At 41.5% G+C, this 72,089-nt stretch overlaps 1 pseudogene; it reads right to left on the bottom strand.

The window, feature by feature from the left end:
* Positions 1–42,258: 42,258 nt before the first annotated feature.
* Positions 42,259–43,369, bottom strand: LOC123824970 (annotated as a pseudogene).
* Between the last annotated feature and the right edge of the window lie 28,720 nt (positions 43,370–72,089).

The following is a 72,089-nucleotide window of genomic DNA, read 5'->3' as shown; positions in this document are numbered from 1 at the left end:
TAAAGGCAGAATTTGGACTGTATGTTTTTATTTCCCAGTAATATCTTGAGTAGTGCTAGAAACATAGTAAATAACCAGTCATTGTTTTCAATCAAAACAGTAATAACACATCTCTTCTTAGAAAACCCAGTGAAGGAGCAAAACAAATAATTCATTTCTTTCCTTTTACAGATTGAAAGACTGAGATGGCAGAGTTTACCAGAATTTTCCGAGTTCTGTTAGCTAGTGGTTGCTGAGCTAGGACTAGGGAGGGGCCCCTCGGAGAGTGTCCTGACCCCTCTAAGGACTCATATGTCCAAATGACACATTGTTGGTGATGGTGGTGTTGCATAAAAGTTAAAATGAGTAAATAACATCAGGTAAGATTTAGTGAAATATTGTTCATCTTTCAATAGCGAAGTGAGAATAGTAATTATTTAAAGACAGCTAGCACACATTCTTCCAGACACCAATGAGGACTCTTGAGTAGACGATGGCATTTTGGGTTGCAGAAGAACAAATTGTGCTAATGAGACTCCCGAGCCTTGAAGGGTTATTGTCCTTTTCGGATTTCCTTACACACTTCCCAGCATGCTACAGAATTGCTCTGCCATTGGCAAATGCAATAGTAGTGAACAATTTTGCTCTTTTATCTCTAGGAGAATTTTGAAAAACTAAATCTCCTTGCACATTTTTAAATTGATATCCAAAATTTTTATTATAAGTGAAATAGTTGTGAATGATGAAGTAGCCATTGTACTGTAAACATTGACATATTAAAATAAAACTGTTATATTACTTTTTTAAATGTTTCCAATGGCATATAAATGCAGTAATCTATTTCAAATACATGAATAAGCTCTTCTTAAGTGTTAGACATTTATTCCTAGGGTAAATTTTACTCCCATTTTACTCCTAGATCTACAATTTCCATTCCATTTTCCTCTCAGAGGTCACAGTGTAATTAGTTTTATGCTTCATGTTCTTTATGGCCTATGTATTTTATACTTCTTAAAAAAGGTATATATTCATTAGTATAAAATTGTTTAAAATAAGTTTTCTGTGCCCATAAAGCTCCAAGTGTTTGAAAACATTCTTCTTGATTGCATTATTGCTATAGTTAGTGTATGATTAGTCAAAACAAAAATTTTGCATATATTGATCATTATTAGCATAAAAAGCAAAATTTTAGTAGAAATACCCTTATTAATGAGATAGATGAAATATGTTTTTCCAATTAATTCATATATCCATAGATAGTATTTATTTCTAGAATGAAAAGGGACTTAGCATAAGTTTTATTTCTACTTTAAAAAACATAAATGCTGATAAATCTTGTTCATGCAAATAAGTAAATGAGAGTGGAAAAAGTTTGTTGTAGCAGTGATATTAGCAATATTCAATTCAGTTCTTTGATTTTTTTCCCTGTACTAAATGTTAAAATCCACATGCCTTTTACCAAGATTAATTTTAATAATCTATCAGCTGACAATTTAATTTTGGTCCTCCAATTTTGCTAATTGCAAAGAGTTTAAAACCATCTGATCTACAAAAGATTGTTTAATATTATCATTAGAATAATTTATTTTCTTAGGATTGATGCAGACATTTGAAAACTTTTCTTCCTTTGGAGTTCTAGAAGTTCTGACATTCATGGGGCCTGAACCATGGTGAGGTGCTAGATCCGTGAAAGCTTTGCCTGTCTTTTCTCAAGAGGGAAAAGGAGGCTGAGAAAGAGCCCCAAGGGCACGTTCTTGGGCACATCAGCGTCTGGGGAAGAGAATGCATGGACACCGAGGACTTGGAAACAGAACTTTCTGTAAGGACGTTCTGAGCACACCTGGACGAATGGACCGACTCTGGGAGTTGAATGAAACACCCTGATTCACAGGATCAGGACAAGGATGACCACAAGCTGCCACTGCTCCCCTTTTCTTTCTTTTTTTTGTCAGAGTAGGTTTTCTTTTCTTTTCTTTTCTTTTTAAAGATTTTATTTATTTATTTTTAGAAAGGGGAAGGGAGGGAGAAAGAGAGTGAGAGAAACATCAATGTGTGGTTGCCTCTCACGTGGCCCCCACTGGGAACATGGCCTGCGACCCAGGCATGTGCCCTGACTGGGAATTGAACCTGCGATGCTTTGGTTTGCAGCCTGCACTCAATCCACTGAGCTACACCAGCCAGGGTTGCTCCCCTTAATCACTGTCGATCCGTCCAGTTGAGGGGAAAACCCCAGATGGGCAAACATGATGGCTTTTCATGGACGCCTCAGTAAATTGCAAATTCAGTAGGAAAAAATAAGATGTGATGTGTCTCCAACTTTGATCATTTGGAGATGTTTTGCTTATTATTTTGAAGGTAGAAATTTAAAGTTTTCTGAAGGCAAATGGGTTTGCATTTCTGATAAATAATACGAGGAGGTAAAATGATGACATAGGCCATGTTGATTTTTGGTGATTTTTCACTTCCGCCCTCAGCATATACTTTTTCCTTCGATTCTTCAACTCTTCAACTCGTAACCACTTACAGTGACCCCCTACCCCCAGTTCTCACCCCTGTCTCAGGCACCTGAATTTTAAGGGGAAATTTCTGAAGAGCCTAAAACCTTTGATTCACAAAGAATGCAAACTAGAACAGAGTCGTGGCAGGCAGCGAGGAGGGAGTGTTCCCTGGGAGTAAAAGTCAGCACCTGAAACATGCTTCACAGTGAATGCTGCTTCTCCCTTTCCCCTGAGTCGCAGCTCTTTGGGGCTGGGGAGGGAGGACAGGCCAAGGGCGACGCGGGTTCCTGTGTGCCGGCCCAGTGTGTACTCGGCAGGCTGAGTAGTATTTTGGTAAGCCAAACGACATTTTTAGGCTGATTTCCAAGACTGGGTTATTAGATCAAATTCACGTGATACAAATATTGCATATCATATGAAACCAAAGACAGTGGCCAGATACTGACCTCCCAGAACGTGGCGCCAAAAGATTAATGAATGGATGAAGCTTGAGTTTCCGAGGTCAGCTTGGCTTGACCAGCAGACGTGCGAGCAGTGGTAGTAACGAGCAGGCAGAGGACTGTTGTATCTAAGTCTAAATAAACAACGCGATAGGAGCAGGCTGACTATAAATAGCCGAAGGTTTTCTTTAGGGCCAAGATAAAGCACATAGCAAAGCAGAGTCTTTCTTTGTAATAGTTATTGCATTTGGCTTGCATTCATCGCCCTTGAGAAGAATAAGTAAATCCGGGTAATTTCCATGTATCTTCCATACTAAGTTTCATTTTTAATAGAATCCTATGTACCAGTTTCAAGAGGATGTTCTGGAGTTTTCATACTGCCCTATTTTTTATATGAGAAATGTGCTTAACAGGACACTACCCTACTACCCAGCATTCCTCTGAGAAGCCAAACCATTCTTACCAACTCTACTAGAAAATGATGAGCTGCCGCGTCCCATGTTCCAGGGACGGTCGTTCTAGCAGAGTACGCTGCGGCCACCAGGGTGTTTCTGTATTGCCCAGGAAGTCTTAGCATGTTTCATATTCTGCACAGTGTATGGGATAAAATTAAACTTTGCAATAGGTGTGCTCCTCTGGGGGCTTCTATCAGAGTAATCTTAAATATTATCATGAATTCATGATCATAGTACTTCTGCACTCAGGGGCTCTGAGGAGATCCCCAGTTCATTGTTTTCAAATGATCTAGATGTCTAGAGTTTTGTCAAAGACCATGTCATGAGTTGGTCCCAGTACTGGGACCAAGATGTCATCTCTGGACTCCCAATTTAAATGTTCTTCCTGCTGTTTCAGCCAGCCTCCTGAGACAGCTATTGGCCATGTGTGCCACATTCAAGGAGGCACATGGAAAAAGCAGGGAACAATTAAAGATCTTGCTTTTGTCCTTCCAAAGCCTGTCAGAGAATACTGGGCTTCAACTCTTGAGTCAAAGTCAGGTCTTTGGAGACATTGGAGTATTTATCCTTCACTCTGGTGATCAGCTTTAGACCTGTCTGAGATTTAGTGTGTTTGGTGAACTAGAACATCAAAGATACTTCTGCTTAAATTTTAAGAGCTATATGCCAAAGAAATGTTGGGATGTAGCAGAGAGCCGCTGGCCAGGATCTGAGTACACAGACATGCAAAGCAACTCTGGGTGAGCCGAATCTGTTTCTTGTAGATGTTAGCAAGTTTGAAAACCCTACTTATGCTGAGAGATGCTCTGTTCAAAGTCAGGAGAGCGTTCTGGAGCTCCATTTGTCTTCCCCTTTGCTCTGGGCAGCTGCCCCTTCAAGGATCCCTGGACTTTTGTAGATACACCACTTGGAAACCACTGGGCTAGTCAGTTGACTCAGAGAGGAATTCTCTACAGAAACATCACCTTATTCCTTCACTCTTTCTTTAACTCAGCAATTTTTATACAGATAGAGTGGTATTTTATGCAGATATATTTTTCAACCTAATGTTCAGGGAGCTGGTTCCTCAATACTAGTTATTTTTACATACCAGTTATTGGGTAGTAGAGCACATTTTACCAAGTGTTTTTATATACATGACTCTACTGATCTTCATAACAATCTGGTGAAACGGGTTTTTTAAATATTTATTTTGCAGGTGAGGCCACTGAGCCTCAGAAAAATTAAGTGACTTCTCCAAGGCCACATAGCTGGAATCCAGAAACCAGAATCTCAACCTAAGATTTTTGCCCACAGATCTAGGCTTGTTCAACTGTCTTCTGTTCGGGGGAATTAACCTCTGTTAGTTTGCCCATATTTTTGCAGTAATTTGTGAAACTGCTAGTGTAGTCTGTAGTCATGGAATTAATCAAATCCAGATTTGGTTTCTAAAGTACTGAAACGATGACTTCGGTCTCTTTGGAGCTCAATAACTAAGCTAATTGTCTGCAGAGAGTTAAAATCCCCATGGCGATTATCAGCGAAGCTTAAGCATGCTTAGTTGTAGATGGAATACTAGCTCATTTTCATGAGAATCTGCTTTGAGATTCAGTCCTTCGCAAAGAAGCGTAGTAGTGTCTATGGGTTTTCTAATCAGAGCTCTCTCTAGATATTAGGGGAGTTTTTCCTAAACTTTCTTGGTAATCCTGGCATATTGCTGGGAGAGAAGTGGCTCAGGGGGTGGGTGATGGGGAGACGGTTGTCATCCTGCCGGCAGATGCACCAAAAGACCTACAGTTATATGAACAGAACTAATCTACAATTTCACCGTTGTGTGGTAAAAGTGATGGAATTTATCTCGTTTCACTCTCAAGCGGCCCTTTTATTGCATCATTTAAAAATTAATCATTGGCCACGAATGTTCATCTTCATCAAACTTCACTACATCAAAATAACAGAGGTGTGGAAACAGAAAAGTGGTCCCCACTGCCTTTCTCCCCACGCCCTGTCCCTCGCAGGATGGCTGCTGCTGCTGAGAGCGTGCAGCTGCACGCTGTCCTTGCGCACCAGATGCAGAGAGAGGCCTACAGCAGGGAACCAGCCACCTGGAGGGGCCGAGAGTAATCCAGGGCCGGGGAGGCAGCGGTGACAACTGTGGCTGTTTCTTTTCAGGATTGTGCCTTGCCGGCCTAAAGCATGAAACTGGGGACATTTTGGCTGCAGTTTTCAAGTCTGGCCAGGCTTAGGGGAATCATTTTGATTCCCTGTTAGGCAGCCACATACCTGTCTTATTTGTCTGGGAATCCAGGCGTCATCTCCCCTGTTCAGCTCTTCCCCTCTGACTTTCTCACTGCATGGCCAGGAGTGTGAAAATATTTGATACAGTCAGACCTCCACGATCTCTCCAATGTGAATTAGTGATTTCCACCCACGTTCTCAGCCCTGGGGAGTTGGCATCAGCCAGGGCCCCCTGGGGCCACTGCAAACCACAGCGCCCAGAGAGCATTTCAGCCGCGTATTTAGACTTTTCTTTCTGAGTTCTCCCTGAACTTTGATGACACTTCGGTGTCGCCACAACAGCAGTTTCCTCGGGTGCACCTCCCCAGGTGTTGGAAACGTGTGTGTTCTGTGCTAGACTTGAACGTGATCCAAATACATATATTTTTCTCCCCAGGCAAGCCTAGAAGCATTTTAGCCATCTTTTCTGCACGTATTTTTTGAGGAGATCCTGATGAAAGAGTACAAATTGTGGTTTTTGTGTTGAATTTATTGCCTTTCGCATTAACCAGTAGCAAGAAGGAAGTCGCATAGTTTTCATCTGCGCAGGAGTTTCGGGTGCAGTTTTCGATGTTTTCTGGCTTCTAGCCCCAGGCTTTTCTGCAGTCAGCAGCCATTTGGTCTTTTCCCTACCATGCTCCCGGGTTTTAAGCACAGCAATTGGGCCCACAGGGTGGCAGGATAAAGCCGTGGGTGCAAACTGTGGGATTTCTGATGCCCTCAGACACTGGACTGTGAAGTCCTTGGTCGTGCGACGTAAGCTGCAGTGGTGGGAGAACTCAGGGGTGGGAAGTGCCCCTGGCCTCCATTCAGCCACTCACCATGCCCTTGCTCATCTTCCCTCTGGAGACCCAGTGCTGGGCAGGGCAAGGAAGTGGGCTATACTAATTCATTTCAAATATTTGATCTTGAGGAAAGGCAAAATGTTTCAAGGAAAATAAAACGAAAAGATGCTTGTGTTTATCCGTGGCTATTGGTTGTTTTGAAAAAAATGACTTCACGGATGCACGTGTGGACTGAGTAAATATATTTGGGGGCTCTTATTATGGGCCCGGCTACTAAATAGCAAATATTTAATGAGCAAGTGACTCTCATGACATCGTCTCTTCTTCTGAGAGGCTGGCTCGTATTTGCAAGTGTAAAAAGCAGTATGAATTGGCATGCCTCATTTCTACCAGAATCAGGTACAATTTGGAATCCAGCCCTTGAATCTTAAATTCATTGTTTGGTTCTCCATCTGCTGCCTCCTTAGGATGTGATATATGAAAATGGATTTTTTGTAAAAATGGGGTATATTTAGGAAATTCCTGATTCTTCATGGCAGTATCAGAGCTTAGTGGGTCAGGTAATTTTAAAAAATTCAAAATCATTTATTTGTTTTTGCAATCAATTATATACATTTGAACATAATTGGGTATATCTTCACTAATTTGCTTTCTTTAGAATAATTTTTAAATGTTTTCCCCAAAACACATTACATGATGATCATTAAGGCAAGTGACTGAGATTATAAGTATGCTGTGAAACACCATACACCAAACACCATTATGTTTTCTTATATAAGAAAACATAAATTCTATATCAATTTTTCTTCCCGCTTGGCAACTTAAATTGCTCTCTTCATTTCTACTACCACAAAAACAACAGTGGGGTCAGCATGTTGCTCAGAAGATGTCAAAGGTGTGCTTTCCCAGCTTCCATCCACCTGTCCAGGTCCGCCCCTTCCCCTCCTTATCTAGCTGCTCCCTGTTCCCACCCCTGGAGGATTGACAGTCGGACTAGTCAATAGACTCTGGTCTTCTGTCTTCTGGATGCTTTCAGCCAATGGGAGCTGTGGCAGTAGTTCAGGCTGTTCTCCCTAAAATTTTACTTTAGATAACAGCCACATCCCTCTCTCAAAGGTGACCATTGGCTATGATGCTCTGCACCCCTGAGTTCTGGTTCGCTTGGGCCTCTTCTTTTGCACATGGAGGTGGTAACAGATCCTCTAATATCAACAGCTCTGAGTTATCTAGTTACTGCTCTGCCCTTATGGTTCCCCCATGGCCTTCCGCACCTTCATACACAGTCTCTTTGTAAACAGTGATTCTCACATGATCCTGGTTTGAGCGCACCAGCTAGTTCATGTAGGGACCCTGACTGACTTTTTAAAGAGGAATAGAGCTCAGGTTACAGGATAGCTGTACATAACTTTCATCGTTAAACAATGATGGAACTGATTGAGAAGGAGGAAGAATAAGAAATTGCTACTTAATTTTCAGATTTCTTAGAAAACTACTTCAAACTCTGATGTAAACATTGATTATTTTCTTTCTGTCCCCAGATACAATTTACTGATATATTTTAAACTTGTGTTTGCTTGGTTTTGTCTGTAGCTCACAATTCCTGTGAAGGCAAATTTACTCAGAGGCAAATGTGGGTGAAGAAGGGCCACAGTTCAGATCCTCCTGTGGGTGAGCAGGAATTCTTTATTCCTAAGGTTTTATGCAGCTCTCTCCCAACTGGCCCTGGGATGATTCCTTATTTTCCATAGTAACCCTGCTGATGGAATTCCTGAGGCTAACTCATAATTCTGTCAATACCAATTACAGTTAGTTTTTCCTTTGGCAAGTGACTAAAGGCATTATTTTGTCTGTTATTCATGTGGTACCCTCTCCTTTACTCAGCAGCTGCGGGACTGTAGCATCCAGAATGCCTGAACTCTGAACCCCAGGATCCCAGCGGAGCCCGTGGAACGATGAATGACAAGAGGTGTAACCTCTGCTCATTCAGGACTTTCACATACAGGATACGGGGCAGGGTAGGTACAAAACATAATTTTGTGTTTTTTTAGCTATTCATTTTGAAATGATTTTAGATTCCCATAGAAGTTACAAAAATAGTGTCAGGAGTTCCATGCATTCTTTCCCCTGCTACTCTCAACAATAACAAATTAAATAACCATACTTTCAGATTTCATTTTAAAGATACTTGGCATGGCCTTGATGTATTTATTCTTGTCCTCCGGGTCTCAGTTTGTTCACAAGCTATTATTAAAGAAATTTCATCTTTCTATATTTATTCAGGAGAAAAACATTAAGACTCATTTTAAGAAGGAACAAACAGTGTAATAAACAACATCACTTTGCTAGAAAGTAGTGGCTGGGGAGAGAGGGAAAATGCTGCTTTGCTGACAGAATTTTTAGCAACGACAACTGAATCCTGATGTGTTTCTGTTCCAAAGCAGAACAATTGTGTGTGATTTGTTACATACTAGAGATGCTCTCTTAACTTTGCCCAGCTCTATTTGGGGGCAGGCTGTGTAGTTTATAGTCAGCCTTTGTTTAAAAAAAAAAGGTAGGAAGAACTACTTTTCCCAATAATTTGACGCATTACAACTAGCACATTTTTCTAGTTATAAAACCATTTCCAATGTCTGTCTACAAAAAAAAGTCCAATAGAGTATATTGGGATATTTTATTTTAGGGACATATATTGCTTATTTGAATATCTGACAACAGTTTCTATTTCACGGTAAATTTCTAGCCTTATACGCCTAGGACACCCAGGCCCATCGTCCCGAAAGTTCCCTTTAACATTTTTTTTTAAATGGGCAGTCAGATTTCTTTTTTTTTAAGATTTTATTTATTTATTTTTTAGAGAAGGAAGGGAGGAAGAAAGAGAGAGAGAGAGGGGGAAACATCAATGTGTGGTTGCTGGGGGCCGTGGCCTGCAACCCAGGCATGTGCCCTGACTGGGAATAGAACCTGTGACACTTTGGTTCGCAGCCCGAGCTCAAGCTACTGAGTTATGCCAGCCAGGGCTCTCTTTAACATTAAAAGACCCTTTAAATTTAGTCTTCTAAATTGCCAAGAATTGAAAACCCGTAGTAATTTTAATGCTAACTTTGGCTTTCTTACTATCCTATAATGGTTATTACCTTTTCTGATGTCTGTGAACTATCTTGAACTTCTACAAAAGAATCTATATTATTTTATGACTATGGAATGATATGCCTTTGTTCAAATAATCCTGCCAAACCTAAATTATGGCCCTAGCCAACCAAATGCTGTTTGCTTCAACACTCATCTTAGATTCCGCACCCACTGAGCACATGAAAGCACGTGGACACGAGCCACTCTCCCGAGCATCCCTTCAGCCGTAAATAGGTATGCCCTTGGTCACTTAACAAATTATTGGGTGTAAAGCAGCTTCTCCCTTCAGATAAAAACTCATCATTTTTTAAAAGATTTTATTTATTTATTTTTAGAGAGGGAAGGGAGGGAGAAAGAGAAAGAGAGAAACATCAATGTGCAGTTGCTGGGGGCTGTGGCCTGCAACTCAGGCATGTGCCCTTACTGGGAATCGAACCTGCAATGCTTTGGTTCGCAGCCTGCGCTCAATCCACAGAGCTATGCCAGCCAGGGCTTGATCATTTTAAAATTAGCCAGCTGCCAGTCTTCAAGCATTATCTGAAAAAAGTACTTTTAACTATCTAGAAAAATGGATTATTAATTGCAGCAAATTTCTAAGGATCTATTTATATAACATATCGCACATTTATACCATATTAAGTACCCATGTATTGTGCTGCTTCCAAGCACTGAGTGGCCGTAGCTTTGGGAAAACTACATGTTTTACTATCTTCAGTGGCAACTCCAAGTACAGGTAGGTGGCATGTCTATTCACCTCCAATTCAAAATTTTTTTACAAGTATCTTTCTGCTGGAGAGGAAATTTTAAAGATGAAACTGGTAAAGGGACAAGTTCAATTGGACAAGACTTGGTTTATTTAATGTGATCCTTAATTTTAGGCTCGACAGAGGGAGTAACCACTCAGTGGGATGACAGCTTCGTGGAGCTGTGCGAGGCAGGAGCACAGGCCCGACCTCCTTCTCGTCAGCTGCTTCATCCCTCCACTTCCGCTGTTTGGCTTGCTGAGACTGATACTGCTTGTGTTGCAAAGCAAGAGGTGTTTCTCATCAGTATGGCGAGTCTCTTTAGGTACTCACCTTTCTCGTGAGTTCATAATGACCCTTATGCTTCGGCATTCTCTCTGGCTACAGTGAGATCAGCACATATTGCTAATGACCTGAGGAGAGGCACCAGTCAGTCCTCTAAAGGATCGTTGTTCATCCTCTTACATGGTCACAAACTTTATTTCTAACCTGGCTGGTGTCCTACTGGTTATGAAGAAGACTGGTAACAAAACACGAACCCAACACCACTGCAAGGAAAATCTCACTACTAGGGTGCAAAAAATGCACCAGATACAGTTTCTATCCTCTCAGAGTTCATAATTCATCAGGTGATAAGAAAAAAGTAAATACAGAATTACATGTAGTGTGATAAGTGATACAATTTGGGTGTGCACTAGGCATGGAAACACATGAAAACACCTTTTATTCTGAGGGCGGGATTGGGGTCAGGGAAAGCTCCTGGGGGAAGTTAACCTGTGATGTGAGTTCTGAAAAGGCAAGAGAGTAAGTAGGCAAAGGGAAGGGTCGGAAGATGGAGTTGTGGAGTCAGAATGCTTGGGCAGTTACGCTGAGATGTGTTTCCGAACAACAGTATGTATGAGCTCCCACGCTCTCATTTCAACCCTTTCTGTAGGCAAGAAAAAATACTACCCCTATTTATACTTACAAATTGTTCAGCCCAGATTTGAATCCAGGTGTGGCGACTCCGTGTTCTATCCTTTTACTATGCCATTTTGACCAAGGCCATTCTAAAGTAAAGAGCGAATAGAACCATCCTAATTAATAAAGGTACAATTTTTCTTTCTAAGAATCCCACTTCTTTTTGAGATGTACCGTGTGTTATTTAACTTTGTACTCTCCACAGTTCATAGCATAATGCTAGACTTATAGCATGTGGCCAATCATTGTTTTGAATTGAATCGAAAGTATGTATAGGTATTCTAAACTCGTGTTGAATGAAAGCCTTAGCTGGACTTTCTGCTTTTTGCTCTCTTCATTTCAGTTCTTTTCCAGTCAGCATGCATTAGCCCTATACAAATCCTAGGCTGATGGTTATTTTTTCTTTCCTCTAAGAAAAGCAGCTCTCGATGCTTAAAAATCTGGTCTTAATCTAAATATAATTTCTGGTTAGGTAATTTTTATTCCTACTTATACCAGCTATTTATTTTATTTTATTTTTTTAAAGATTTTATTTATTTATTTTTAGAGAGGGAAGGGAGGGAGAAAGAGAGAGAGAGAAACATCAATGTGTGGTTGCTGGGGGTGTGGCCTGCAACCCAGGCATGTGCCCTGACTGGGAATCGAACCTGCGATGCTTTGGTTCGCAGCCCGTGCTCAATCCACTGAGCTACGCCAGCCAGGGTACCAGCTATTTTTTAATGTGTTGATTTGTGATTTTACTCCGATGGATCCAGTCATGGAATTCTTTTTATGGATCTGCATGGGAGTTGTTGTGTTTACTGAATCTGAAGATCTATATATTTTATTAATTTTAGGAAAATTGCAGCATTTCTTGTTTAATAAATTGCCTGTCACTCATTTTCTCTATTTTGTTTTGTAGCTGTCATGCATATTTTTCATCTTTTCATTTCTCTGTGATACATTTTAAGTAATATCTTCAGATCTTTCATCCAGTTCATTGGTTCTCTCTAAGCTATTTTAAAATCTGTATTTTAACCTATTATTTTTTTAATTTCAACAAATATTTTATTTTAAGAACTTCTATTTGACTCTTTTTCAAGCCCGATTATTCATTTATTTATTTATTGCACACTCTCACCACTTTTATTCAAAATAATACTGTTAAGTTCTTGCTAGAACAATTAAACAAGAAAATGAAAAGGCATCCAAATTGGAAAGGAAGAGGTAAAATTGTCTCCATTTGCAGATGACATGATGTTGTATACGGAAAATTCTAAAGACAAGCAAGAAAACCATTAGAACTATAAACAAATTCATTCTCGTTGCAGGACACACAATCAATATACAAAACTCAGTTGCATTTCTAAACATTACCAATGAACTGGAAGGGAAATTAAGAAAATAATCCCATTTACAATAGCACAAAAAAGGATAAAATACTCGGCATAAATTTAACCCAGGAGGTGAAAGAGCTGTGCACTGAAAACTCAAAGACATCAATGAAATAATTTGAAGGAGACACAGGTAAGTGGAAAGCTGTGCCACGGTTGTGTTTCATTCAAGGCCCACGGGAGTTTAGAAAGGTCACGGCAGCCGTTCCGTGTTCAGCTCATAGGCTGTTCTCTCTTTATGGCAATCATGATGTCCTGTGTTCACGGATAACTATTTCCATGCAAATAAGCTCCAACTATTAGTAAAATGGAGTCAATTTTAACTTGTAATTATACTTCTTATCTTCTTACTTACCGTATAAATACACTAATGTATAGGTTTTCATTAGTTATGCTCCCTACCCACTCCCTCTAAAAATGATCTAATCAGTGCCCAATATTTGATGGCTGCATTAATTTTCTTCTCAGTAGTTTCCATTAGATTTTCCTGTAAAAAGTAGTAGGATTTGTGTCAATATTCCAATGGCAGGTGGCAGTGACTGACTTAATTTGTCAGTTCTGTTCCTGGTTATTCTTTCTGAATCTCCCTGGTGAGATGGCTAGTGTTGAAAGCAAATCTCCTTGAGAGTGATTCAGGCATCGATTTCTGTTCGGGTTCAGGGAAGCGACTAGGGTTGGGTGCAATTCTCCAAGGGCTGGTGAGCTCCTGTTTGTTCTCTTCTATACAACAGGCTGGATGCAAGAAAAAGGCTACTTTGGAAGTGATGACAGGAAAGTCTCGGGAATGCTGATGCTGGTTCTTCATTTTTATTGATCTTTCTGACTTCAGTGTCTGCAAGCCAACAACCACTCTTGGTTACTATCTCCATAGGTTGCATAAGCAAGGACATGGGTCACCTGAGACCATACTTCCAGAACTAGGAAAGACCCGGATCAAAGCACCTGCAGCTTTGGTGTCTGGTGAGGGCCGGCTTCCTGGTTCACAGGTGGCTGCCTTCTCACTGTGAATTCACCTGGTGAAAAGGGGCCTGATTTTTTTTTTACATTCTATATTTTCTTGCCCATGTTTTAGATTCCCTCTTTTATTTCTTTAAACAAATGATATATTCTATATTCTGTATCTTATATTTTCTAAATCTAAAATATTTAAGGGTATAATTCTGTTGTTTGTTTTTTTTTTCCTTTTCTACTGACTTTCCCTCATTGTGGTTTATTTCCTTGTATTTTTAAATTTTGGATTGTGAGCTCAGTCTTTAGAAATGCTATGAAACCTGAATTGAAGGTGTGATTTTCTCCAGAGAGGAGTTACGTTTTCTGCTGCCAATGCGCCCCAGGTGTTCCCAATCAAGACCCACTTTAAGGTAATTTCTAGGCTTCGGATTTCCTGGATAATGAGAGGAATACACATTGGGCCCCAAACCTGTGTGACATCAGATCACACACCAGTTCTCAGGAAAGGCTTATGTCTCCAGGGGCCAGGTAGTTAGATAAGTTTCCTTGTCTTCCACTTGTGTTGAATAGTGTATATATTTTCTCATCAATTTTTTTTATTGTGGATATCACTCTTTAAAGGTCCTAGCTCCACGAAGGGGTCAACTTCCCATGTTGCACAGCACGGGATGCGGGGGCCAGGTGTCCACGCAGTCACTGAAGCCCAGGTTCTCTGGTCAGGAAAACAGGCCTGTTTTTCGAGGGCAGACACAGCTTCGGTGTTGGCTTCCCTCTGATTTGCGGCTTTCTCTTTGTTTTGGCTCCTGGAGACCGCCCATCCTTTTTCTGCAAGCTTAGCTGTCCACTTAAAGATGCTTGTGCCATTTTATCTGTTATTTTCAGTGCTGTTTTGTTTCTACATATTATTTTCAGATATTTCGCATCAAGGTAGTTTCTCATAATGGGTACAGCAGAAGATTTCCCACCCCACCCAGCATCCCTAGGAGCATGGGTCACCTTTTGTAGGCTGTTCCGGTGGGTGCCTCTCTCACCGGTGTTCGTGACTGGTTCTGTGTGTATCAGAGATTCAAATGCACAAGCATGCCAGAGTAGAGCATTTATCCTCTCCAAAGCGCTTTTCCTGCAAATGCCTAAGACTCTGCCTGACAGCTTTCTCTGGCGGAGGGCGTGTGTTTATCCCCCACACAGTCAAACCAGACACGCCGGGGGTTACCATCCCCTGGAACAACCACGACAGTTGCCAGCACCCTGGTTTCTTCCCCCTTCAGAGCTGGCCACTCTAAGTCGTGTTCCAGGGGGTCTCCCAGAGGTCCCAGGAGGACTGAGCCCAGCCGCCCACGTGGTTATCTGGACTGTCTTCCTCTTCTTCCCTGTCTCACTTCTTCATTATCTTGTGGTGCTTCCTAAGATCGTTTCTGAAATAAATTTACTTTTAATTCCTTGTGTCAGGGACCATTTTGGAGGAAATTCTAAATTAATATTCACACCAATTCCACTAACTTAAAGTAAGCATTGACTGTGTACATGGTGCTAAATGTTTTGGATTCAAAGATAAATTCAAAGACATAGTTTCATCTCTAAAGTAATTTACACACTAGGCTTCCTGCTTTCTGGCTGTGTTTTAGAAATACACATTGTAGTGTTGTTTGTAGGCAGAAAGAAGCATTTCAATAGATCTGGGTCAAAATTGGCACAAAATGTAACTCACAATTCCAGGTGTTTACATGATGATGGAAATCGCATGGACCGGACATACTTCAGTACTTGGCTGTTGGGCCAGTAAGACTATTCCAATGCGTGTGTGGTGACCTAACCATTTTATATTTGAAATTCTTCAGGATTCCTGTGGCGACCTCATTTTGCTACAGTCATGGTAAAAGTGAACTACAAGGTGGTTTCTTAGAGATGCTCTGACATAAAGAAGAGAAGAGCTTTGGGTGGGTGGGAGACGTGAACGAAGACTAAGCTCACCTGTACAGCAAGGGCCGAGGACTGCTAGCCTATTGGTTGCACTTAGCTTTCAGATGTGTTTTGTTGGCCTGCACTTATTTTCCTTGAGATACAGTGGACACATACATTAGAATAGCTTCAGGTGTACAACCTAATGATTTGCTATTTGTTTTTTGGCTACACATGTGGTCTATCATGGAGAATTTTCCATGCGCACTTAAAAAATGTGTATTCTGCTTTTAGATGGAATGTTCTGTATATATCTATTAAGAACACCTGACTAGTATGTTATTTAAGGATGTTTCTTTATTGACTTTCCTGTCAGGATGATGTATCCATTGATGTAAGTGGGGGATTAAAGTGCCCTACTAACATTGTATGCTGTCAGTTTTTCCCTTTAGCTCTATTATTTTCTCTATATATTTAGGTGCTCCTGTGTTGGGTGCATAAATATTTACAAATGTTATATCCTCTTGGTGGGTTGACCCCTTCATCATTATGTAATGCCCTACTTTGCCTTTTATTACAGTCTTTGTTGTAAAGTCTATTTTGTCTGATGTAAGGGTAGCTACCCCAGCTTTCTTTTGGTTTGCACTTCCATGGAACGTCTCTTTGCATCCCTTCACTTTCTGTCTCTGTGTGTCTGCACCTCTGAAGCAGTTATCCTGTAAACAGCATACAGACAGGTCTTGTTTTTAATCCATTCAGCCACTCTGTGTCTTCGACTTTTTGTTCCTCTCTGACCCTTTCTTCTTCTCTTGCTCTCTGGTCTTGTGGTTTCTTTAGTATTAAGATTACAGTCCTTTCTCCTTGTTTTCTATGTATCTACAATTCTATGGGTTTTTGCTTTGTGGTTATCATGAGGCTTACATATAACTGTATGTAAATAGTCTATTTTACATTGATAGCAACTTAAGTTTAGATGCATTCTAAAACTCTGCATTTTTACATCTTCCCCCATGTTTTATTTTTAATGTCACATTTTACATTTTTAGTTAGTATATTCCTTAATTAATTATTATAGATACAGTTATTTTTACTACTTTTGTCTTTTACCTTCATCCTAGCTTTACAAATGATTAACCCACTACCTTTACTGTATATTTGCCTTTACCAGTGAGATTTATACTTTATATCTACTTTTTGTTATTGATTAGTGCCCTTTCCTTTAAGTTTAACAAAGTCCCTTCAGTATTTCCTGTAAGGCCCATCCGTCCAGGGCAGATGCCCAAGTTCAGGGTGCTTCACCCTAGGGCACGAGCCCCTTGCTTCTCAGGAAGAGACTCTGGATTTGTGAGATTCCCCCTGGCCGTGGGTCCCCACGCTGGGATGGAGCTTTGGGGAAGGCCACATCTCTGCTTCTCCCACCCATCATGGCGTGGCACTTTCATTGTTTGTTGTCAAGGGGCTGTTCTGCCAGTTTTCTGGTCTTTTTCAGAGGGACTTGTTCCCTCTTGAGCTGTGGTTCGGTGTTTCCTTGGGAGGAGGTGGCTGCAGGCTCTCCCTGTGCCGCCATGCTGGTCTGCCCTCCGCCCGAACAAAATTTTGACCAAAAAAGAAAAAAAAAGTATGTCTTTGTCTTGACAAATAGTCTTTATTATCTGTTTTCATTTCTAGGGAGATGATGACATTTTTACTTTCTGTTGTCTTTACTTTTTACCTCTACTTGAAGTTGCTAAATAAATAAAATGATGTGATTGGTTTGGAAAGGGAGTTACAGATCGTTTGAGGCTGACCTGATGTTAACTGAGGACAGGGATGAACTTAAACATGAGAACTGGCTTATACTGATTACTCCCCACTTTCCACTCTTAGAATTGTGTTGACATTCACAGGAGCTGTGTGGGGCCAATTTTGTGTCAGAAAATCTTAATTTACAAAAAGAATACACCAAGATACATCCATGGAAATAATGACATGACTCTAATGGCTTGTTTTACCCATTGTGATGTGGGAGAACAAGCCGCATCAGTCATCACCGGAGGAGTCTGTGTACCCTGCCTCGGCTGGAGCAGCCCCTGCTGCGTGCTGGCCTGTCTCAAGTGCTTCTAGTGAGGAATTCACCATTTCTCTTGGGAGCCCTTCCAGCTCTCTGTCTATCACAGCCTTTTTCCAGATGGGGCGGCTTGTTTTTTGCAGCTGCGTTTGACCGGATTGTCCCATGGGATCACTCTTCCAGGCTCATCCCCTTAATGCCCGGTTACTGGCGGGCCATGACGCTCTGATTTGGACTGGGGGGAGGAAAATAAAGTATGTTGTCAGCTTAAGGACTTTACTCTTAGTTAAGCCTCCAAGATCCCTATACCTTGTTGGTTACAAATGGCAAGAATCAAATATAATAACATCTAGCTCTACTTTTAAATCAATACTTAGTTCCACAGTGACACACTGGTGCCTACAAGACCAAGTGCTAGGTCCTCACCATTGTGGGCACGTCATCCTGGGGGCCTAGTGTCCGAAGTGACAGGACGCATTCACTTGACCAGCACACCAAATGTTCCTGGCTTCATTTTCTCAGTGCTCTATCGGAAAATCATCCAATACGGGAAAATTTCCTGGCTGCCGTCTTCCCTAGGTCTCTGCTTTCCATAGTGTCTCATTCCTATTAAACAGCTGTGCTTCTGATTAGTTTTCTCTGGAGGTATCAACTTTTCAGCACTCTGTACAGGGAAACTTTTGAAGTAATGTGAACAATGGACCCATCCTTGCTTTGTTAAAGTCGGTTAATCTGCTATAGTTCAGAAAAATGTTGGAAAAAGACCTGAAATTAAACAAAAACAAGAATTCACTTAGATGTTTTTTTAAACAAATCTGAGCCTTGGCATACCGAAAATTGTGATTATTCTTTAAGAGTACAGAATAATCTCATGTTTACTTGTGTGTATTTCTTTTGTCTATATTTCCATATATTTTTACAGACAGATAGTTATCAATCACAAATGCCAGCTCCCTGAAGACTGGAGCAGAAAATGAATGACCCTAGCTGCTGAAAGTAACTGTATATAACCACTTTAACCTGCTTTCCTTGACCATCCAGTTTAGGTCAGATACACTCATCCTGAATGGTATTTCCTTCCTAACACTTACCAATTTTTTTAAAAAATAAAAGCTGCCTTATAATTTTTTTTCTTAGTAAGAGTATATCACGGCTGTTATTAAAATAAAAAATTTTGATTTTACAAATACTTCTTTCTCTCCAAGAAACTTGATGAGAGAATATACTTATATGCTAACATATGAGATGCAGGAATAAACCACTATTTAAAGGAATGCTGAACTGAAACTTTTTTTTATCATTTGCTAAAAAAAATTTCCCTTTCTGTGGACTTATACAGGGATTGGATGTTTAGCCCTACTTTTCCAATCAGCTAAACACCAAGTTCTTTGGTGAGGGAGGGATTACCCAACACTGATGGATGACACTAAATAAATGTAGATGAAAAGAAGGAGCAACACTTCTTAATTATCAGGAAATGTCTTGGGGAAGAGGTGGGACTTGAGAACCTGGTAGGATTTCATGTTCTGTAAAGAAAGCAGCTGAATACTAGCAGAAACTTAAAGGAGGGAAAGAGGAAGGTGGGCCTCGAGAAGAACAAGATTTCTAACTTTATCAAGGACTGGTACAAAGGTTCGGTGCAAAGCACACAGAGTCCCTAGCACGTAGAACCTCACTATCTATTTGTTAAATGACTCAATGATCTCCCAACCCCAAATCCCCTTCTTCCAAAATTAAATTTCATTTTCCACTCCCTGCTACAAACGTTCTTTTACAGAAAAAGTTCTCCACTTTGGCTATACATGGCTGCCATCTGTTCATTGTGGTATCTTGTCAGGTCAGCACATCTATAGTCGGGTTAGTTTGTGTTTTCCCATTACACACTAAGGTTAGGACATTGTCGTTCTCTGTAGTTCTAGCCCAGCAACAGTCAATTTGCCTTTATTTTTGAAGTCTGTTGTCTTGTAAGTTTAAGTTAGATTTCTTAGATCCTTCATTTTATTTGTTTATTTATTTTTTTAACCTTCCTCTTCTTGGAAATTTGCACTGCCATCTTGCCACCTTGCTGCCGAAAGAAAAGGAGACCCTTCATTTTCAAAACGCAAACATGAACTCTGACAACTGAGGTGACCTAAAACCACTGTACCACGTATCAGTTTGAACTAACCTAGATTTTTCAGACTATCGGCCGATGTTTCTTCCTGCATTTCCCATTGTTTTTCTTTTTTAATTAATTTTTTAATTCCAGTTGGTATACAATATTACGTTAGTTTCAATTATATAGTGTGATTCTTTAGAAGGAACTTGGCATACAGTAGCCGTTCAAGAAGTTTTAGCTGCTATTATCGAAATGCTTTCTACACATCTCAATTTTTCCAATAGGCATTGGAACTGACCATGTCTAAAATCGAACTCATCATCGTTTCTCCAGGTACAGTGAACAGGATGCCTTATCTCAGTGCAGAGGACCATCACTGCCCAATCCAGAACCCCTCAGTTACTTCCCTCCTATTTCCAGTGGGTCAGTGTGTCCTTTAGATTTTACCTGTTTAACATCCTCCTAGCTAATGCCTTTAGTTCCTTGTTCCCTGATACAATCTGTGTAGATCCGCAGCTTCCCTTCCCTCCGCACCCAGATTACTGCAGTCACCGCTTTCCTTTGCCTTCAGTCTTTCTACTTCTCCGATAAGTAAACCATCGTCCACAATGTGATCTTCCTTAAAAACGATACCTGGGGATGCCATCTCCCTTTTTGACTGTCTGGGCTCAGACTTATTAGTGTCCAAAATGAAGTTTAATGTTTGTTTGAGAGAGAGAGAGATCAATTTGTTTTCCCACTTATCTGTGCATTTATTGGTTGCTTCTTCTATGTGCCCTGACTGGATATCAAACTCAGCCTTGGCAATCAGGATGAGGCTCCCCCCAGTGGAGCTACCCAGCTGGGGCTGAAGTTCAATTTTATTTTTATACCCATGGCCCTCATGATCCCTCTCTTTGTTAACTCTGCAGCTTTTCTCTGACTACTTCCCCACCTGAATCCTCTCCACTAGTCTCACAAACAGACTTTACTTAATATGTTACAAGATTCCATGCCGTCATGGTCTCACATACACAGTTATCTTCTTTCATTCATATTCCCCTTCTATACGTCATTCTCTTTCAGCTTTTTTCTAGCTAATTCTTTCATAAGTGTCCTCTAAAAATGAGCTTTACCATCATCTCTTCCTGACTACCAATCTGATTTCATTGTGACTATGCTTAATATATGTAATAAGTACTTAGCATAGTGTAATAAATCATAAAATTTATCACTTATTTCTTTCTTGACAGAGGCCAAGCAGAATACATTACACCTTAGATAGTTATAAAACTTAGACTGAAGTGTCGCAGGTTCGATTCCCAGTCAGGGTACATGCCTGGGTTGTAGGCCATGACCCCCAGCAACCGCACATTGATGTTTCTCTCTCTCTCTCCCTCCCTTCCCTCTCTAAAAATAAATAAATAAAATCTTAAAAAAACTTAGACTGAGACACAGTTCTTTCTACAGGTATTCTAGAACTTTCTACATTTATACAAATAGTGGACTTTTGGAATGCTGATTACATTGAGAGGGCAGTGTTTGAGAGGGGGCAGGAGGGGGCTTGCTGGAGTGATAATAATGTTCTATATCTTGATCTGCCTGGTGTTTTCATGAAAACACACTCATGTAAAAATTCATCATGCTGTATCCTTAAGTTTGTGCATGGACTGTAAGTTGTGCTTCAGTTAAAAGTGAATGTAAGTAGCCCGCCTTTTATTTTAACTATAAAATTTATTTTAAGACCATTTTGTCTGTTTTCCTCTTCGCCTGTTGAATGAAATCATGGGCACCTTGCTGCCAGAAGACATTTCTAAATGCCATTTAAATGGCAAGACACATTTAGCTTCCTGGGAAAGTGAGCTTTTAAGATTTTAATTTTCCACTAGACAATGAAAAATAAAATGGAATAGTTTAGTACTTGCTTTACTTATATTTCTACTGTTTCCTGTATCTTCCCCAAATATTTATTTAATTGTGCCAGGTTTTAATCTCCAACCTACTATGATGTTCTTTTTGGCTTTTCAAGGTTACCAAAGCTTAAAGAATATATGAATTGTGTCATCAAGGTTTATTTAAAGAATACTAATAAACTAATAAGAAAAATAAATCCGTGTTTCTTGATTTTTTAAAAAAATATTTTATTTGTTTACTCTTAGAGAGAAGGGAAGGAGAAAAGGAGGGAGAGAAAAATCAATGTGTGGTTGCCTCTCATGCACCCCCTACTGGGGTCCTGGCCTGCAACCCAGGTATGTGCCCTGACTGGAAATCAAACTGGTGACCTTTTGATTCGTAGGGCCACACTCAATCCACTGAGCTACACCAGCCAGGGCTGTGTTTCTTGATTTTTAACTTGAGGTCTGAAATCCTTGTACTAATAATTGTGCCACATGGTCTTTAAACGTTAATTCCAATAGTCTATAATTCCACTTGGAGTGGTTTTCCTTGAAGAGAGATTATTGCATCCACTCTTAGCTATGTCTTCCAAGAGAAACTTATCTTTAAAAGTGGGTTTGTAAACTCCATCACAAACTGTTTAGTTTACTATTGTATATTCAGCACCTAAACGAGTCTGTGGTATACATAGTTGATGCTCAATTATAATAACAGTAATATTGATAAATGAATCAGTGAACTTATTGGAACACTGTAAAATACATTCCATATCTGCTCTTAGATCTGCTGTAATTTAAAATTTAATCTCAGCTGTTTAATTTTGGTCATTAGTTTTCTGAACTATTTACCATTTAAAAACTCAGTTTAAAACTTGTGAAAAGGGCCCTGCTAACAGCTTCTAACTTCGCTGTTTTAAATAAATAGGTGCCACTTTTACTTTGCTCAGCAATTAAATAAAAAAACAGTAATCTATTTCATGGAAACATTTTAATATGTTTCTATTGGAAGATTTTTCAAATGCTTACATTTTAATTTTTAAAAACATGGCTAAAGAAGAAGTGAGTGAGAGAGACAATTTACTATATCCCTCATTCTGAACTATTCCAGGTAGATGCATCAGTACAATCCATTCCAGTAGATTAAGTTCTGGAGCTCAGTTTAATGATTCTCTAGAGCTGAAGGTGTCATCTGATACCTAACAGATAATGGGAACTTCTGAAAGAATTTTCCTTTCATTGTTGTTTCTTTTCTACTAAATCTTTCTATTAAATCTTTACTTAATTTGTGTAATATATGGTACCATATTTGTCATTTTTGAAGTCTCCCCTTAAAATTAATATTAAGCTGTAGTTTGAAAATATTCTAAGAGATTCTCTAGTTGAATCAATTTAAAAAATAGTACCCAAGAAAATCAAGTTAACCAAAGAGAAGAGTATAATCTAAGTTTGGGATCAAAGAATTCAAATCTTAATTCTGAAAGAGTTTTACTGAGTATATTTAAGTGTTTTTTTTTCTGGGGGTTACATTGTGTTCCTGGTAGGCATGAACATCAAAAGAACTTGAGAAATAAATTTTAAAATTTTATTGAGAGAAGTATTTTTATGCTGAATATAATAATTTTTTACTTAAAATTGGCCCCTTATTAAACTGGGTAGTTGTGGAGGGGAGGGACTACAAATGTATATGAGGAAAGAGATTAAAGTTGCTTTAAGAGAAAAAATCCTGTTACATGCCATATAGCAAGGGTTAGGGGACTGGGTGAAAAAGTAAAAGAATTAATAAGTACAGATTAGTAGTTACAGAACAGTCATGAAGATGTAAAGCATAGCACAGGCAATATAATCAATAATATTGTAAAAACTCTGTACAGTGCTGGGTGGGTCCTAGACATATCAGAGGTGGGATTGCTTTGTAAATTATATAAATATCTAACCACTATGCTGTGCACATGAAACTAACAAAATAATATTGAATGTCAACTGTAATTGAAATATATAAAAAAACAAAAACCCTGCCAAAAACCCTGCTACATAAACTGCAATAAAATCCCTCTGAGGTAGTAAGGGTGAAAGTTCTCACAAGAACTCATTAATCCTTTTATTGTCAAGAGATATCTAGAGCCAGCTATTAACAGTTGTGACCTCTTTGCTGTGTGATATGCTTAGAAAGAACTTTAGGCTTAAACATACTTACAAGGGAATCAGGAATAAGGAACCCTTTGGCGCATCTTGTCACAGCTCCTCGTCATCCGGCCACTCTGGAGTCAGCCTGCTACGGTGTTGACACAGCACTGAGCATTCGAAGTCTGGGTGCGTTTGCAGGATGTGCCGAGTCGCTCTGCCGCAATGCATGCCCGTGCCTCTGACGTTGTTATAAAACAGGGAGGGAGAGTGTCACTAGGCACACATTCAACGTTAGCCTCTTCGTCTGATAGCTACATCAGGTGTAAGGGAAGCAATCCAATCCTGCGTCTGTACTGGGTTTGTATCAAGTGGAAAAGTCGTCGAGCACAGCACAGCTGCATTCCTGGGAGACGGACGCGTGAATGTTGTCGTTGCTGTGGCATTAGCACAAGTTCTGGCCTTGCCTGGGAAATCCAAAGTAAACCTAGGGCTGGAATCCAGATTTCTTCAAATTACCTTGACACCTGGGGATTTCACATAATCACTTTATGTTCTAATCAAGTAAATAGTAAAATAGGAATAGGGCAATCTTCCCTAGTTTATAGGGCAGCATTGGAAATAACAGTGAAGTAAAACCTGTAGTCTTGGAAAAAATTAAAACATTACCTAAATCTAAGATGCTGTTGCTATCAATTATTTTTGGCTAACGCCGATAATAACCAGAAGATTTATAGCTTAAGTCTCAGTCACGTTTGTTAGGGTTATAGAGGCAGATTTAATAATGTTGACAAATTGTAGCTATTTCTCAGAGCGGTGTTTCTCAAAGGCAACTGTTTGTGCCGAAGAAGTAGAGAGTGATTCATCCATAGTGTGGGAAATGCAGTTTTCATTAAATTTTTCCCTAAAAATAAGAATGAATTTGTTGGGGATATAACCAATATATCCAGATTAAAGTCAGTTCAATACTTTGTTTTTCTAGCGTTCTTTTTAGCTGCTGTTTCTTTAACACATTTATTGCCTGGTTACTGTTTCCCCAGGTCTGAGTTGCCTTTTCTGGGGACATACAGAAAAATTAAGAAATGTGCCACTTACACTGAAAGAGTTTACAGCCTTGTAGAATAAAATAAGCCAAATATTTGGCACTTTTATTAAACAGTTGTTTGGAGATTACATGATTAAGTAATTATAGTTATTTAACTATAATAATTTCTATACCCACCAAAGGAAAAGAAAAAGTCTTACAAGGCAAGGATCTAACTTACTAAAATTCCTTTGACTTGCTTTCCCCGTTAGGATATTTACCAACACAAATGATGCCCCTTAGTTTTCTGACTTTTTATTGGGCAGCAATTACTACTGATTGGTGCTTCTTTGCTTTGCATTTAGAATAGTTGTTTCTAATACTTACTCACTTTTGTAAAGTGATGAAATACTTTCTATGTTATCAGACTGTGATTAAGTTTTGCTGAATTTAATTTTAAGGCCAAAGAGTTTAAATTTCTTATCTTTGTGATTTAATCTTTTGGAGGGAAACAAAAATCTATGTGTATAGCCCAAGAGTCATCTTTTGTGCATAAAATGATGTCATTTCTCCCCATAAAGTTAAAGCGCTTATTAGAAATCATTATTTACTTATATGAATTTAATAATAGTTACATGAAATGCAATGACATTGTTCATTTACATCGTTTAATTATACAGGGACAAAATGAAAAGTAAATCTTAAGGTTACAATGTCTCTCTACAAAGTAAAGAATTTTAAATTATTACCTAACAAAATTAAATCTGATTTTCAAGTGTACTATAATATTATTAAATTTCCTTTCATCCTAGTATCTGAAACATTGTTTATTATAAAAGAGGTTGAAAGAACAAATAAGTATATAAGAATACGGACTTGCTTCTTTCTAGTATTTAAAATTTTTTTTTAATGTTGGCCAATAACTTTTACTAATTTAAATGTTTGTTTGCTATCTCACAGGCTCTGGTACTCCACAAGCACTCAGTAAATGTTTTCACTGTTTGAGCTGGAAATTTAAATTAATCAGGTAGCAGATGAAAAACAGACACACCACCACCACCACCTGGTACAAAGGCCGATGCAGATAAAACACAATAAAGGTGATTTTTTGTTCACCTCCCCCCCAACCACAAATGTTTCCCGTGCTTCATAATTTTATTGCAAGAATCCACTGTTAAGTTCCTTTATTGAAAGCCCCAGGTTTTCTGGGGAACATGAACGACAGCAGAGGTTCTGGCTCTTCGACTAAAACCACAAGCGATTCTAGCTGAGTGTCCATGATGGCCTTCCACATGAGGGCCAAAACGTGCCACGTCCTACAGTTAATCACTCTTCCCGTTATGCTTTTAAATCTGCCAAAACCTTTGTTTCGATGAACTTGCACGCAAGTGTTGCAAAAGGAAATGAGACATGGTTATGTTGATCGAGAGTCTGCCCCAGTATTATGTTTTCTTTCTCAAACTACACTCTTTTTTTTTTTAAGACTAGCCTAATCCTAGCATACATTTAGCCTTAATAATTGCATGTTGTGCAATTAACTGCGTAATTGCATGAGTGCGAACATTGCTTTGGCCAGCCTTTTCCTCCATGTAATTCTGCAGGGGACATCCTCTTCAGCTGCAATGTATTCTTCTGGGATCTAATTATGATGTCTCTTGGAACACAGCCCGAGTACAAGAATTTAGGCTGGTTTTCCAGGGTGGAGACCATACAGAAATCCCGACTGGATTTACTGGAATCCAGTCGTAAACATCGTGCTTGCTGTTCGACTGCATTGTAATGGAGCAACCCCTTACAATTTTAATGACACACTGAAACTGAGTGCGTCTTGTCCACCTTTGCCTTCTGCTGACCTCAGTGTTGACAGACTTAACGTGTTGACTGATGTGTCTGTCATGTTGATAGGCCCAACTGTGCTGTGAATGGGAAAGGTCGTTGTTCTTGGTGCAGAGGCACAGCAAACTGGACGTCAGACTCTAGCTTGGAAGAAGGGGCAACATGGTTCATTTAGACATTGAAATTGTGTCATCTCAAGGTGAAAGAAAGTTGTAGTGATGATCTAAACTTCTGAAGCCCTAGAAGAAAACTCGAAGATGTGTAGAACCATTGTTCTGTATTTTAACTGAGTGACAGTAAATAAAATCACTTGTTGCTCTCATATTTCCTCCATGTGTCTTATTAAGGCTTCGGAAGGGAACCGCTGATGTTGAAAACCACAGCATCCTTCTGCGGGAATGATGCGTTCACAGACTGGAGTTTTTAAGTTCAGTGAGTACTATCATTTAATAAGCCATTCACTCTCCAAACTCACCTTCCTCTTTAAGTGATGAAACGTTCCCCAGAGAGGAAGCGATGCGGAGGACTGATGTGTGGGGGGGAACAGTAAAGCCACATAGATTCCATTACGCAGCTGAGACTAGGCATCACTGAATCCATCTAGTTTGGTTGTAGTTCTGTACTTGACCCTCCAACTTAGGGAAGTGCCAGCTTCTTGCTTTTGCTGATCCCTGGGTTACCCTGTAGTCCCCTGTTTTGCTTCTCAGTCCTTCTTTCAACCTCTGTAACAAAACTTCCTCTATTACATCCCCGCATTCTTGTTTTCTTGGCTGGAACCTGACTGAGTGGGTTTTGTTTTATTGACAGGAAAGTGAGAATCAGTGGAAGAAGAGAAGCACAGAGATGTTGTTTGTGGGTCAGTAACGCATATGTTCAGGACTGGCCTGGGAGCTGTCTCTCTTCTCCTCCTGCTGTATCCCTAAGTCACTGCCCACTTGCAGTAATTTGGGTGACCTGAGGGGGACAACTGAGTCTGGCTAGTCTTTAGTGGTGATTCCCATTGGAGACTCTTATTCCTGATCAGCCATTGAACTCCCACTTGGTTCAGTTTTCCTCCAAGAGGACACAGAGTTTGTCCACTGAAGGGCTCCTATATTTTTCTGTTAATGCAATACGAGAAGAAGAAAGAATGAATTCTTAACAGTTCGATGTGGAAAATTAAATATTCACTCCAAAGGAATTTTCTTGTTCCCCCATAGAGTAGCGTTTATGAAATTCGGACTTCATTTAGCATGTGTTTTTGCTTCTCCAACCAAATCATAATATCAATAATTTTTCTGCGTACACTTTGGCTGAAATTTTCTCCATAAATAAAGCTGCTACTAAAATGACTTCCTTAATATGATGTTAGCTGTGATTAGTTCACTGCGAACCCACAGAAAAATAATATTTATATGATCAACATTGTAAAGGTAATACCCCAGATACTGTCCAGTCATATGAGTGCTCTATAGAGAGCAGTGCACGTGCTCTTCACGCCTCTGCCTTGAAGGAGAGCTAAGGAAATCATGCCCTCAGCTTCCTTATCATCCAGGTTGACCATCTGGTACATTTTGTGAAAGAATGATTTCCTGAGTTGGATCATAAAGAAATTATAAAATAAGTATGCTATCCAACAATTTGTCCTCTCTATGCTAATAAAAACCCTGCACAACTGTATCTTTTAAAAGTCCAGATTTTCTGTGGTTTTGAAGCACATGCATGTAAAAGCATTTGGTTGTTTGAGAGACAAATCCAGTGTCAAACATTTTGTAGAAGTTGCAGAACTGGAGGCCAACTTACAAACCAAGATGGGTATTATACCGATCTCAGGGAGCTGGCCCATTTCTCCGAGACAATCCTGAATTATTCGTTGCCTCCAATTGAAAGCATTCATGTTTCATATTAAAAATCTCAGGTTAAATGGAACTCAGGCGACCTAGGACTGACACTATGAACACCTTTACACAAATTAAAAGTCAGGACGTGCAAAGCCAAGCTGAGGCAACTGAGTGAATACCAGAGCTTTCTTTGGCTGGCAGGACTTGGGCGGCCAGATGCACGAATGCTGTGTGGGCACGCATGAATGAAAAGCCTTATGTAAGTGTCAGGTGCCAGGCCGGGGATGATGGTGTATTAAAAAATCATCCGATAGGTGGTAACACAAATCTAGGTTCCTTGTAAAACAAGGTTACATGTTTTTCTTGTAAGCACCGACAGTAGGCTGGACAGTTAATGAGCTCCAGAACTGTTTATTGGTTGATTACTCACGAAAAGACTGATGAAGTAGTTCAGTCACGCTGAGGTGCTGCTGGGATGTGGCCGGAAACTTTCCTGGCCTCGGGGCCCATTTTCTCCCACGGTATTGTGGGTATTTCCATTGAGCCAGATGTCTGCAGTTTTTTAGGGGATCCATTGCCTGGAAGTTGGTGGGGTTTGTTTATGCCTTTATTTCCTTATCACATTTCGTTGGCTGGGGGGGAGGGGATGGGCTGTATTGGGCCAGCTGGGTGGCATTGGGTCAGAGGCAGATGGGAAAAGATGGTCTTTGTTAAGGGGTCTCCGACAACATGCAAAGCGCTGTGCTGGGAGGACGCAAGATAAGCAAACTTCGCCAGAGCTGGGAGAGGAAGCAGCACTTCCTCTGGCCGATTCTCAGGACTGTGTCTAAGCTGTTTACTTCCTATTCGGATACCTAGAGCAACAAGAAACCAGGGCTCTGGACAGTCTTTGACCGGGCTTGTTTATCCACTCTTTCTGCCAGGAAGCAATTGTGATAAGGCCTCTGGCCCTGTGCTGGAAGACTTTTTCCATTTTGTGTGTGGCCTTTGATTGATCATGCTGTGAAGGCAGTGCTCTATTCTTGGACTGATTTATTAACAAGGTTCAAAGACCTTCTACCATGGAGAAGGATTTTTCCTTTTGCTTCAGGTGAAGGCATTTTGGGGGCCCCTCTAAATAAGAGAGTTTTCCAGCTTTCAGCTTAGAAACTGATGAGGATGGAGTGGCTCTGTGTTTAAGGATCAATACAACCGCTTCCAAATATATTGTATATATGTACGCTTGACATCTAATTAATGGTCCAGGAGTAGATTTGTTTTTTTCCTGCCAGGAAAGTGGGAGGTAAAAGGTTTCTAAGAGGAAATACTGGTTTGGACAACTCATTTTGAGGCTCTGGGGCCTATTCAAGGCTTTTTATTCTTTTATTATGCTTTAGGGGCATTCCTTCTCTTCTCGCTAAAGCTGTTTCCCCTCCTATGGCCCTCCCTTCGCAGTGGCCCCAAGCTGTATGTACCATGTGTATTTTGAGTTGTTGCTTTGGTATGGGTTCGGCCTGCATATGGACCCTGCCTGCTTTGGACCAGGGATTTGATTTGCTTGGCCCCAGTTCAAATATTGTCAGCACCCTGTGCATTTAGGGCTCTATAAAAATATGAAATAATAACCACATTTATGAGCTGAAAACAGCTTTTCTCACCACACTTACTTCTCAGTGGACAACAGCAATTTCCACACTTGAAAATCAAGCGGTATTTAACATCTTTCATTAGTTCTATACTACTTCCAGTAAAAGCGGCATGATGAGAAGCTGGAGGCATCTTATTTCTGTGTTTTGTGACGCTATCGGTCCTGTTAGTGCTTTTTCAGAGTCAAGATAAGAAAGAACGCACATTCTGCCCTGGAGTGAGGATGCTTACAGAGAAAAGTGCACGTTATCCCGCAGCTGGTGTCACTCGTCCTGTTTGCTTTTCCTTCTGTACCTTGACCAGTAACTGAGGAACAAGGAGAACAGAACACTGACGAAATTAGTTTACTAAAAAAAGAGAAAAAAAGTGTGACCTTCTGCAACTCAGAACAACTCAGATGGGAAGTACCATCTCAGACTCTTGAGGAGTCATCAGATACAGCAACTGTGGCGCACCTGATCAAACAAACAATTGGGTGGTGATGGCGGTTAGACATCAGGGACAGTTATACACGGGTGCTGGTAACGGCCACTGAGATTCTTTTATGAAGTTACTCACTCGGTGTGGCCAGATGTCACGTTGGGCCCACACACGTTAGTCCAAGCACTGCTGCTGTTTGGTTCTTAAATTCCTACTGTCTGTAGTAAAGCTGAGCATGATAGAGAACTCCTCAGAAGACTGATCTTTAAAAAAAATATTTGATTACTTTCTATTAATACAGGGGTTAAATATCTTGTCTTTTACAAAAGGTTGTGAGAGCTGGTCATCATGTTTTTATGTCTTTACTTGAAAAAAAAATAGAAAAATATGACATGCCAGGGTTAGTCACCAGAGTTGCTACTGAGATGTAAAAATCTACTCTTGTCTTAGACATGTTCTTCTTTCATTCGTGTGAGTTAACAGGCATTTCCTTGCCAGGAGGAGGCAGTCGTTCTTAGCGGGCAGCTGCAACGGCTCCAGGAGAGTCTAGAGAGAACATACTGATTTCTGTACTTGAACTAACGCACTGTGAGCAAGAATGGAGGGCCGGGATTGAAATGACACCAACTGAGTAAACCTGTACCAAGATTCAGTGGAGCACATCGTGGGTGGAGATGTCAGAGCATCTGCCGGGCCCTGGGAGAAGAGCACGGTTGTCCATGCTCGGGCACCAGCTCACAGGTAGCATTTCTGGAGGCGGTAGCTTTGGTGACACAACCTCCTTCTTACCTCAGGGGTCCGTGCTTACTGCAGACCACTGACAGCAACGGACACGGCAGCTGCCCTCACTCCAGCCGCAGCGCCAGCCAGGGTGGACAGGGGCACTTCTCTGGGACCATCCACAGTTCACTGGTTTCAAGAGCTAGGCCTGCAGACTGCACTCTCCTGATACGGCCATTTTGGGTAATGATACAGGGTTTCGAGATGGGATGTTATTTCTCATATTATTGCATGATGAGACACCGAACAGCAGAAGCAGGACGACTGGGGTCTCATTTCAGTTCTGTTTCTAATTTGCTGGTGTAACTTTCCGGGCCGCAGTTTACCCATTTGTGAAATGACAGAGTTAGACTAGGTCAGAGTTTTGAGTCAGCTTGCTCACCACCGGCGCAGGCCCCCCATCCTTGTGCAGATGCGCAGCTCCGCGGAACCAGAATTTCGTGGTGCGGCCTGCACTCTGCGTTTGAAATCCTCTCCGCCTCTAAGTGATTCTTCCACAAGCAAACTTTTGAGAAAGACACTCTTTGACCAAATCTCTCTCTAAAGTGTCTTCGTACTCTTGAATCTTCTAATCTTTAAGGTTAGTGCTTCAGAAATAAAAACTCTCCCTCCCTCCTGGGAGTGGTGGAGGTCTGCTCAGGGGTGTTTGGTCCAACTAAACTCTTCCGTACATAAAACACTTTGGAACCGAGTCATCTCAAGTACTTGAGGTTAGAAGGATTGTCTGTATCACAGAGATGCATTAAAACAATGCCCTTGGCCGTGGGAGGGGTGGGGTGGGGCGGGGCACACTTCACGGGGTTTGGAAAACACAAATGTCCTTGTACGACGTTCACCTTAAAAGAATCCCTTGAAGGTCCGAACGTCCCCTTGGCGCGGATCGGTCTGCGCGGAGACCCCACAGCCAGGTGGTTCGGCTCTCCAGGCTTGGCCCCGACGCCGCCGAGGACTCAGTTCTTCCTCGACTCCTTCAGACTAAACATCTGAGTTACAAGCTACACAAAACCGTTCGGTGGGGACTGTAGCTAGGGAACGTCGGTTCACAGTCTGACACCTCATAAAGCCTTATTTTAGCGTTTGTGGGGGCTTCGTGTACATAATTTATTTTTTGGGTCTGAAGCAAGCACCTGGATGTGGGTTTTTCTCTTTCTGGCTGACAAAACAAAACAGGGTCCAATTAATTTCTCCCCTTTAAACGCTTTTATGATCTTTGCCTCATTTTATTTGGACTTAATGGGGCTAGCCAGGATCGCTGCAGAGCAGCTGCAAGAGGTTGGGTGCCACCCGATGAATGTGAGCTGTGGATTTTCTTTCTCCAGAATATACAGTGGTGGTTTCCAAGCGAGGGCAGCCCACCTCCCTGCAGGACACACTTGGCAATGCACGGAGGTGTTTTTGCTTGTCACAGCTGTGGGGATGCTCCTGGCGTTTCCTGGGTGGAGGTCAGGGATGCTGCTGAACAGCTACATTGTACAGACCAGCGCCCCCCACCCCCCCACCCACCCACCCCCAGCAAATAAAGAATTATCTGGCTCAAAATATCACAGCCCTGAGGTTGAAAAAATGCTGCTATTCGGCAACTATACATTTTGGGATAGGGGCACATTCATACAGCCAGAACGAGTAGCAGATGGAGAAGTAAAGGAAGGGTGACTCTGGCATGGAATATTTGACACAACTTAACAGGAAAATAAAGTCTAACTAATTTCTAGGGTAGGTTCAGGCTCCATGAGGCGCTTATAGCAGATTTTGAAACGGAGCCAGGGGAGGACTGGAGACAGGGTTGAGTATAAAGAGGCAGATGCAGCACTTTCAGGCCAGGTAAGGACGCCAGGTTTGTTTGTTCACAGAGACGTACTAAACACCGTAGCACGGTTTGTCTTTCTGGTGAGAGCGATTTGAACCAAAAAAGTATATTCACTCCTTTTTTTTTAAATGTTACCTTTTGAAGAGTCTAGAATATCTTAGACCTAGACCGTCTCCCCATCCCTTCAGGTGTTCCCAGGCTGTTAGAAACGTCGCGTGGTTAATGACCAACTCCAAAGGGAGCTTGACCGAAGAAGGTGCTTGCTCCTGGTGACATCCCCGGCTGCTCCACCTGCACCGGTTCTTTTCTGCGCCCCACCCCCAATCCTTTCTCTTCTCTTCCCTGAGAACCGAGAAACACCCTTGCTCCCCGGACTCTGGGTGGATTTCACTGATGGGGAGACACCAGCATGAAGGTGGGAGGCAGGAGGGAAAAGAGGTCCGGCGTGTCTCCCTGGTCCCCCTTCCTCCCTGCTTCTCACCATCCCGGCGGGGGCTGTCCCTCGGAGACCCCAGTTTCTTTGGGACGACCATTCCCTGCCCGTTGCTGGCAGGCCCTGGACACCGGGTTCCCAGCCCTGGCCTCTTCAGACGCGGGAGCAGTGAAGCCTTTTCACTCTTACTCGTCCCTCGGCGTCACGCCCTCTCTTTTGGGTTCTTTTAACTCAAAACACCACTCCGCCCACAGTCCCTGCACTGAATTCTTTTGAGCAAAGTCCTCCTTAGAGTGCCATCTATTTTGCGCCAGGCCTCTCACAAGTGCAGCCCCTGTCAAGTTTTTAGTGGAAGGACATTGATTTTCTATGAAATATTCAGGTAATATTGAGCTGGAAGCTAGAAGACTTGGCTCCTTGTCTCAGTTCTATGAAGTACTTTTTTCCTTACGGAGACCCATCCAGCCTCATTTATTAAAGAAGGATAAAAATACGTCCTATTTATCTTACATAGGTGTTGGGAGAATGCAAATAATGTACAGGGTGGGGCAAAAGTACGTCCACAGTTGCAAGTATGCAAAACATGGTTTATTACTTATGGTATCGTTTTTCATACAAACAACTGCAAACCTACTTCTGCCCCGCCCTGTGTACAATTTGAAAACACTAAGCACTGGACATTGGAAACCATCTGGTATGTGGGAGAGGAGACCAGCAACATGTATTCTAATTCCGGCCCCCAGTTATATAGGATTCTTAACTTCGTATGAATATTGTGGTTCTCTGGGACTTATTTCCCCCATGAGAAACATGCTGATTAGATTAGCTGATCTTCTTGGTTTCTGCTAGCTTCAAAAAATTGCTTGAGCTTCATAAAGAACAACTTCTTGATTGTTCTAGACTATTTGGCAGCATGACCTGAGGGGTGAAGAATGTGGGATATAAAGATGGAGGGAAAAGGCAGATAGAGGCCCTCTAGAGAAAAGAAACTTTGAAATATCTGAAATACCGACAGTTAAAAAATGGCTTTCACGTCTATGTGGTTCTACAGGGAAGAATCAGGACTACTGGGTACATGTTATGGGGATAGATGCATGTACAAGGAATGGAAAAGCCTTTCTCACGTTTGCACTGGTTCAGTGACAGAGCACAGTGGGCTGGTTTTCAGGGCAGTAACTTGCCCATCACTGGGGTGGCTCAAGCAGAAACACATCTAGTCATTTCTGAGAAATACTGCAGAGAACATTCCTGTGATGATGTAAGATTGGACATGGTAGTCCCATGATTTAATAAAGTAATGGTTAGGTAAGTTACAAGTGAAGAAGGATTGTTCAGGGCTGTTAAAGAACAATGACTCTTTATTTTCCTGAAGACAGAGGCAGAGGGAAGGAGAAGACGTAAAGCATCATGTATTTGTGTAATATATTGTCACGTTGCCTTTTGTGTTTGCAGAGAAGCGAAAACCAAGAGGAGGGTTTAGATTCCAGCAATCATTTTTGTTCATTTGTTTAAGGGATTGGAAAACATCCCTACATTAGTGGACTTGTAACTCATTTCACAAGTGTTTAATAAGCTCCTGCTATATATCAACCATGTGCTGAAATCAAACAGTGACTCCATTTTAAAGAGGCATGCAGACTTTAGGTAGAAAACAGCGATAGCACTAAATACAACACGGCTTTGATGTTTAGCATGTTCTAGAGTGGGGAGCCCTTGTGAAAAGGGATAGTGTGACTTTGACAACACTTCTCTCTTATTTATTCTTTCAGTTAAAATTTTTTTCAATTATACTTTACATTCAGTATTATTTCCTATTAGTTTCAAGAGTACAGCATAGTGGTTACACAATCGTATGTTTTACAAAGCATCCCTCTGATATTCCCACTACCCCCCTGGCACCCTATATAATTTACTTCATTTTTGGTTACTTCCCTGCCTTCTTTCAATAACCCTTCCTTATTCATTCAACAAATCCTTATTAAATATCTACTAAGTGCAGGCACTGTTCCAGGCTATAAGGATGCATCAGCGAACAATAAAGTGATTAGTGCCTGGAATCTGCATTTTGTTTCCAATCATCTAAACTGTAACGTGAAGCCATCTCAGCAGAGATGCCACCCTTCTCTACCCCAGGCAACACACACCAATATGTTGGCAACTCAACGGCTTCTCGCAGTAACTGGAGTAAGTGGAAAGCATATCAGTCTGACCAAGGGTGGGGAGACTGAGCATCCGTCAGCACTTACTATGCTGGAACACTCACATCGCTGCACTTAATGGTCAGTAGGGAGGTGAGACACTTCATAAATACATGGAGTTAGGGACCGCATTGTGAGGCCCCCACACAAATGCATACATTTAAGTACTAAGTCTCAGCAGTCAAAAGTGATCATACTTGGAGACAGGATCCTTAAAGGGGTGATTAATGTAAAGTAAGGTCATATAGATGGGCCTGAATTCAATATGACCGGTATTCTTACAGAAGAAGGCATTAGGACGCAGACATATACAGAGGGAAAACCACGTGAGACCGAGGGAAGAATAGCTGTCTCCAAGCCAAGGAGAGAAGCCTCAGCAGAAATCAGCCCTGCAGACACCTTGATCTGGAGACACGTATGGTCCCCAGAACTTTGGGGAAATGCATGCCTGTTGTTTAAGCCACCCAGTCTGGGGTACTCCATTATGGCAGCACGAACAAACTAATAACACACGGTAAAGGATACTCACTGGCGCATGATTTAAAAATCTCTTGTCATATAGACATGAGGCTGCTAAAATTCCATCCACTGCCACCCGTCCTCTTCCCCTCATGAGTGATTTACACCACAGACATCGGGAATCACCGCCTGGGAAATTCACCCCCCTGGTCTCAGATGTTCCAGGGGCCGGCATTACTGTCAGTCTTCTGGTATGTCCTAACTCCGTGAGGGAGGGAGCAGCTGGGTGAGAAGGGATTAGTGATGATCATTGTTTAAAGACATCTTGCTGAGATCCGTGCAGAAGGGATCTAGCACATCACTATGACCATATTTCAGCCTTCAGCGTGCCACATGTGCTCCTGAATAGATTCAAGAGCACATCTGTTCTGATACAGCTGCTTTAGAAGCAGAACAAACAGCTCCAGGGAGACACATGTTCAGGAAGGTCATCCTGGGCCAGATGCCACTGGGCATGAAGAGGAAAAACTTGAAAAGACCAGGAGAGGCCAGGCTTGAATCCCAGCTTCTAGCACAGCAACACCATGAGTAGCCGGGTCATTCAGACCCAGTGTGCCCTGCTAAGAAATCCAGCCTGGCGGAAATAATAATGCTAAAAATTTACATAGTACTTACCTGCGGGGAGGCACAAAATGTTTGACTCAGTTAAATGTAACTCAGTTAATCCTCCCAAGGAATCCTGGACGCTTGTTGTCTTAGAATCCTAAAATCTCCCCCAAGATTCCTGCCCTCTTGTGTAGATATCCTGTGTGATCTCCGCCCCCCAAAACATACCCACTTGAGTATGAGTAGGACTTATACATATGAAGGTTATCCATCTGTGATCACTTTACTTGACCGGGTGAAACAATTTCACAGATGTTGTTACGGTCCCTAAGCCTTTGGCTTTGGGCTCATCGAAAGAGAGATTATCATTGAGTGTGGGCTGCGAACCAAAGTGTCGCAGGTTCGATTCCCAGCCAGGGTACATGCCTAGGTTGCAGGCCATGACCCCCAGCAACTGCACATTGATGTTTCTCTCTCTCTCTCTCTCTCTCTCTCTCTCTCTCTCTCTCTCTGTCTCCCTCCCTTCCCTCTCTAAAAATAAATAAGTGAAATCTTAAAAAAAAAAAAAAAGAAAGAGAGATTATCTTAGGCAGGCCTGACCTAATCAGGCGAGCCTCTAAAAGGACTGGGCCTGAAAGAGGAAATTCAAAGGGTCAAGGATTCTCTGCTGGCCTTGGTGCAGCGAACTGCTGTGTGGTTGGGAGTGCGGGGTGGCAGGGGATGGCAGGCAGCCTTGAGAGGCTGAGAGTGGCCCCTTGATTTATAGTCAGTCACAACATGGGAACCTCAGTCACACAGCCACATGGAAATGACCCCCAACACTGAGAAGTGGATCTTTCCCTTGTCAGGACCCCAGATGAGTCATGTACCAGCTGGACACCTTGATTTCAGCCTTGCGAGACCCTGGGCATAGTACCTGGAGGACTTCTGACTCACAGAAGCCATGAGGTAACACATTGGTGTTATTTTAAGCCACTAAATCTATAGCCATAGAAACTGTTAAGTTTGTCAGGGTATGACATCCAGCAATAGAAAACTACTATACCTGTGTATAATATTACCTGCATTTCACAATAGGGACTATGGTACAAAGAAGTAGACTAATTTGCCTAAAAGTACAAAGTCAGTAAGTATTTGAACTTGGATTTGAACCTCGGTTTCTCACTCTAACATGTGTGTATTTAACCATTGCGTTGTGCTGGGATCCTGCCCCCTGCCTACAGGTCACTGTGGCTGGAGGGCAGAGGACCCTCCGTCTGACGGAGTGGGTCCCGGAGCCATTCTGAAAGCAGTCACCCCAGGCCCCTGGCCACTCGGCAGTCCCCCACTCTGTCACAACCCCCCTTCTTTTCATAGATGGGAAATCCTAGGCTTCATGCCCAGAGTTATTATTTTTTCTTAATACTTTTTAAAAATCTGCAGTTTTTGAATTGCAGCCCTGTGGTTAAGGGAAAATGACATTTACTGGGGAAGCAACTTGTTATGGTCTTAGGTCCTCTGCCAACTGCAGCGAAAAGGGGACGTTTAAGTGTCATTTATACATTAAGGAAGATTTAAAGAGACACTGACGAATATGCCCGGCATTGCCAGAATCTGTAGGCCCTCGCATCCGTGAGTCTCCTCGGCTAAAATTTAAACTGTTCTCCTCTGAGTGAATGGAGTGCGTTCTGCCTCAAGTCTGAATCAACATGTTTAAACATCACACGTCCTTTAAAGGGATTTGTGAAGACACGCCAGATCTGCAAGAATACAAAGTGTGGGTCTGACACAAGCCTTCATTACCTACAGGGTCTTTTGGGGGAGGGAAATAGTGCGGGGGCGAAAAAAGAAAAGAAAAAAAGAAAGGAAAATTAGCCAATATTCTTTTAAGTAAGAGAGCTTAACTTAGATGTGTTTTTCTCAAATTTCTGAAAACCCAAACAGCACTTCCTCTAATTTAAATGAAAACTAACTGAGATCCAGGTAATACAATGGTCCAGATGTCAGATGATAAGTGGGTGAGTGATCCAGTGACTTGGCGGCGATGCCGAGTTACACAGAGAGGCTGTGCTGTCTGATCTGACCCCTGTAGAATGAAGGTGGAAGACTATAAAATCTTGAGGACAGTGCTGGCAGTCGTATCGCTAAACTGCATTTCAGCCTCCGCCAGTTTATTTCATCTATGGCCTTGAATACATTCGCATTACATCTCCCTGTAATTCCATTTTTGCCCTTCACTTTTTTTTGTTTTGTAAAATGCACTTGAGAATCTCTCTCCCATGAACCTTCAAATGTCCTAGCTCTGCTCATTGATAGCCTCTGCACCTGCTTTGTTAAAAGTGGCAAAATGCAGGTCCATCTCCCGCTTTCTGAGGTTGCAGGGGGCCACTGACACACCAAAGTGGAAAGGGTCTTTAGACATAAAAGTGTCATAAACATTTCAGCATCAGACGGCTGTGGGTGTGAATTTGCTTTCATTTCAGGTGATGAATTGGGGTCAAACTATCTAATGATGCTTCTTAGTCTTCTTTATGACCGAGAGGATGCAGCATTTTCAAGATTTTCCCCAGGAGTGAGTGAGCTCTGGAATGGACTTGCTTGTTCTCTACCGATACCACAGGCTTTCAGAAAAAGAGTTTTTTTTTTAAAAAAATGGTACAAAGGAGACACTGAGACTGTTTGGTTAAGAAACTTGCAAAGATAGTTTTCAATGATGCTCATGGTTGGATATTTTAAGCACCTAGTTGGATTTAGCTGTATTTGTGCAGGACGGGCCTGCAGCACAACGATACAGCCGCCGTGTATAGCACAAGCTCTCTTGAAGGTGCTGCCTGCCTACTCACGATTGTTGTGATGAATTTAGGAGATAATATGTGAGACCGTACCTAACACAATGCCTGGCATCTAGGAGTTATTTCACAGTGAAAACTAGAAAACAAAGCATTAAAAAAAATAAAAATAAAAATAAACATTGTATTGAATGCCTGTCGAATGAAAGAATGAAGATAGAAAGCATTTTAGGTACTCACTCATGAGTAAGCACGAGATTTTTGGTAATGTGACTGTATTATCTTTAAAGTAGAAACACGCTGTTTAAGAGAGTTCTTGCTGTGATCTTCGGGGTCTGGAGACAGCCAAGTCCTCCTAGATGGAGAAGCACTGACAGAGTGGGGAGTTGGGTAACCGGAGATCCTCACGACAGAATGAGTCGGGCTACCCCAAATTAGCTAATCTTTAATTGAAAAATATAGTAGTGGCTATATTTCACAAAGATCTTCCTGGGGTTCAAATACCTGATGCAGCGGTTCGGTCAGAAAGATGTCCTGGTTGATAATCTTCAGTGTTTCATCTGGCGTATCAGTGACAATCCGACTCAGAAGAAAAGTCGGAGGAGAAGCCCTCCGTCTCAGAGATCCACCTGCCGCCTACGGCCAGGTACCCTGCTGGATACTCCGGTCTCCTTAAGAACAAATTACTGGCAAACAGAACAGAAACCGGATTAGCTGTAAGGATATTTATTGACCAAACGCCTCTTCTATTCCAGGAGCCGTGGCTCTGCCCTAACTGGCAAACAGGTCACAGAAGGCCAACTGTATTATTGTGTCTGAATCATTATACATTTGAATGGTTTTAATTAGTTAATCACTTCATTGTTTTCACTGGCCACGTCCGATATTCTTTATTCTTTAAATTCCTTTTTTAATGAAAGATTGCATTTGTACTCCTTTGTGGCCTGCCAACTGGTGTAATCGGCAAAGATTATTTCAGGTGTTGGGGCCCCTTAGCCAGAGCTCAGGCTGTCATCCTCATTGTTCTGGGGAAAAGGAAACAAACACTAGGAAATGGCTGTGGATAAGCCAGGGCCTTGGTTTAAGCAGTGGAAGGAAGCATAGTTAGCTTAATCATGGAGGGAATCTTTCTTGAAGAAACTGGTTTGATTCCTTCAAGAAATAAAAGCCGGAACACTCTGTGGGTAAGGTCAAAGCCTTGGTGGCAGTTTGCCTAGCTGTCAGCAGGGTGCACATGTGAGCTAGCTGGGCCAGATCACTCAGACGGGGGCTCCCAGGGTCATGGGCAATGGACCTCCGCACAAAGGCCCCCGTCAGGGCCCCCTCAGGAAATAAACAGGAATGTTTGTCTTCACAGTGACACCCTGCCCCCTACTGCCGTCCTCTGCATCCTCTTCCTCAATCCTAGAGTGTCTTTCTCCACTTTCTTTCCAAAGGTTTAAGGTATTTTAACTACTTGCTTTTTAATTGTGAAAAGCATTTCGTGTATTGTACTTTCCTTTTGTAGTTTAAAGTTCTGTAATTGAAGGAGAACAGTGGGTAAACGGAATTCCTACTAAGGTTATAGACTCAAGGTTTTTTTTTTAACTTCTTTCTAGGGAACGCTGTACTAATACTTGAAAAGGATGGTGCTTAATTTCAGGGATTCTCAGGCCAGAGTGGGAATGATGAGCTGGTACTTCGGCAAAAGACCAGCTGAGTGAGTGCCATTGTGCAGTGGACGCCAGCAGGACTCAGTGCTGGGTTCCAAATCGATTTCTGAAGTCTTGAGAAAAGATCATTTCCCTTGAGTGCTCTACGAAATGGACCTCGTTCTGTCTCCTGTCGCTTTGGCTCCCTCCCAGAGGCAACTTGTCCGAATGTGAGACTGCGTGCCCTGCACAGGCGCGCACTTGTTTGCAGGCACGTTTGTCCTACGCTGCACCCAGACCGCCTCCCATCGTCTTTCTCCGTTTCTGTTTTGTGTAGCTCCGATAGGACTTACGGAGCTTAGCGTGACACCGAAGCTCAACAGTACGATCTCTAAAGGCTGCACCTTTTTTGAAGTGACGAAGATGTACTTACGGGCTCAGTGAGACAGGACACAAAGCATGGCTTCTGTCCAAGGAGAAAGCGTTCAGAACAGCCACGAGCCATCAGGAAATGTATCTCCGTAAGACTCCAGTCTATTTCCTGGCTTTTTCAATAATTCGTTGACTGTTCATTATTCATCGGGGGGTATACATGATTAGTACCTATGGGGAAAAGAGCACTGAATTTGTAGACACAAAATTGGGTACTTTTTCCTTAGTACGCGGTTCCTGTCCACCTCCTCAGATCCGCTCGGTCCCCTCTGCCCGGTCTGTGCCTGAGAAGCTGACCTCTTTTGGTTGCATCGTCGGGGATCTTTGCGGATTTTGCTCCCGGTTTATTTTGGCCAGTGGGAGGTGCTGGCGTGTGAGCTGGGGGTGAGAAGAGAGAAGGACCAGGGTCTTTCTTCGCTGGCTTCACCCCACTGTGTCATAGTTCCGGCAGCGTCTGGCCACCACCCCGCGGGGCAGCTCCTCCTTCAGAGTAGTGGCCGCTCTCCCCAGGCTCTGGGAACACTGTTCTCTGTTCCTCAGGCCTAGGGGTAGTTGTGGGCTTCCTGCCCATCAGCCCCTGGGTGCTTCACGGTCCCTTGTTGGCCTCGTGTGTGTGTGTGTGTGTGTGTATGTAGCTTGTAACACTTTTATGAAGAGTGAACAGATATTGGTATTTCTAAACTCTAAACAATGGGAACTGAGCCCTCAAAGAAAACACTTTAAGCAACATATATATTAAACAAAAACCCTTCAATTTTCTTACTCCCATTTTCATCAATGCATAATATTTAAGTATAACTGAATTCCTTATTAAGCAAACATTTTTGCATATGCTGCCTTCTCTTTTTCTTCCCGTGCCTTTATCCTTTGTTTGACTTTCAGCAGTTCTGCCTGGATAGCTTGATCTTCCAGTGCTGTCTCCTAAGCTTTCTTTTAAGACCAGCCAGTGCTTGGTCCTATTCTTTTAATCCTTGCCATCCTGGAGCTCTACGGTGCAGTGCTTTGGTATTTGATGGGTCTATTTCAAGAGCCTCCCAACAACTGTCAATTGCTCTCTGCCAATCTGACATCTTCAGTTTACAAGCACCAATTTTCAGCATGCAGCTTAAAGCTACAGGTTGCAGCTTCAATATATCTACTTCCTCCATTATAGCCTTTGAACCTTCCATGGATCTTAAAACCTTTGTGTATTTTCTAATGGCCATCTCCCAGTTCTGGGATTTGAAAAATGTATTTCCAATGTTTTTTAAGTCTTCTGTTACTAGTAATATTTTACATCTTTTAAATCTACGTCTGCATCTTCGGGGAAATCTGGACGCCTGTCACCAGAACCATCTTCGGGGAATGCTCCCCAACCATCCCCTTCCTTCAATTCTCTCCACTCTGCAAGAACACACAATTTGGCAGACCTTTCATGGGTCACTTTGACATTTTCCAGAATTCTTGCCACACCCATTCCTTTAATTACTTGGCCAAAAACCACATGTTTCCCATCCGAATGAGGAGTCGGAACTGTGGTGATAAAGAACTGGGAACCATTTGTATTGCTGCCTGCATGTGTCATGCTCAATCAACCCTCCTGGTCACGCTAGAGTATAAATTCTCATCTTCAAACTTTTCATCGTAAATACTTTCTCCACCTGTCACTTTCTGATTTGGGAAGTCTCCACTCTGAACCATAGGTTTCTTAATAATTCAATGGAATGGGCATCCTTTAAGCTAGAGAAGTTTCCCAGTGGTTTGTCCAAAGCCTTTTTCTCCTGTACACAATGCACGAATTTTTTTCTGCAGTTTTGTGTACAGTATTGGCCAACAATTCTAAGACAATTCAGCTGACTCACTCGCCTCCAATGTCCACGTCAAGGAAGACTCAGGGGTTACTGGGGTTGGAGGACTTAGCTTTGGGGGATGGGTATGACATTTTGACTTGCAGAGTGTTTGGAAGCAGGTTCGGGGTACCTCGGGCCCGCCTGGTAGTGAAACTCGAGAGCAGCTCTCTCAGCAAAGACCCCCGTGTTGGCCTCTTATCCCAGCCCTTCAATCAATTCTTTTCCGTCGGGTTGTTTAGACAGGCCAATTGTCCCCTGTCAGGATCTTAACACATGTGTTCTGGTTCTTGGGCAAGTCAGATAATTGCTCTGTCCCTTTATATTCTATTTGTTTTAAATGAAAGCCTGCCTTTTATCCTCTTTTTTTTAAAGATTTTATTTATTTCTTTTTAGAGAGGGAAGGAGAAAGAGAGAGAGAGAAACATCAATGTGTGATTGCTGGGGGCTGTGGCCTGCAACCCACCGGGCATGTGCCCTGACTGGGAATCGAACCTGCGACTCTTTGATCCACAGCCCAGGCTCAATCCACTGAGCTATGCCATCCAGGGCCTATATTCTTAATCTATAAAATTGGATAATACCTATATTGTCTATCTTGAAGAGTTGTTAAGAGAGCCAATACTAAAGCTGAGTTTGTAAAGTGTCATAAAAATGCAAACTCTGAACAGCAAATCATCAGCTTATGTGGAACCCCTGAGTAGCTTTCTTCAGATACTTGATGTGTTTTCCACGCCCTGTCCCCATGATAAAGTGATAAAGCGTCGGGAATGTGGTCTCAGGTGGACTAAAGGCAGGCAGCACCAGGAAACACAATCCCCGACTCCACGCATCCCCAAGCCAAACACAAGCCCTCCTCAGACTCCCTCTGCTCTCCTCCTCGGCAGTGTGTAGCTCAGAGCTGGGAAGGCAATATAGAACATCTCGATGCCCCTTTGGTTCTGCCCTGCATGTTCACCCTTGATAATGACTTTGGCAGACATTACTTCATTATAGTGCAACTTGCGTATATCTTGCCCCTCTGTGAGATTATAAAGCTTCTTTATAATGTTTCTAAGGGTAAGGACCATATCTTATACTTTTTATGACTCATAGTAACTCGTGCACTGTTAAGGATATACTGATAAAGTGGAAATTGAATGGCTGAGTAGTCAGTGCACATGTATTGATATTGAGACTCCCAAACCTGGTCATGGGCACCTACTGGTTTATGTGAAACTGTACTCTCCCTGACCAGCATGACCCTTTCTTCACACGCATGCGAAGTATATGTTTAACAAATGAAGATTTTACAGACACATGCTGGACTTTCTGTCTGTATTCTATTGTGTGATTTGGTATATGTGGGACTTAACATTCAAGAGGAAAAGTGCTTCTTCCTCATTCTCATATTACCGGTTGGAGCCGAGTAAAAGGATCTTACAAAGCAAAATAAATGTTGATGATAAAAACAAGTAATGACTTGCCATCCCATCTTTCCAAAACCAGTTAAGAAAACGACTGCTACTCCCGAAGACCACGTATACTTGAAGCCACATGTGAAGGGGAAACAGATTTTCAGAATCACAGGCCTGGGAATAGTGACCGCTGGAGTAGCCACAGAGCCAGCTCTGGGGAAGGTACGCGGACAATGGCGCAAGAGGCGTTTGGCTCGGGATCCTTCCTTTCTTTGTTTTCTCACTCCAGAGAAACCTTGCTATTTTGTGTTCCCACATTCTCATTCTTTCAAAAATAAAGAGAGAGAGAGAGAGAGATAACTTAGGTAATCAGACACCATACTAAAGGCTCTTGGGAAGCTTGGACTGATTCTACTAATTCCTCTCAGAGAAAGACTATGTAGAAACAAAAGTCAATGGCCTAGCTGAAGGGATGGTGTAAAAGTCCCTTAGCTCGCTGAGGTCACTAAGGTACTGAAGAAAGTAAAGAAATGCTTAGATGCTAAAATGTCTTTGGTAGATTGAAGTGGCCAGAAGCAGAAGATTGTAGGAACGTATGTACGCATGCACGTAGATACATGCATCTTCTTACAGAAGAACATACCTAGAGTCGTGGCAGATCAGCAGCTGACCGAAAGTAACGCTTCAGTGCAAAAGGACAGACAGGAGCAGAGGACTGTGGGGAAATTCCATGAGGAGAAGAGAAGACATAAAAGCCTGCTAAATTTCTGAATCATTTGGTGCAGACAGGAGTGCCAGAAAAGTTTAGAAAAAGCAGGGAACCATCAGGGGACACTCTTCGGGGGACACGAGTCTGAAGCTGGCCTCTGAAGACTTGGACTGGTGTCAATCAGAACCACGGGGTGAGGAAATGCCACATACCTTCCTGTGGGAGGGTTCCTACATTAAAGCCAAGGAAACTCTTCCAATAGAACGTCCAGTCACAAGCAAAGAGGTGATGTTAGGTAGTCTTCTCCCCTTCAGTCTACTACTGCACACAGACCCCTGGGTAAAGAGGGCCAGTCCTCCAGATTATCAGTGGTGAGGAAGAGGAGGAAGCCGTCAGTCAGGGCATTCTTGATGGAGGGGATGATGAGAGTTTCTTAGTCTGCTCTGGGTGCCGTAACAATACCTTGCACTCAGTGGCTTACACAGAAATTTATGCCAGAACCATCTCATCTTTTGGACAACGTTTTATCATTTAGTGGCACCTGAAAAAAAAAAGAAATTTATTTCTTACAGTTCTGGGGTTGAGGAAGAAGAAGGTCAAGGTGCAAACAAGTAGTTCCCTTCTAAGGCATCGTCTCAGGGCTGCTGCCATCTTGCTGCGTGGTGACGTAACCTCTGCGTGCACTGAGAAATAGAGTGAGGTCAGGTATCTTCCTCGTTTTATAAGGACACTAATCCCACCATGGGGACCCCATCCTCATGACCTGATCTAAACCTAATTTTCTCTCAAGATACCCCACTTCCAAATGGCTTCACATTTGGGGTTAGGGCTTCACTGTATGAATTTTTGAGGACACAAACATTCAATCCATTATGGGAATAAGTCAAGTTGCATAGAAGAATACTTGTCCTTTTGGGGGCGTCCAGAGAAGCTGTCATGTGGGGGAGGAAAAAGTAGACAAAGAACAAGAAGAACAGTGTAGTCCTGACTACATGGCCATTTAAGAAACTGCCTAGAAAAACACATAAGAATTTGTGAAATATCTAAGGGTATAATTGATCAGCCATGGGAATCAACTAACTACTTAGGGACTGCTTAGTCAGACAAAAGAATCAGAATATGCAAAAGAAAATTGGTTAGGGAAAAACAAACGTGGGGTCTGATTTTTGCATTTAGAATTTAGAATTAATTTCACGGAAAGAGGAGATCATAGGTTCACGTCAGGACGACTGGTTGCCAGAGGAGGATGCTGGAGGGTGATATGGAAATAACCTTCCTCGCAGGGGGCCAGGAATCAACAGCAAAGAGACAGCTTTAGGATGAGAGCAAAATGATCCAAATTTATATGGTGGGACCTTGCAGCACAGACCTGAACTGCTCAAAGGAGGTGACTACGCTCTATGTAGTGGAAATGCTAGAAATGGTGAAAGATTAACACTCTGGGTATGGGGTTAGGGCAAGGATATTCTTATGGAGTGGGCTGAGAGTCCTGATCTAATCATCACCCAAATGTCTGGTGAGATACCCCGGAAACAGATTGTGACCTAGACCACAATCAGACACCAGTAAGGAGATCGGAGTCATCCCAGGACCTCTTACAGCTAAGCAGTCTCATTATAAACAAGAGTAGCCTTTCATGTAATACCTTTGAAATTCTATTGCTTTGGAATATCCATTTTTTCCTTTTTTAACCAAGTGGTAACATAGAAGGGCCGCTGAACTACTGGGGATCTAATACAAAGAGGAAGAGATTAAAATAAGTTTGATGGATGGAGTAGACTGATTTCCCTATGTAGTGTGGTGTACCACAAACACTAAACCAATTCATACATAATCAGTGAGCAGTCTAGATGTGTACTCTTAATTTGTCCAAATGTGAACTATTATAATATTAAGACTAATTGAAAAGTACACTAATAAAATAATTAGAGGAATGTGTGCTATAAAGTTTAAATTTGTATTTTCTTTCCTGCTTCTAAACATGTCATATTTATTGGAATAAATTCCACAAATAGTTTTTCAAAGTCTTATAAAAAATAGTCAAGTTGTATACTTCTACTGGACCCTGGAATCTAGATTACAATGTGACCTCACTGTGAGATAGTAAAACTGAATTAAGGTAATTTGAGTAAGCAGAGAAGATATATATACATATATCCTATGCATGTGTTTCTTTTTTACTTTGAAATTTGAACTATTTTTCCTATTCTCCTCTCTCCCTCCCTCCCTCCCTTCCTCTCTCTCTCTCTCTCTCTCTCTCTCTTTCTTTCTCTCTTTCTTTCTTTCTCTCTTTCTTTCTTTCATTTGCTAGGCTTCAGAGCCTATCATAGTGATTGTGGAGTTTTTTATCTCCAGAGCAGCCAGTGTAAACTAGAATTTAAACTCTACCAGCCAAAGTCTGACAAATAGTCTCAGAATGTAGTGCGTCTGCCAATGTCTGTTACTTGAGGATAGATGGATTTGGTTCTGATGTGATCATTTTCTATTGGCAGGAGGGAGCTGTTATGAGACAGAGTGCTAGGAAACAAATAAGATGTTTGCTTATTTCAAATCAGGAAATCCGTGACTTCTTCATCTAGAGTAATTTTAAACAATTAAAACATTATTAAAAATGGTACATTTGAATTTTATAGATGTCCTTGGCTAAGACCTTTTAGCTACCTTATCAAATAGGGTTACTGAAAAGCATTCACAAACAGATGATAACAAAGAAGGCAGCTGGCCAGATACACCGAGGCCAGAAGCAAAGAGAACCCAGGGTGCGATCACTGCCCTACCGGACAGGTTTGCTCCGTTTTTCTGAACTTTGTCGTAAAAGGTGGTTGCACAAGCAGATCTGGGGAGTTTTGGAACACAGAAGTTGCCCAACCCATGCTAGGTGAGGTAGGTGGTCAGCCTCAATTCTCTACATGTTTTGTAATTCAGAGCAGAAAAGCCACTTCTAATGGAGTATGTATGAGGCTGAGTTGACGAACATCCTTTCCTGATTGGTTGGGCTTGCTGGCTCTTGAGTCTGGCAACAGAGTGGATAGATTCATTCAGGACCACGCTCTGTGTGTGTGTGTGTGTGTGTGTGTGTGTGTGTGTGTGTGTGTTGAAACTTGGAGTACTCAACTGGTGTTGCAGTAAGTTTGGTTCTATAAAATCCTAGCATTTCCAAGGCCATCTACTTCTTTCTAAAATGCTGCCTGTCATTAATGTAAACTACAATCAAAGGCTGGTGGTGCCTGTAAGAGGGACTTGAAGTTTGAACAGCCACACGTTTAAGAGATGTAATCAACTGAATTAAAGCATATTTTTTACTCGGTTTCTTTTCTATCAAGGACTAAACTCCAATTCAATATGAAAGCATAACTATTTCTAAACGTATGTCTAAAACTTGACATTGATACAATCTTCCAAGAGCTACCTACTTGGAACGGATTCTTTTCACAATGTTAATGCAGTCAATAAGAAACCTGATACATATCTTCATTGACTTTTAAGTTCTCCGTAGAAAATAACGAACTCATGCAGAGGAGCGGTGGAGACAGGTAAGAATTAGGAAGAAGTAGGACATGAGGAGTGGACACTGGTGTAGAAGGATTAATAAAACTGATTTTCTGGACTGTGGTGGTCGACGTGAATACGAAGAATGTCAAGTGATAAAGTAGTTCTCTATGACCGAGAAGAAAAAGCTTCTGAGGATTCCCTAACATGTTTCAGAGGCTTGAAGCTGATTTTCACCCCCCGAGGCCAGATCGAAAAGAAGACATGAAGTGTAACGCAGGGCCCGCTGGGAAGGCTGCCCAGCTGTTCTCAGCCGTCCCACGCCCCCTGCCCCCGAGCTGTGTCTCCCACTCCTTCAAAAGCACCCCTCCCCCAGCCATCCTGAGCTACTTCGAGTCCCCCTGAATCAAACACCATCAAGTACTCTTTACTCCATGCTTTCTCTGCTTGGAAGCTCTCCTTCCTTTGACTGAAGGGCAAATGCTACGTATTTTTCAAGACTTAACAACAAATATCTCTTTTGCCATGGAAGCTATCTCTGACACCTTGACAAATTTTACTCTGAACCACACGAATTGCACTGTCAAAATTATTTGGATACGTGTCTTCTCTTCTAGAATGTTCAAAATAGGCAGTAACTGTCTTAGTCATGTTTCGTGTGCCTAACTCATAGTAAGTGCTCAATAAATTCTTGTGAAACAAGTAATTATTGAAGATTATGATTTCAGAAAGACATATGGCTGTTTTTCATGGCACACTTGTGAACAAGATAAAGAACTCCAGGCTGGATTAAGGAACAGTGGATTGATGGGTGGTTAAATCACTGACTCAAAAGCTGATCAGGCACTACACGTTGGAGGGAAGCCACCAATGAAAGACTCCCCTTTATCTAAAGTTTATCTTATACTGCATCATCAGTGACTTAAAGAAAGAAATAAAAAAAGATTAGAATTAATTTATTTCATTTATTGAACTTTTGGTAGTCTTAAAAGCCTTAAAGTTCTAGTTGCTAAGGTATGTTATGTGCTTTGCTATATCAATGAATAAATTAGCTTTGTGGTTCATACATTGCTTTTTTTAAATTATGTTATTAGTTTGAATTTTGAAGTAAAAATGAAAAAAAATTCTGAACTTGCAACTGTGAGGTAGTTTTCTCCTTGCCTTTGTTGTTTTCCCCTTAATGCCATCTGAGCATCAGGAAATTCTTACAGGTCTTATTTTTATCCTTTTAGTGAAAGTGTTTTGTTAAATAAGGCACAAGACACTGGGTTTCTTCAGTATTTTAGATGGCTTTGGAGTCCAAAGAGAAATGTTAGCAGATGAAAATAATAATAAACCCTTGCATTGTTGAGAACAGTCCGTTAGACTCTTCTGGAAAATATGTGAGTTCTTCCAACTTAAGAAGCCTACTTTGGAAAATAAAGAAAAGAAAACCACACTCTCCTGTGGTCCTCTTGGCCCGGAACGTAGACAGCCCCATTCATTCCGGAGCCTTGCTGGTCTTGACCGTGGTGAGTCTGCTTTCTCCAGGCCGCAGAGAGGCACTCCGCGCCTGGGTCCGCAGACTGGCCTGCACGCTCGGCGGCGATGGGCGCGAAGAGGAACTGTTCGCTCGTGGCTTTAGAGCCGGTTGGGGATTGGAGGCCTAGTTTGGTTTAGAGATTTTCAGACCTACGGCTCCACAGAATCCCCTGACAGCTTTTAAAATACAGAGTTCTAGTCCTCATCCCCTGAGATGTTTCAGGAGAGGCGGTTAGAGAGTTCCATTTATTAAAGCGTCTAGACGCTTTGGTGCCCAGCTAGGTTTGGACACCAAGGACGGGGCCCAGCTCCCTTGAGTTTCAGATGCATACACACACTGAGGCTCAGGGCCCCGCGCCGGTGGAGCGACACTCCGCTGGTGGCGGGCACAGCCAGCGTCAGAGCCCGTGCCCTTGACGCACAGTCTTCAGTGCGTCCGCGTAAACCACGGGAGCGCAGACAGTGTTTTCAGCTACCCGGTTGATATTTTGTCACCTTTCGTAGTTACAGGCAGCGGTGCAATAGTAAAGGGAAGAACATGTAATTATAACCAAAGATCCAAAAGACTCCTACGAGAATCTGGTAAAACGATAGGTTGCTGCTTTATAAACTGTAAAGGGAGTAGACCGACACACGTATAATAAGGCAAGGGAAGTAAAATCATCATATGAGAAAATTGTAAGTAAGAAGAAAATAACGCTTTCAATGAACTTGATGCTGCATTAAACTTCTTCAGACCTTTTGCCCATCTCGGTTGGAGAGGCACGGTGCACCGGCGAGCAGGACGCTCCGTGCGCACTTCGTGGTTTGTGCTGTTCCCTGAGAATCGTAGACCAAACGCTGGATCTTGAGTTCAAGCTCCTCTATCTGCTACCTGAGTATTCTGAATTCCAGTCCTAGTATTGGTCAAGTTAGATGATTATAGAAGATCACAAAAGTTAGCTTTGGCTTTAATATTTTGTGATGTTTTTCTCTCTGCTGACTTTGCGAATCTTTTTACCATCTTGATTTCTCCTGGGTTTAAAAATATTTTATTTATTTATTTCTAGACAGAGGGGAGAGAAGAGAGACAGAGGGAGAGAAACATTAACGTGTGGTTGCCTCCCACGTGCCCCTTACTGGGGACCTGGCCTGCAACCCAGGCATGTGCCCTGACTGGGAATTGAACCCACAGCTCTTTTGTTCGCAGGCCGGCACTCAACCACTGAGCCACACCAACCAGGGCAATTTCTCTTATTTTCTGACTCTGCTTTGAGACTTACCCATTTTCATCTCATTTACTATTCTCTTTTTTAATCAAGAAATATTGATCAAACATCTTTTTATACATTTTACTCTGCCTAGAACTTGGTATATAAACCTGAAGAGTGTGGAGTTCCTGACCTTAAAGGACTCATATCAGAGTTGGGCAGACAGCCATGTAATAAACACATGATGATAAAACATGGAAAGGGCTACAATAGTGACATATGCGAAGTGTCACGCTAGCACATGGGAGGAGAGTAAACTCTTGCTCGAGGGGGAAGCACACATGGGGATGCTGCCGAAGGTTCACAGAGAGCGGGGGGTTGAGTCTGATGTATGGAACAGGTGAGAGTCATCGGGAAGAACGTTCCAGGTGAAGTAGGGTGCACAGTGTGAAGGGGCGTAGTGCATTGAGGGAATGACCCATACCTCTAGAGTGGGGACTACAGTTTGGCATAATGCGTGGGTTACTTAGGATGAGAAAGGAAAATGAAAAGGAAGACTCGGATAAGGCGAGAGAAACGTGGTAAGATTTGGGTCTTAGAAAGACTGCAGCGACAGCAAGGTGGTTGTGTTGAAGGGGACAGAATGGAGAGGCCAGACCAGTCAGGGGAGTTGGTAAGCAACTGGGACCACAGAGGAAGAGAATCGGAAGTGAGGTGGTAACATCAGGTTGGAGAGGAAGGGGGATGGAAGAGAGATGCTCAGAGGTAGAATTTCTGGCACGGGGTGGGTAGTTATCACCATGATGGAGATGACTTTGAGCCTTCTTCTTTGGGCAGCAGTGAAAGGTAGTGGCTAATATATTATTTCTGGTTATTTTTTGGCATGGTAAAAAGGAGATATTCCTATATTAGTTACCCAACTGGAATGTCTAGTGCACTGTGTGAAATATACGTTTGATGTGCAGGTGGGAGAAGCAAAGGGAGTGGATAGGCTTGCCAGGAAGAATAATTAGAGTGAGAAGGTTCTCTGGGACAGGAATCTGAGCAGCACCAACAACTGAATAGGTAGAGAAAAAGGACTCAAGGAAAGAGGGTGAGAAGTAGCAGGAGAGGTGAGTGAAAACAAAACTGGGCAGAAGAAGGAAGCTGAAACAGCCACGAAACGATTGTTTGGGCAGAGGAGTCCGGCTGCTGGATGTCACTGGGAATGGACCATTAGATTTGACTGTTGAGGGGTTCGTTTTGTCTGCTTTGTGGGAAGGTTGGTGGTTTAATAGCAGCAGAACTTAAGACTGTTCCAGATCGAGGAATGAAGGGAAAGTGAGGGCATGGAAGCAGTGAGCATTTTCTGTCACTCAGGTGGTGACAGAAAAAAGAATGACATTATGATGACCTGCAAGAATGCTTTTTAAGAAGAGTGAGCGACTTGTGTAGGCTCCTTCCTAAAATTAAATTAACACAGCCACTAAGAACAAAGAAACAGCCCTGGCTGGCTTAGCTCAGTGGATTGAGCTCGGGCTTCGAGCCAAAGTGTCTCAGGTTCGATTCCCAGCCAGGGTACATGCCTGGGTTGCAGGCCCTGACCTCCAGAAACCGCACATTGATGTTTCTCTCTCTATCTCTCTCCCTTCCCTCTCTAAAAATAAATAAATAAAATCTTAAAAAAAAAAAGAACAAAGAAACAAACCTAGATGTAGCCTAATGAATATTTTCTTTCCCTCCTTTTCACCTTCCTTCCTCCTTTGAACTTACTTGATTTTAAGCCTTTTCCTTTTGTGGAGGGATACTATTAATGCCAGTTTCTAGAGGATCATTCACTGTGCAAAGCCCTGTGCCCTCAAGGTCCCATTTGTCTCTTTCCCATGCTCTCTCCTCTCCAGCTGTGCTGGCTCCATTGCTGGAATGTACTAATGATGCTCCCATCAAAGCCACTCTGCATTTCCCATTTCTTCTTCCTAAAGTGCCTTTCCACCATGCAGCCACAGGACTCGGCTCTTGCTTTATCGGCGCCTGCTTAAGGTATCACTTCATCACAAAAGCCTGCCCTGGCCATCCACGGGGCTCCTTCCTCTAGACGCTGACATCCTTACTATATTTTCCTTCCTACACTGTTCACTACCTGACTTCCTTCCAATGCAGGATGGTTTTAATTGAGGGTGCTTAGAATATTTATTTGCATTCACTATTCTTTTATGGAGTTAATATTAGGATTACTTCCTAGAGCCCCAGGTATAAGACAGTAGTAGTCTTTATCCTTTTCTCTACTTGATATTTTGGTTGTTGTTATTCTTGCTTTCTTTATTATTTAAATGCACATGGGTCAGAAAGATCATAAATATTGATGAGCAACAGGCTGGAGTCTTACTGAGTATATCTCATGAAATATTTATTAATTAATTGGCTGATGTCTGCTTAAACCGCAATTGGTTGATAACTGTGTGTGTGTGTGTGTGTGTGTGTGTGTGTGTGTTATGGGTTGTAGGTGGATGGGGGGAAGGGACTGCATGCTGAGGAGAGGTGTGTATAAAGAAACAGCAGCATCTAGTCCACGAGGAATTTGTGGACATCTTATATGAAAAAGGCTTATGAAAGCCTTGAGAATTTATGGTTCACCAAGCACTTCTGAGCAAGATGCAAGGCCCTGCGCAGGAAGGACAGAGAACCACTTCTATTAAAGGATTTACAGTCTAGTGAGAGGTGCTTATGTGGACACCCCAAGCCGTGCTACAAGGTCGAGGGTACTAAGTACAGCAACAGGAAAGCAAAGCGCTCTCCGAGTAAGCAGAGTGGAGAAGGAAGTACAAACTAATGGAGGGGACTGTGTGACTATGTCACTTACTAGTATTAGCTAAAGGACAGCCATTGTTCAGCATTTAAGTTTAATTAGGGTTGGCTACTGAGGGGCTAGGAGGAAAACGGGGCACCCACCGAGTACGAAGGGGAGAATGGCTATTTCCTGTGCACCCTTCCTATGGCACAGATGCTGCTCTCTCCCAGGCTGCCCCTCGTCAAGTGAGCGGCAGCCCTAGAGGATAATACGCATATGGTTCTTTATGTTCCCTACACTCTTGACAAGGTTTCTCGTAGTGGAGTATGGGAGCTCTCGGGTTGGGACATTTGTTGTCTCCTGGGGAAGTAAACTAAGAAACTGGCTGCCTTGTTGTACGAGGAGTTTGCTGGGTAATTTTAACACTGTCTGCCAGTGCCTGGGAAGGAATTCACGTGGGCCCTCAATCCCTTTGAAGACAGGAAAACCCAAGGAAGGACGTGGTTTGTTTGCTGTTTTACCCGGCCCCGCCTCCACCCCTCGGTGTGTGAAAAGGTTATCGCTCCTTGGTTTTCAAGGTTTTCTCTCGGGAAAATTTTTTTCTTTTGTTCTATTTATGCCACAGGCCCAGACAAAGGCACCCAGCACCCCAGTTCTGGAGCAAAGAGCAGTCACATACATGGGGAGCTGAGCCAGTTAGCCTGACATGCACTGGCTTATGTCCTAATTACAGAAAAGTAAACAAGATTGCTTGAGATTGATAAACACTGGGAACAGAAACTCCTCACCTCCAGGAACCGGGCTCTTGTTTTAACATGAAGCCAGAAGTGAGCTAGACTATAAACTGGCCTGTCTGAAGGAAATAAGGCTTCCTCCTCATTGTTTTTGCTTCGGTGAGCTGGAGGATGGAGTGGGAAATCGGGGTGTGAAAAAGAGGCCGGACACAATGGTGCTGCCTACTGAATTATTTCTCATCGAGGATTTAAATATTACCTCACAGCACATTTCATCGCAGGGAAATGGGCCTGAGTCACAGCACTGGGAGCTTGGGCAAGGTCCAATGTCCTGGGATACTCTGATGTATTTGATTCTGCATTTATCTGAATATTTACAGATAGAAAAGAAGTGGTTGGAGAGGCATGTTGGTCGTGACAGTAGGAGAGAGAGGGAGACGCATGAATAATGTAGTGTGCATGCGTATGGTGCGGGTCAGCACATCCACGTGTATAGGAGACAACTAAGCAGACCACTTAAGAGTTTAGGTGCTGGTCTTGGCTGGCGTAGCTCGGTGGCTTGAGCGCGGGATGCGAACCAAAGCATCGCAGGTTCGATTCCCAGCCAGGGCACATGCCTGGGTTGCAGGCCACGGCCCCCAGCAACCGCACATTGATGTTTCTCTCTCTCTCTCTCTTTCTCCCTCCCTTCCCTCTCTAAAAATAAATAAATAAAATCTAAAAAAAAAAAAACTATAAAAAAAGAGTTTAGGTGCTAACATACTACTTGGGCTCAAAATTTTTCACTTAATAGCTGTGTAGTCCGTAGGCAATTTACTTAGCCTCTTGAAGTTTCTGTTAACCTCTCTGGGTTTAGTACTTCCTGTCTGTAAAGCTGGGACGATAACAGTACAAACCATACAGGGGTTTTGAGTATTAGATGAGATAGTTCATGTGGAGCACTCAGCCTACACTAAGGGCTCAGTACTCGGGAGTCATCATGGTGCGTAAATGTGCCTCCCGAAGCTGACATCACTATCAGACAGCAGTAAGGGTGCACGTGCATGGGGCGCATGTTGAATGGCTTTGGTGAGCGGAGCAGAGGAAATACTTTTCTTTGCTTCCTTTCCCATAACTGATACCACTACTAATGGTAATACTGTTTCTTACAATATTGAACCTACTAAATATCAGAGTTCCAGAATATTTTCTAATAGCTGTTTTATTTTAGGACAGTTTTTTTTAAGATTTTATTTATTTATTTTTAGAGAGGAAAGGGAGGGAGAAAGAGAGAGAGAGAAACATCAATGTGCGGTTGCTGGGGGCCGTGGCCTGCAACCTAGGTATGTGCCCTGACTGGGAATTGAACCTGTGATGCTTTGGTTTGCAGCCTGAGCTCAATCCACTGAGCTATGCCAGCCAGGGCGATTTTAGGACAGTTTTAGATATACAGAGAAGTTGCAGAGATAGTGCAGAGTTCCATATGTCAAGAGTACATACTATTAACGTGACTGACTCATCTCTATTGATGTTCACGTTGATCTCTGGGGTGACATAGAGTCTGTCAACTTTTCACACTGTAGTTATTCATTCCTCTCCCCTCATTCCGTACTGTATTCTCTTGAAGGAAGTTACTTTGTGCACCCTATGCTTGGAGAATGAAGGGCTCACCTCCACTTCCTTGACGGCAGATCACCTACATCAATTATTTGGAATTCTTCTATACAGGACATTCGTCACCCCTCCCCATTCCCTTATGTATCCAAGTGTCTATTAGTGTCACTATGGACTCATGAATATTTATTTATACTTGAGGTGATAATCCAATACTACTTGATTTATTTTTTTTGTTCAAATTGTTTTAGGTCGGCCATCAGTTCTTCTGCCTCATGTGTCTCTTTGACATATTTTTACATCCTTCTTTTCTTTCATTTTCTTATTTTCTGTCATTGCAGGGTATTCCTAGGTCATCTTGTATAGATCCTGCTTTTGTCCTAGAATCAACCATATCTCTAAGGAGCCTGGTCCCTTTAAATGGAAAGTGCTATTAGAAACCAAGAATCACAGTACTCACATGTGCTCATTTCTCTTGGGGTATTGTTGCTTTTGGGCCCTCTCAGCAATATTATCTTTGTGTATACACATATCCATACATTTTTCTCTCTATGTTCAGTGTGGGACAAAAGTAGGTTTACAGTTTTACTATTTATTAATTATTGTATTATTTCTATACAAACAGCTGTAAACCTACTTTTGCCCCACCCATATCTTTATATATATTTTTAGTGTAGGAAGTGTTTTTTATTAATATATAATTGACATATAACATTATAATAGTTTCAGTTGTACAATGTAATGATTTTCTATATTGTATATATTGGGAAATGATCACCACAGTAAGCCTATTTTTAACATGCATCATAACACATTGTTACAAATTTTTTCTTCTTGTGATAAGAACTTTTAGGATTTACTTTTTTTTTTACTCATCTATTGATGGGCACTTAGGTTATTTGCATAACATAAGGTTATGGGCACCTAAGTTATTTCTTTTTGAATTAGTGTTTTGGGTTTTTGGATAAATCCCCAGAAGTGGAAATGTGGGGTCATAAGGCAGATTCATTTTTATTATTTTTAGGAAATTCCATGCTGCTTTCCACAGTGGCTGCCCAGTCTGCATTCCCACCAACAACGCATGAGGGTCCCCTTTCTCACATCCTCGCCAGCACTGGTCATTCGTTGATTTATTGATGATAGCTGTTCTGACAGGTGTGAAGTGATATCCCATTGTGGGTTTAATTTGCATCTCTCTGATGATTAGTGACGAGCATCTTTTCATATTCCTTTTAGCCTTCCGTATGTCTTCTTTGGAGAAATGCTTATTCAGGTCCTTTGCCCATTTTTAATTGGATTGTTTGTTTTTGATGGTATTGAGTAGTGTGAGTTGTTTATACATTTTAGATATTAACCCCTTACCAAGTGTATCCATATCCTTCTGTATCTGAAGGTAAACGTACATCTGTACTGATGTGTCCAGCTCCCATTCAGCATTAGTGCATCGTTGCTCTGCTTGTCTGTAACCTCCCCTTCAAACAGTGGGAAACCCGGCTTCCGTTATCAGCTGTGCATTCACCTAATAGTTCACTTCCAATACACATGGAGAATGGTTTCAGAAAGGTTAACCTGCACCCCACGGGAAAGCTTGATCACCTGGAGTGCAGCGTTTACATACAGATCTTTTTGCTTCTAGTCTTACAGAATCTACTCATTTACAAAGTCACTTAGGTCAGTTGCTTTTCCATCCATTCAGTGAGGTTGTGTCATTCATTCATAACACAGTGTGATTGCTGGATCATGTGTTAAGACCTAGTTTAACTTTGTAAGAAAATGCCATACTGGCCTCCAAAGTGACTGTACCATTTTACACCCCCACCAGCAACGAAGGAGAGTTCCTGTTGCTTTGCAAGTTTATCAGCAATTAATACTGTCATTTTTTGGACTTTAGTCATTTTAATAGTATGTTGTTCTTTTAACTTGCATTCCCATAATGGAAAATTATGTTGAACATTTTTCTATGTTTACTAGCCTCTATATATATCTTCTTCCATAAGAGATCTGTTCATATATTTTATCCTTTTTAAAATTGAGTTATTCATTTTTCTCTTATTAAGTTTAACAGTTATTTACAAATTTTGGATACAGTATTTTATCAAATATTGTGTTCTATAAAACTAAAAGATTTTATATATCTTATTTTTACATTACTTTTCTTTTTTTTTCAATTACAGTTTATATTCAATAATATTTTGTGTTACAATAGTTTCAGGTGTACAACATAGTGGGCAGATAATTATATATTTTACAAAGTCCTCCTCCTGATATGTCCAGTTCTTATAATATCCCAGAGTGTCATTATGTTCATTTTACAATGATGAAATGAATCTCAAGGATAATAACTTGCCTGAACTCTCCTGTGAGTTGAGTTGCTTCCCCCCCAAAAAAAGGTTTGTTGAAGTTCTAATCCCCAGTACCTCAGAATGTGGCCTAGATTAGAAATGGGATCATTGCCAATATAATTTGGTAAGTTTAGATAAGGTCGTGCTGCAATGGTAGCCTCCTAATCTGGTGCCCTGAGAAGAAGACGGCCATGGGAAGACAGAGACAGGTGGGGAGAATGCCGGGCTGCGACAAAGGCAGAGAGCGGAGTCATGCAAGTGCAAACCAAGAACCAAAGACTGCCGGGGAACCGCCAGAAGCAAGGACAGATTCCCATACAGATTTCAAAGGGATCTTAGCCCTGCTGACACCTCAATTTTAACTTTGAAACTCCAGAGCTGTGAGATAAATTTCTGTCATTTGAAGTCACCAGTTTGTGACATTTTCTTATGGCAGCCCTAGGAAACTAATAGACAGTCACTCAGCTAGTCAGTGACAAAGAAAGAATTGGAAACCTAGCTTATGTTAATCCATATCCCATGCCCTTTTCTAAATGGAGGGATGTCTGGAATGTTAGGTTAGATGTCTATAAATATGACCTGCCTAACCATTGAAGTATAGGCAGCAACTGATAACTACAGGAGCAGATATAGTTGGTTGGGAAATGAGACTGGCTAAATTTGAGCAATGAAAATGAAGCCAGGGTGTATAGTTGTTTAATCTTGAGTTGTTCTGCCTCATCCCACCTGGCCCTATTCCTCAGTCTAGTTACTACCAAGTAAGTTCAGTGGGTTAGGAAGAAGAAAACAGAGATTGTTTTAGCTGCAGGATTGGAGGGAAAGGGGAGAGTAGTTGGGCATCTTGTGTCATCTCTATTGCGCACAGAGACTGCTGGGTCTGTGATTCGGTTGCCAAGGGAAATTCATTTCCTTTTTGGGAGGTTCCTAAACTCACTCCTAAATTATTCAGTGAGTGCTAAAAATGTGCTGGGTACATTGGAGAGGCGATGATTATAAAGTAAATAAAACATCCGGTTTCAGTAATGAACAGAAGAAATACGATCTGTAAATATTTTCTCTAATTTCATAGATTATTCATCCTGCTGATGGTTTCCTCTGCTGTGCAGAGGTTTTTTAGTTTGACGTAGTCCTACTTGTTTATTTTTGCTTTTGTTGCCTTTGTTTCTGTTGTCAAATCCCCCCAAAAAATGATTGCTGAAAGTGATGTCAAGTTGCTTAACTCCTATCTTTTCTTCTAGGACTTTTATAGTTTTCAGTCTTATGTTAAAATTTTTAATCCACTCTGAGTTTATTTTTGTATATGATATAACATATGATTTTAGTTTCATTCTTTTGCATGTGGCTGTCCAGTTTTCCCAACACTATTTATTGAAGAGACTATCCCATTGTATATTCTTGGCTCCTTTGTTGTAAATTAATTGACTCTAAATGCATGGTTTTATTTCTGGGCCCTCTATTGAGGTATATGTCTGTGTCTGTTTTTTATGTCAATACCGTACCATTTTGGTTACTATAGCTTTGTAATATAGTTTGAAATTAGGACGTGTAATGCCTCCAGCTTTGTTCTTTTTTCTCTAGATTGCTTTAGCTATTTGGGGTCTTTTGTAGTTTCATACAAATGTTAGGATTTTTTTTTTCTATTTGTATTAAAAATGCCATTGGAATTTTGATAGGGACTGCATTGATTCTGTACCTTGATTTAGGTAGTATGGACATTTTAACAATATAAATGATTGCAATCCATAAGCATATATTTTTTTTTATTTATTTGTGCCTTCTTCCATTTCTTTCATTAACGTCATAGTTTTCAGGGTACAGATCTCTCAACTCCTTGGTTAAATGCATTTCTAAGTATTTATCTTTTTGATGCTATTGTAAATAGCACCTCATTTCTCTTCTTGATAACTCATTTTTAGTGTATAGAAACAACTATTTTTTGTATATTGATTTTGTGTTCTGCAACTTTACCAAATCCATTTATTAATTCTAACTTGTTTTTTTTTGTGGAGTCTTTAGGGTTTTTATCTATAATATCATGGCACCTGCAAGTAGAGACAATTTTACTTCTTCCTTTTTCTTTTGGATGCTTTTTTAGTTTTTTCTTGCCTAATTGCTCAGATTAGCACTTGCAAATACCACGTTGCATAAAAGTGGTGAGAGTGAGCATCCTTGGCTCACGCTTGATCTTAGAGGAAAGGCTTTCGGCTCTCCACTGTTCAGTACGATGTTGGAAATGAGATCGTCATATGCGGACTCGGGACTCTCCCTTTCACTGTAGGTGTTCCCTAGTGCCCCATCTGCAGGTTTTCTTCCCCCGTCTCCAAATGCTGGGTGGTCTCGTGATGTCTGCTACTGTCTAATTCCTCTGGTACCGATTTTTATTCTCAGTTTTGGGTTTCACCTATAGCTATAACTGCACAGCTCCAAATGTAATTCAGTAACTTTAAAACTGAACTCATTCTTCAAACCTTCTCCTGAACCTCCCTCTATATTTATCTCACTTACCAGATTTATCTCCCCAAAAGTTTCTCATATTTAAAAAAAATTAAATCAACATTTATTTTTCTCTTTGAAGTCACCAGTTTGTGACATTTTCTTATGGCCTACTCCCAATCTCTATTGGTCAAAAAATCCCATACAGTTTATTTTTGAAATATGTCTCAAATTCAGCCGTTGGCCATCTCCACATGCATGTCTATTACACATGCCAGTGAAACCTCATAGGTCCCAGACAACTGCCTTAGGCTTCTAAATAGAATTCCTGGGTCTAGTGTGTCCTGCCTTTGATATCCCTGCGCGCCGATGCTATGGTGATCCTACTAAGTCAGAACTCTTTATCCAACCTGTATTCCTAAAAGCATTCAGTGGCTTAATCCTAGACATAACACGGCGTGAAACTGACTTCCAACTCCGGCTCCTGGCTGACCTCTGCAGATTCTTCCACTACCGTATCCATTCTTTTCCCACATCTTAACGTTAAAGCTACACGGTATTTATTACTCTTTGTGAACACATCATGCTGTTTTGTTACTTTGAGATATTTGGACACATAAATATGGAAGAATTTCTGTTTGAGAAAAAAACTAACTTCCTCTGACTAACAAACTTCCATTCTTCCAGTCCTCACCTGCATACTAACTGGTATTACCTACGATGGGCAAAGAAAGGACCTAGGTAGCAAACATAATAAATTTCATGCTATCAATAAGTTTCTTTATACTAAGCAATTTACTCTTTTTTGCCTTCTTTAAAAATATAGACGTTTTGGGAAAAATAAAATAAGTGTTTTATGCATTGGTGAATTCATAAAGTTGTTTTCCCCGATGACAGGAAGGCCATATGAGAAGAAGACACAGTGATGGAAGTGTAGAAGGAGTCAAAGGAAAAGGAAATCGGAGTGGATGCTGAGAATAAAAGGCCTGTTAAAGTTTCCTCTAGCCTGGCAGAAATGCCATAGTCCACGAGCAGTGCGAGAGCCTGTTAGCTGGGTGCCAGCGGGAGAAGAGACTTCCAGGCACAGACAAGGCTGACTATTCCTGAGATGTGTCATATGTCAAAAGTAAACGTAAGTCCATAGTTTTAGGGGAAAATGGGCAAGAATGTACAGTCTCAAACTCAGAGCTCTTTTGGGAATATGTGCTTGTGGTCAAAATTCCTCTGTGTATGTAGGAGACCCTTCCAGCTAAATATTAAAGTTAGAGTAAAGAACTGGACAATTTGGGGGGAACCAGGTGTCTCTGGAGAAAGTGTGTGATTGCAGAGAGACTTCACAGGATACGGGAAGATGTGGAGCACGGGCTTTTTTTCAGCTGGAATGGATCATAGAAATAATTTAATTCAGCCCTCTTTTTGTGGATGAAGAAAATGAGATCTTAAAATGTTAAATGTCTTTAATGTATCTCAGTCCTCCTGCTGCAGGTGAGATATGTAACTCCTCCAACCGGTTCTATTTTTCCACAGATAAAATTAATACCAGGATATTGCATATAAAATGAGAACAATAGCTGACATTTGTATAGAGCTCTGTTTATAAAATTCGGGGCACAATATTGTCAGAGAATGCATACCAATGTGTGACCATTTAATTTATTATCCGCACCAGGATACATTTTAAAAATTTTTTATGGTTGTTCAGTTACAGTTGTCTCCATTCCCCTCCCCCCATTACTCGCCTCTGCCCTACCCACCCAACCTCCCACATTCAACACCCCTCCCCCATTGTCTTTGCCCATGGGTCCTTTATACATGTTCCTTGACTTGACCCTTCCCCTTCTTTCTTCCATTATCCCCTTCCTCCCTCCCCTCTGGCCATTGTCAGTTTCTTTATTTCCATGTGTCTGTGAACCAAGACAATTTTGAGAATGAAAGGAAAAGCTATAAATAACTATGTGGAAACAACAGGCATGAAATGGGAGTGTCCCCTGCACCCCTGGATATGTGGTCACCTGATTACCACCTGATCACAGAACTACCAAGGCCAGGCTCCAGGTTGGGTTACAATACAAAACCCCTTGTAGGTTATAATGGGCCAATAGATCGGTCTTGAAGACCTCAGTTGCTAGGGTATTGGCTACACTAGAGGACTAAGGCCAAATTGCCCCTGGAATCAGTGGGACCAACTATGTATAGTTTGCCAAATGAAGTAGCTGAAACAAAGACATCGAACCTAGAGAATTAAATCTCTGGAAGAGGAGAGAGAAATAAGAAATTGAAATCTGTATGTTAACGTACTACTTATTTATTTATTTACTGTTAAAAACAAAATGTATAAGTATAAACAAATACAATACCATCTCTTCTCAGAGCTCATATTTTAAATATTTTAACCAGCAGTGAAGATAACATGCATATACTTACACATATCCCCTCAAAATCTCAAATGAGGTAACCGAATCATAAGCATGTAAACTATATATACACTAAGGGGGTCAAAGGAGTAGAGAATAAACAGCAACTTAAGAGGTCTGTGTTTCTCAGAGCTTTCTAGCCATAATGTTTCTTTCTCTGAGGTTAACTGAAGGGTCAGACAACCACAGCAGATGATGTTTACTCCAACAATGACATTCCACCTAGTTTCTTTTGTTCTCATCTCTTACGACTTAATACTGAACTCATTATTAATTGAAGAGAAATGTAGTTTTGTACTAGTTGCTTGTAGTTTCTATTCTACTATGAGGAGAAATGATCAAAACTATATTTTTAAGGACAAACAGCTCTGTGCTTATTATTTCACAGATGTACAGCACTTGACACTACAAATGCTTTCATGTACATTAGCTTCTTCAAATGTCCCCCGGAAATCTTGGGAGGTAGATGATATTATCCTTCTTTTAGAGATGGAGAATCTTAGATTGAGAGCTGTTGACTCAGTTCTCAGTCAGAATTGGGATACTGATTTTTTCTTCTGCATTTTGGTTTAGTATTTGTTTACCAGGTCTTTCCCGGAAAGTCCAGCCATTGTTAATATAATGAGAAAGTTTTGCGCAACATCAGTGTAACCTGGCAGCCAAGGAGAGTGGACTGGAATGTAGGGGCATGAACAATGACAACTTCACTGTGCTAGTCAGTGGGGGCGGTAGATGTCACTGAGTGAGCACATGTACTGTGTGGTCATGACATTCAAAAATACTGAGCAAGTACAGCAACAAATCTGCATCAAATTTTGCAAGAAGCCTGAACATTCCTCTGCAGAAGCTACTCAGATGATTCAGAAGGCCGCAGCTATGGGCAACTAGTTATTGGCAGCTTCATCAGGACCACACACCAGCTCATGCATCATATCTCACGCAGAGTTTTTTGGCAAAACATAAAATCACCTAGGTGACTCAGCACCGCTACAGCCCAGATTTGGTACCCTCCAACTTCTGGCTTTTCCCAAAACTAAAATCACCTTTGAAAGGGAAGAGATTGCAGAACTTTGAAGACACTCAGGAAAATATGGCTGATTACAACTGGGAGAACTGTATAAGGTCCCAAGGTGCCTAATTGGAGAGGGGCTGGGGAGTCATCGCCCTGTGCACAGTGTTTTTTGTACCTTGTTTCTTCTTCATTAAATGCCCCCCTTTTTCACATTACATGGCTGGATATCTTAGGGACCGAACTTGTCATATATTCATGCTTGGTAGGCTTGTGTTTGGGCTTATTCATTCAGTAAATTAAACATTTGTTGAGAACCGGGAATGTACTGTTGAGAGATGCAACTGTGCAGATGAGAAGAGGTAAAGTCATTGAGGACCATTTATGCCATGTGAATAGCTTGCATGGTAATTTGGCAAACAAATAGATCGCTAAATAGCTAACAAACAAAATAAATATATTATTTTGTCTATATTATGACTACATTGAAATGCTTCTCCCTGTTCTTTGATTTATTCTTTATTGTTTGGTACCCATCATGATGGAAAACAACATGAACGCATCTGGTTTTGCTCCCATTGGTATATGGTGTAGATTTAGATAATAGCTAATTCTGGCCGGTTTATGGACTTAGATCTATATTTCTCAATGGGGGACCACTGGAAATTGTCAAAAGGCATCTTTGCCTGTCATAAATGGGGGAAGGGATGCTATCTAGTGGTTAGTGGCCAAGAATGTGACTCAGCACGTTACAATACACAGCACAGCACGCCCCCCGCCCCCAACAAAAAATGAACTAGCTCAAAACGTCAGGAAAGCTGAGTGTGACAATCCCTGGGTTAGATGACAATAGTATTTTTGATTCAAGGTAGCACCACTATCTTAGTTTGAGTTCCTCCACGGCAGAGTCTGAGACAAGGATTTGGGTACAGGAAGTGAGAGTGAGGGAATGGAGAGAGTGGAGCAGGGAAAGAAGAAAATCTAAGATAAGAGGGCACTGATGAGACTGCCATTGTAGGTGATAGCGTCTGGACTCCATCAGGACCTTCCGAGGAACCTTCAGGATGGCTCTGTAAACTCTCTTCCCAAGACAGATGGGGAAAAGCAGCTTTACCCACCCAGCTCAACCCCACATGGGCTGAGGGATGTCTCTGGAGGTTTAAATACCCTCACATTTGCAGGCTGTGCTTGCGGGTGGGCCAAGTGGGCTCCTTGCACTGGAGGAGGCCTTGGGGAAAGAGGGACAACACGCCCTGTGCTCTAAGTGGGACTCTGGGAGGCCCAACCAAGTCTGTGTCCGCATGAAACTGTCCGCCACAGGCGCAGCTGGAACCAGGGGGCGGGGCTTCAGGAATCCGCAAGGGGCTTTTGACAAGGCGGTTCAGGGAAAGTGCAGCTCTTTTCTAGACAATGTGGTTTGTTACAATACGAACTAGATTTTCCCAGAACTGATAACTCAGTGTATTCTATTTTGGTTGCCTCTTTCTATCAAAAAAAAAAAAAGTTTACTCTGCACATTGAGACCATTAATAAAATTTGGGGGCATACGATTATTTTTAAAAATTTGCGTGTTAACTTCAGCACCTTTTATGTTAATATAACATATTCAGGATAAAAGGGTTATTTTCTAAGTTTATAGGAAGTCTCCTTCTTCCACAAGCTACAGTTAATACAACAGCATTTATGTACAGACTACCATATATTTAAAAGGTTTACATATATTTTTCATGTTCCTAACCAGTAGCACTAGATTAATTTTTCCTCTCTTTGTTCTGTTGCTCCTTTCCCTCGGCGGAGAGCACCTGGGGAGCAGGTGTAGGCCACGGGAATTGGGAAAGTTTGACTTGTGCTTTAGGGTGTCTGTTGATGTTAGAAACTATATCCTGGGTTTGGATCTTGACGCAAGCTTATTGCACTAATTTGGGTTTTCCATCAGCTGTGCATAAAATGGAGAGGAAGAAAATGGGATCCCAACATGTGATCCTAATGCCAGTCACGTACACATCTAGCGTACACTGGAACCTTAAACGACAGGCCTTTCTGAACACATTACACTTAAATTGCAGTAAGAAATTCCATCTAGAAACAGGCAACCCTACAAGTTCTAAGATTCATATAGTTGGCTATTAACTCCCTTGCTTCCATAGCAAAGATTCTCACAGAAGAATCTGGAATCAGCCCAGAATCACCATTTTGTAGGGTTCTGGAGAGAAGCAAAGGGATTGCCGTATCCTAGATCAAAGGTAAAATATGATAATGATTGCTAACATTTTCGGACTGACATGCCGTCATTGTTTGTACAGTATCCGTTCTATTTCCTGCCCTGGCCCTTTCCCAACTAACTATAATTCCCAGACTCCTTCACCAATCGGCTCCTAGCAGGTTTCAGAACATGGAGGCACAGGCAGAAGACTGGAGGGATGGAGCCAGGGTGTGTCTCCCATCATTCTGTGTTTCCAGTGGCACCTCCAGAAGTGGCTATCTCTCTCTCAGGGTTTCAAGGAGGTTTTTGTTTGTTTGTTTGTTTGTTTGTTGTTGTTTTGTACAGAGAGCTCTAGCTCATAGGTTCCGTTAAAACTACCTCCTCTCTTTGCCTTCAGTCCTGTGAGGGTGGTAGGGGGATGGGAAGGTATAGAGACTTCCCATTCTTGTTCATCTCTGCATTGCTTCAGGGTCCTCTGTTTAAACTTTCAGCACTTCCAACATATTTGAAAGTAGATTCCCAGAGTTTGGGTTCTCCTCCCGGATCCTGGGTTTTCTAAGTACTTCACATATAAAACTCTCTAATTTTTGTAACAATTCTATGAGGTATACACTATTATTTCCCCCATTTTATACATGAAGAAACTGCGGTAAATAGAGATTAAGTTGCTTGTTCAAAATCCAACAGAAAGTGGAGGCTTGATCTGAAACTTTTAAATACAAAATTATACGGCCTCGCATTAGAATCATGTCATTCACCCTTGACTTCAAGCATTTCTAACTGAAGAATTCTTTCCTGAACTCTGAGCTCAGGGTCATTGGCATCTTGCCAGATGTCTCTGGTGTTGCTTCTATTTTTAGCAGGGCAAGTGGCCAAAGGACTGCTTGTGTTACCCTCCAGAAACCCCTAAGACCCATTTTGCTTTCTCTCTTTCATACTTTCTTTTTCCCCTCGATCGCCTCTGCAGACCTCCTACCAGGGTCACTCACTGGGCTCTCTCGGTCCCTCACTGCACTCAGTGTACCCAGAGGTTGCCTCCTGCACTGGTTTTGCACCCTCTCTCATCTCTGCCCTTTGCCAGTTCCAGTGGAGGACAAGGACAGGTCAAAGATACATTACATAGGAACAGGCTGATCATTCTAATGATGAATTAAACACTTCCCAGAAGAGCTCAATCATCTTTCCCAATGTAACATTTTTGTAAATAAGTACTGGCTCTCCACGTAGGATTCTGTGACTATACCATGCAAGTTTATATTCATTATAAATATTTATATAATGTTTTTCATTGCCATCTTCTGTATTATTGCTTCTCCGACCTTTGGCTAAGACCATCTTCTATATTTGAAATGCCCTTTGGTTCACACTCCTCCTTGTGAAATCTTACTTATCTAGAAAAGCAAGGTGTAGCTTAAGTGTTGTCTGTTCAGGTAAGCTTCCATGACTCCAACCTCCCATCTAACCCCTGATCCCAACCCTAAACAGAGTTAATCGCCTCCTCCTGTTTGGTTACATGTCACCTCGTTCACCCCTCTGATCCAGATCTCACTGTGTGCACTTCTGCCTCCCAGAGAAACTCGACAGTAGAGAACATGTCTTTGCCTGTCACCCAATACACGATCAGCAAATTTCAAAGTTCAATCAGAGCAAGCAGTTTTATTGGCCTCTGCTCTAGCAAATCTAAGAGATTTGTTGATAACAAGTAAGCAACAGTTAGTGAATGATAAGCAGATGAAACTATCTTCCTTATATATTTGGGTTTTTTTTCTTTTAACCTAATATATTGAGTTAGCCAAAAAATTTGTTTAGTTATTTCTATAAAGTAAATAACACATTTTTTCATTTTTACCCATACTTAATTAATTTTCATATTTTGAGTATGTCAGTTATTTCCCATATAGTATAATGTTGGTTGTTCTCAATTAATGTCTTGATTTGATTACTATCAACTTCAACCAAAGGAACCAAAAAATAACTAATCAGAACAAGAAGGAAAAAGAATTAAAACAAGAGAGGATAGCATAAGCAGCCTCTGGGACAACTTTAAAAGTTCCAACACTCGCCCTGGCTGGCGTAGCTCAGTGGATTGAGTGCAGGCTGTGAACCAAAGTGCCGCAGGTTCGATTCCCAGTCAGGGCACATGCCTGGGTTGCTGGCCATGACCCCCAGCAACCGCACATTGATGTTTCTCTCTCTCTCTCTTTCTCCCTTCCTTCCCTCTCTAAAAAATAAATAAATAAAATCTTTAAAAAAAAGATAAATGCAAAGCAAGAAAAATTATTAAAAAAAAATTCCAACACTTGTATCACAGAAGGGTGCCAAAAGAAGAGAAAGAGCAAGAAATTGGAAATCTGTTTGAAAAAATAATGAAAGAAAACTTCTCTAATTTGATGAAGGAAATAGACATGCAAGTCCAAGAAGCACAGAGAGTCCCAAACAGGATGAATGCAAAGAGGCCCCACTAAGATACATCATAATTAAAATGCCAAAGGTTAAAGATAAAGAGAGAATCTTAAAAGCAGCAAGAGAAATAGTTAGTTACCTACAAAGGAGTTCCCATAAGATGTCAGCTGATTTCCCAAAAGAAACTTTGCAGACTAGAAGGGATTGGCAAGAAATATTCAAAGTCATGAAAAGCAGGGACCTACAGCCAAGACTGCTATACCTAGCAAAGCTATCATTTAAAATTGAAAGGTGGATAAAAAACTTCCCAGATAAGAAAAAACTAAAGGAGTTCATCATCACCAAACCACTATTACATGAAATGTTAAAGGGACTTATTTTTAAAAAAGATCAAAACTTCGAACAATAAAACAGTAGTAAATACATATCTATCCACAACTGTATCTAAAAAACAAACTAAGCAAACAAGAAAAACAGAGACAGAATGACAGATACAGAGAGAGTTTTGGTGGTTACCAGATGGGAGGGGATGTGGGAGAATGGGTGAAGAGGAGAGGGGATTAAAAGTACAAATAGGCAGTTACAGAACAGCCATGGGATATAAAGTACAGTACAGGAAACGGAGTAGCCAAAGAACTTACACACATGACCCTTGGACACGAACAATGGTGCAGGGATTGCCTGAGGGAGTGGAGGTGCAGGGTGGAGGTAGGCAATGGGGGTAAGATTGGGACAACTGTAATAACATAATCAATAAAATATGGTTAAAAGAAAAAAAAGAAAAATGGGCAAAGGATCTGAATAGACATTGCTCCAAAGTAGACACACGAATGTCCAGTAAGCACATTAAAAAATGCTCATCATTATCTGCAAATTAAAATCAAATGAGATGCCTCCTCACACCCACTAGGCTGGATATAATGAGGAAGATGTGTAACAGGTATTGGTAATGATGTGGAGAATTTGGAATCTTCATACTTTGCTGGTGGTGATATAAAAGGGTGCAGCCTCTTCGGAAATCACTTTGGCATAAACATAGACATAGAACCCAGCCATTCTACACCTAGGTTGAACCCCAGATAAGTGAGAATGTACCATATAAAATTGTTTATGAAAGTTCATAACAGCACTAGTCATTATAACCATGAAGTGGAAACAACAAAAATGTTCATCAACTGTTAAATGGATAAATAAAATACGATGGGACCAAACAACAGAATATTAACTGGCAATAAAAAGAAATTAAGTGCTGATACATGCTGCAATACGGATGAATGCTGAAAACTTTATGCTATGTGAAAAAGCCACTTTAAAAAACCACATGTTATATAACTCTAATTCCATTTAAACATAAGTCTAGTACAGGGAAATCCACAGAGTAAAAGAGTACATTAATTATTTCCAAGGACTGATAAATTTGGAGTGAAATGGGAAGTGACTTCTAGTGGATATGTAGTTTTGGGGGGAGGATAGTGAAAATGTTCCAAAATTGATTGGTAGGGTGGTCGCACAATTCTGTGAATACACTAAAAACCACTGAATTGTATGCCATAAAATGGTGAATTTTATGGGATATAAATTATATCTCAACTTTTTAAATTCATAATTAAATCATATTTGCAAGGTTCTTTTTGCTATATAAAATAACATATCACAGGTGCCAGGGGTTAGGATGTAGACTCTTTTGAAAGTACTGGGGTCCATTATTCTGTCTGCCACATTCGGATTGTGCAGCAGTGGCTGAAGTAAGGCAGGCAGACCCAACAACACCTTGCGATCTGTCGTCCCGAGAAGCAGTGCGGCCCTGTGGAGCGTGGGGCTGTCAGTGAGATCAGGATGGTGCACCTCTCAGCGGACGTCAGCGTGGAAAGGGAAGAGGGAAAGACAATATGTTCTGCCACTTCCCCTCTCCCACCACTCAGATATCGTGGTTCCACACCAGGCCCTCGGTGTTCATCGTGTCTTTGTTATGGCATATTTTGCCTTCAATATTTTTATTTTTTAAGTAGACTGTCCTTCTTACATGCCTCATTTCTTATGTTGCTGAGAAGGTTTCCCCTACTCCAAGGCCAGAACTATTCCTCTGATTTTTCTTCTATTATTTATGTCTCCTTTAAAAAAGAATTAATATGTGAAATTTAGTTTCATCAGTAATGTGTGAGGTAGAGGGCTGCTTTTGTCTTCTTTTAATTGAATAGAGACATTCATTTGTTCAATAACCTATTTTTTCTCTGAAATTCCCATATGTACCTCTACTTTTTTCTGATCTCACTCTTGTTTTCCCCTGATAGCTTTTACTTTCAAAAACAAAAACCTAATGCAGAATTTAAAAATTGCACGAATAAAACCTCCCTGCTGTTACTGACTTGGACATTGAGCATAATCAGAAAGTAAAGAAAAGCAGGTTGGGCCATTTCGTTCCCTGCCTTCACACTCCAATTCACACGGGCCTGTTTGCACAGCCCAGGCTACACGAATGCAAAGCAAGATTGTGGGTACATGTGTTTTTGAGTCACTTTCACATTGAGCTGCTTATTTATGTGAACACCAGCTGAAATGTGTAAATTAAAAGGTGCTGAGAAGTTTCTGTGCTTTAAAACTATCTTTTCCA

The sequence above is a fragment of the Phyllostomus hastatus genome, unplaced genomic scaffold (assembly GCF_019186645.2).
Source record: "Phyllostomus hastatus isolate PE091 unplaced genomic scaffold, TTU_PhHast_1.1 phas_contig_58, whole genome shotgun sequence".
Lineage (NCBI taxonomy): Eukaryota > Metazoa > Chordata > Mammalia > Chiroptera > Phyllostomidae > Phyllostomus > Phyllostomus hastatus.
This window is presented reverse-complemented; position numbering and strand designations above follow the sequence as displayed.